Genomic DNA, 72,089 nt, shown 5'->3' on the forward strand with positions numbered 1-72,089 from the left:
GCTGTTGCAGGACGTGTATGGAGGGAGGTAGCGACGCTATCTCCCTCCATACAGCACGGGCGTCAGCTGTTTATTACAGCTGACACCCGCGGGCAATAGCCGCGCTTGGCCGTTCAGCCGATCACGGCTATTAACCCTTTAAATGCCGCTGTCAATTCTGATAGCGGCATTTAAATCCCCCGAACGCTGTTTGGGGGTCCCGCACGCCCCCCCCCCCACGGTGAGATCGGGGGAGCCATGCAGGTGTCATGGCAGCCGGGGACCTAATGAATGGCCCCAGGGCTGCCTTAGCAGACTGCCTATCAAGCCATTTACACAGGGTGGCTTGATAGACTGCCTGTAAAAAAGCAGTATGACGTAATGCTATAGCATTACGTCATACTGCAGGAGCGATCAAAGCATCGCATGTTAAAGTCCCCCAGGGGGACTTCAAAGTAAAGTAAGAAAAAAGATCATAAAGTTTTTTAAATTGTAAAAAAAAAAAAAAGATATAAAAGTTTAAATCACCCCCCTTTTGCCATATCCATTATTAAAAAATCTAAACCATAAAATAAAAATATGTATTTGGTATTGCCACGTCCGTAAAAGTCCGATCTATCAAAGTTGTGCATTATTTTTCCTGCACGGTGAACGTCGTCTGAAAAAAAAAAAAAAGAATGCCAGAAATACACTTTTTTAGTTACCCTGTCTTCCAGAAAAAATGCAATAAAAAGCGATCAAAAAGTTGTATGTATTGATACTATTGATACTATCAGAAACTACAGGACATCCCGCAAAAATTGAGCCCTCGCCCAACTACGTCGACAGAAAAATAAAAAAGTTATTGCGCGCACAAAATGACCGCAGAAAATAATTGAAAAAAATTAAATATCTTAAAAAAAAAATACAAGTACTACAGCAAAAAAAAAAACTATATAAGTTTGGTATCGTAGTAATCATACTGACCCATAGAATAAAAATATCAGGTCGTTTTTGTTGCAGTTTGTGCGCCGCAGAAACAGGACGCACCGAAAGATGGTGGAATGTCGTTTTTTTTTTCCATTTCTCTCCGCTAAGAATTTTTTAAAAGTTTTTCAGTAAATTATATGGCACAATAAATAGTGCCATTGAAAAATACAACTCATCCCGCAAAAAACAACAAGCCCTCATACAGCGACTTCGATGGATAATTAAAGGAGCTATGATTTTTTAAAAGGGAGTAGGAAAAAACAAAAATGGAAAAAAGCAAAAAAGCTCCATCACTAAGGGGTTAAAGAATATTTTGAATACAGTTGTGTTACCCCTGAATAGTAGAAGTTTATGTGTATATAGAAGATGCTTTACCTGTAGTTACTTGTAGTAGTCAGTCAAAAAATATTGAGATCTTATTTGTTCCAATTGGATAAGAAGGTTCACTTGCAATAAATGTGTGCGGCTAGAAATACCCATCGAGTTCCCTTTTGATATATTCAAGTACAGGATAGCATACTGGCGCAAATTCAAAGAAATGTACTCCCTCGGGGGTGCAACCTGGGCTTTCGCTTAATCATTATATTTTTTTCATGCCTTTAAGAATATTTGAGTCAACGGAGAAAGGTAAAGGCAAATCCCATAATGGGATTACAAGCAGAATCTTGGTTGAGACAGGAGAGGCTGGATAATGCTCTGTATGGACCCAGTGCTTCTAGGTATCAGATCTCTACCACAAGATAGTTGAGAGACATGTGTGGCTAGATAATAGTGCTGGATGTACCCATCTATCTTTAGTGAGTATTGTACCAGCCACGTGAGGTCTGTGCTGCACTCAGACATACTGAGATAAAATCTTATTCATATCTTTAACCCCTTAGTGACGAAGCCTGTTTGCACCTTGGTCACGGAGCCAAATTTTGGACATCTGACATGTGTCACTTTAACATAGAATAACTCCGCAAAGGTTTTGCAGATCCAAGTGATTCTGACATTGTTTTTCGCAACATATTGTACTTCATTTTGGTGGTAAAAATAGACTGGTAGAATTTATGTATATTTATTAAAAGCGTCAAAATTGGGAAACTTTTGAACAAATTATCATTTTTCCACACTTTCAATTGCAATATCTCAAATATGTACAAACATACTGTACAAAATATATATTTCCATCTGTTTACTTTATTCTGGATGTACATTTGAAAAACTTTTATATTGTTTTAACCATTTAGGAGATGCCCAAATTTAACATTGGTTATCAACATTTTAAGGAACACTTTGTTTTCTTGCACCAAGCCAAGATTAAAAAGGCTCATAGGTTTCAGAATGATAGATACCCCACAAATAACCCATTTTTAAAAACTACACCCCGTAATGTATATACTGACGGGTATCATGAGTATTTTTACCCCATGTTTTTTTTCAGGAAATACTGCAATTTAGAGGAGAAAAAAAATGAGGATTCACACCTCAAAATGGATCCCCCATTGTGGCCCTAATATTATTTCTATATGCACTATGGGGCCAAAACTGAAAGAAGCAGCCGGTGGCTTTCAGAACAAAAATTTTGCTTGAAGGCATTTTAGGCCCCATTGCCCACTTGTAGAGCCCTTGAGTGGCCAAAACGACAGAGGACCCCCACAAATGACACCATTTTGAAAACTAGACCCCATAGTTTTTGAATGAATCTAAGCAAAGCAGAAGGAAAAAATTATGATTTTCATATTTTTTTTGCAAATTGTGTCATTTTAAAAACATTTTTTTGGTACAGTACACACATGAATGAAGACTTGTACCCCAAAATGGATAGTCCTGTTTGTCCTGTGTTCAGAAACATACCTATTGTGGCCCTAATATTATGTTTCTATGCACAACGGGGCCCAAACCGAAAGGAGCAGCCGGTGGCTTTCAGAACAGACATTTTGCTTGAAGGTGTTTTATCCCCCATTGCCCACTTGTAGAGCCCTTGAGAGGCCGAAACGATGGAAAAACCCCACAATTACTCCATTTTGAAAACTAGACCCCTTAACGAATTTATCTAGGTGTGTATTACATATTTTAACCCCACAGTTTTTGAATGAATCTAAGCAAAGCAGTAGGAAAAAAATTACGATTTTCATTTTTTTTGGCAATTGTGTCATTTTAAAAACAGGTTTTATTTTGGACAGCACACATCTGAATGAAGTCTTTCACCCAAAAATGGATACCCCTGTTTGTTCTGTTTTCAGAAACATACCCATTGTGGCCATACTTAGAGGACACATGGCTCGGCCTATAATGGAGGGAACACCCGTTGGATTGCAGGGCACAACTGAATAAATTCCAGGCCCCATTGGTCACTTGTGCGGAAAAAAAAATTGACTCCCTAAAAATAATCTCTCCCTCCGTGCCCCTTTTGACATTCCATAAATCTCAGATAAAAGTAATAATGTGAACTGTATGGTATGTCCGAAGACCGGGGTAATTATGGACGCTGGTTGGGATGGGCACATAGGGCAATAAAATCAGTTATCCCCCCTCATCCTATGCTTTTTTGGGGGTATTTCTTGACCCCAGTGGCAGGGATGGGGTGTAAAGTGGTGCTCTGTGACTTCGTACGATTGCTGAGGTGCGGCGGTCTCACGCAGAAGGCGCTCAACAAGCAGCTCTTGAAACTGCAGGAAGGAGAGCATTCCCAGGGTTTCTTGTAAATTACGTATTACAGGTAGCGGTCTGAATAATGCTGGGTTCACGCGGCCATATGTGGATTCTGCTTGCGGAGGCCTGCAGAGGATCCAAGCAGTGAGCCCGGCTGTGGCCCTATGTGCGGCTGCGTAATGTGCTGCGCATAATTGTGTTCTCACACAGGTGGTCACATGCAGTACACCTTTTTTGTTTGTATTTCGCTTAGTGATGGTGCAGGTACCGCAGCCCGAACACAATGTAGTGTATGTAAGACCATGGAGCACAAAGGCTCCATGGTGCGGATATCCACGGTAAAATAGAACATGCTGCGTTCTGTTTTCTGCGAGTGGATTACGTCATTCCGACCCGCTAATGTGAGCAGAATTGTGTAATCCAATGCGATTAATCTGTGTATTACCGCGGAATCCATAATTCCTATCCGGTCGTATGAGATTGGCCTATGGTAGATTGCTACCTTTTTATGATGTGACCGGGGACAGCTCAACGAGGCCACTGGTCCTTGCTCCAGGTTCTTGGCGACCGTTAGTAGCCGGGAGCAAGGAGATTTTAAATTTCCCAGGCCCTCCCCAGCTCCTGCGAATGTGTCTGGTATTTTGCTGATGGGCGCATGCGCAGAATCCGGGTAAGGTCCGTGGAGGAGGATCATGTCGGGGTTCAAATACGGTGGCTTCTGGTAAAAAGTTTAATCTCCTCTCACTAATCGCATTGGTGAGGTGAGATGAAACTTCACCTTTTGTTTTACTTTAACATGATCGCCATTATCCATTGGATATCGGCAATCACGCGACCAGGAACTGCTTACTGCAAGCCCCCGTGACATCTCCAGGCCCTTGGTTATGGTAGCCAGGAGCAGGGGGATTTTAAATTTCTTGGGCAATCCTCGACTTTTGCGTATATGTCCACCAGTTTGCTGACGAGCGCATGCACAGAAGCCGGGGTATGGTCTGTGGATAAAGATTCCCTTGGGGGACAGATCCGGGGACCTTAGTTATGTAGTTTCATCTTCTCTTACGGATACGATCGGAAAGGGGAGATGAAACCTTAACTTTTTATTCTAACTTTTTATAACTTTACATGATCACTGTTATCCAATGGATAACAGTGATCATGTGACCGGGAACTGCATACAGCAGTCTCCAGTCACATCTCCCTGCACTGGGCTATCTTTGACAGTTGGGAGCCATGAGCTTTCAAATTTGCTGGGGCTCCGGGCCTTCTGCGCATGCGTCTGGCGTAATGACACTTGGCGCGCATGTGCAGAAGGCAGGCATCAGGTCCTAGAGGACCTGATCACCGTGGGACAGCACGGAGGACCGGTGTGAGTAATTTCAGCTACCCTGATGGATCGGATCCATCAGGGCAGCTGAATCTTTAACTTTATTTAACTTTTTATTGACTTTAATGTGATTGGCGCTATCCATCGGATAGAGCCAATCGCATTACCGGGAGGGGAGTTCTTTGCAGCCCCTGATGACAGTTCCATGGTGTCGGCTACCTCCCGTAACTGACTGCATGGAGCTGTCACATCCACAGCCCATGGGGCTTTAATCCTTAGATGATGCATGTTTTTTATGTCCTCTAGGATTAAAGCCCACTTTGCTAGGACGTAAAAACACTATGGGGCTGTCACTAATGGATTAAAAAAAAGGCTGTCTACCACAGCATAATAGCATCACTAGAATTAATATAGGAACTTTGACCTGCCTGACAGGTCACTGAATGTATCAAACTCAATTTTTATGATTTTACAGGGGTGGTGAGGATGTCATAAATCTAATAACACCAAAATCATCCATCAAAGGTCGCACAAAGGGGTCAAAGTGTGGTGCAGGAAAAAGCCTATATACTTTTTATATTAGATACTGAGTCATAGTTCCTAAAACTGTTTGCTGTGTCTATAAGGTTCATAAGCTTTCCAGTAGAGGTCTGGAGCGAGGGGTCTACAGGAACCAATAGTGGAAGCCCTGCATGACCAGGTGGTTAGGGAGCGTAGGGGTTAAGGAAAGTGTTGTTTAGAGGAAAGGGTGGGGAAAAGAAGTTAAGGGTAGTTCTTAGTGATGTAGTGGAGGGGGGAGTGATATAAAAGGGGGATAGTCAAAGAGCAGAAGCCCAATTTTGTGAAGAAGGATAGGAGAAGAGTTCCACCCTCCCTATTAGTTGTGGTTGAGGGGGTGAAAGGAGATTGTTTTTTCCTGTCATGGCAGCATTGGCGGGTGGGAGGTCCTTGGAGTTGGTTTTAAATTGGATCGGATAATAGAGCCTCCTGTCCTTAATTTGGTGGTGTCTGGTGCTTGTGGTTTGGTAATGGGGCAAGCAGTAAATCCCTCCCGGACATGTTAATATGTTAATAAAATGGCTGCTCTGGCCAATTTATCCAAACTTTGGGTCGGTTGCTTTATTTGGAATGTATGGGGGTTGGCTACAGGAGCGGGCACTCTAACCTACCCAGTCATGTACTATTTCGATCTAGCAAGTACATGATCCGAGATTTAAGATGCTAGGCTTTAAGGTAAGAAGCCAAATGTTTTCCAGATTTAATATTTTGCGAGTATTACTGGGCCATGATTCTTTTTAATTTCCTCTCATAATTTTGGAGTAAGCATCTTTGAAGTTTATATCTATATTTTAAAAGCTCTTCTGGAAGTGGGGTTGTCTGTTGTCATTTGCTTTGGATTTAAAGAGATTTAACTTTATTAAGTAGCTCACTTAGAATTTTAGTCCTTTCTTTCTTCACATAGTGTCCTACTCTGATAAATGAAAAAAAGGTTACTCCGCGCTTCCAAGGTATGGGGATAGGTAACAATAACTGACCGGCTGGTCCGAGATATTATCAACCTATTTTATTGGGCTATACAATGCGTTTCGGGGTGCCATAACGCCTTTATCAAGTATACATATTGAAATCACAGATGGAATATTTGTATAAGCTGATATATTACTCACATTCCGTACCACGACAGACGCCGGAGGGTTGTGCTGATGTAATTAGGTGTGAGGGAGATTCTCCTCTGTGTTGATCATGTCCCGGCAAGGTGGAACGCTAGGAGTGTTACAATTGAATACCTATTTGGTGTAGCGCAACATACGCTTCAAGTTTATGAGATGACATCATAGCGGTATTCTAATTTGTCATAATAATGTATGTTTACACTTCTTTAATTTTACAAATTTAAGTATTCATTCACTTGGACCCTAAGCAAGCCCATAGTGTTATTTATAAATGATAGCTCTCTATGTGGAGTTTTTCATAATTATAAAAAGGCAACTGGTGTATACATACATTTATACCCATTTTACTTATACAATTGTCATACTGTTTTATTGATTTAAACAATTTTTTAAATAAGGGGAATAATATCTCCATACTTTTACATGACACATTCTGGCCCCACCTGTTGCCGGAGTCCGTGTGATGAGCGAGCACCCTTCCAGCTTCTCCATTTATTTTGTATATATGGTGGTGCTCCTGACTATTGCAACTGCTGGATATGAAATGCCGTTAAAGTTACAGCAGATAAATAATTTGCCTTGTTTACATTTAGAAAGTATACATAAAATTTTATGAACAAAACACCTTTGTTTTTTGTTTGGGGGATATATGGAAGCCAAGGTGTATATGGTGTTAATTATAGAACAGACCAGAAAAACATATCTACCATGTAGGTCTCGCAGGGCTCCTGGCTCTGCTGCCCGGCTCCTTTTTTGTGATGCAGACGGAGTAATGATGTTATCATGTCACCTGTATCGTTCCAGAAGAGGCCAGGAGATGGAAAGAAGGTAAAGAAGGTAGGTCAGTTTAATATTTTAATATGGGGGCAATATGACTATATATTACTACTGTGAGACATTATGGCTATTACTGCAGGGAACAGTAAGGCTATGTATTACTATGCAGGGGCAGTACGACTGTTTATTACAACATGGGACATTATGGACATTTATTACTACAGGAGGACAGTAAGGCTATACATTCCTACAAGGGGCGGTATAGCTAAATATGGCTATTACTACAGGAGGACAGTGTGGCTGTTTTTACTAAAGGAGCACAGTACAGCTATATATTACTTCAGTGGGCAGTACAGCTTGATAGTTATTATTCAGGGGGCACTATGAGTTGCACTCTTATATAGCATTTAGGGAAAATCCTGTGTGCCACTATTAAAAGTTTATTTTAATATAGGAATTACATATATAAAAAAGCAAAGCACCAAAAACACTTGCGTGTCCCAGTGTGTGGGGTATCACAAGACTCTGTCCTAGGCCCAGTGTTGTTCAACATATTTATCAATGATTTAGAGGAGGGAATTGAAGGGAAACTGATCAAATTTCCCAACAACACAAAAAGCTCGGAGGGATAGCTAACACTAGAGAAGAGAGAGAGAGAGAGAGAGTATTCAAAAATATCTGGACAAGCTTGAACAGTGGGCGGCGACTAACAGAATGGTATTTAACAAGGAGAAATGCAAAGTCCTACATCTGGGCAAGAAAAATAAAGAAAGCACGTACAGAATGGGGGGAATTGGGCTAAGCAGCAGCACATATGAAAAAGACTTGGGTATACTAATAGATCACAGACTGAACATGAGTCAACAATGTGATGCAGCAATCAAAAAGGAAAACACAATTCTGGGATGTATTAAGAGAAGCTTAGAGTCTAGATCACGTGAGGTAATTATCCTCCTCTACTCTTCCTTAGTCAGACCTAGTTCTGGGCACCCACTTTAAAACAGACATAGACAAACTAGAGCAAGTTCAGAGAAGAGTTACCAAGATGATGAGTAGTCTGCAAATCATGTACTATGAGGAACGGTTAAAGGATCTGCGAATGTTTAGCTTGCAGAAGAGAAGGCTGAGAGGAGACTTAATAGTGGTCTACAAATATCTGAAGGGCTGTCACAGTGCAGAGGGATCAGCCCTATTCTCATCTGCACAAGGAAAGACTAGAAGCAATGGGATGAAACTGAAAGGGAGGAGACACAGATTAGATATTAGACAGTGAGGGGGATCAATGAGTGGAACAGGCTGCCATGGGAGGTTCTCCGTGGAACAGGTTGCCATGGGAGTTCTTCTACAATGGAAGTCTTTAAACAGAGGCTGGACAAACACCTCTCTAGGATGATTTAGTGAATCCTACATTGAGCATGGGGTTGGATCCGATGATCATGGAACTCACTTCCAACTCTATGATTCTATAGTAATAATCTTTATTTATATAGTACCAACATAGTCCACAGCGCTTGATTCTATGAAGAGACAAATTCTGTCAAAGAGAAGCTGTCATGTTGGTCTGGATGGAGAAGAAAATTACAAGGCTAATTAGAGAGGACATCACGTGTGAGTCACAATGTCATTGTTTATTCTGCCACTGTCTGTCTCTGACCAGTCATTAGTGACTGTCCGGTCTGTAGAGTGATGATGGGTAGCATGATCCTTGTTTGTGAAATTGAAAACTCCTATCATACAGGTCGTATTAAGAAATACAAACTAAGCATGGGGTGACTTGACTTTACAAATGTATCCCTTTATTAATCTTCTGGTTCTGGTGCTGTATTCGTGCTGAGTTCAGTTCTGGTGCTGTACTTATGTTATGATGTTGGTTCTGGTGCTGCATTTATGATTTATGTAATGAACTGTTCTACTATTGATGATTACAATAATATATATTAGAGGTATTGTAATTGTTTTATTGGACTATTAGTTTAGGGATAATTTTCTGTGGTGTGCATTTCACATTCATGAATTAATCACTCAGGTAGGGAATGCGCTGTTAACATTTTGACTCGCACCCTTAAAATCACTTCGCCTTGATAGATTTGGCATCTGGGGACTGGGAGTGGCCAGGAGCAGGACTTGTTGGGGTGGGACTTAGAAAAATTGTGTCAGTGTGCTTCATGTGCTGCCTTGCCTGTGCCTCTTTTCTTCCCTGGAAGTTGGGAGGTATGGGAAAGCTGATAGCTTTGTACAAAAGTCCCAGCAGTCCATATGGATTATTTGCATGCATGATTGGTGCAGCAGCAAGGAAATCCAGCACACATGTGTGATCTGCTATGCCTGAGGTATGGTGAGGACGCAGACACAAGGTGTAAGGGGAACTCTGACCTTGAGTGCGGCTGGTGAATACCGGAGTTCAGTAGATGTAAATATCTTAATACCAATCATGATATGACTGCTAATAGCCTGCAGGCATCTTTTATGCAGTAGTCAAGCAGATTCTAATAGTTTTTAATATCTATAACATTCTTGATCACAACTGCTTATCACTCAGTGCTGTGAGGTCAGGTGCGTTGGCATGATGGAAACGCCAATCACCTTTTTAGCCAGTGCTGAGTGTTAAGCAATTTTTGATGAAAAGCAGCATTAGACCCTCGCCTCACCTCCGAATTCAACTGATCTCACTCTGTGCAACTTTTATTTACAAGTACTTGAGCAGTGGAAAAAGAAACACAACTTCACAGCTGCACAATGTTTGTATAAATCAGCTTAGAATTGTGTAATTAATAAAGACATCCTCACCTTATTTCAGTAGCTGCCGATCCAGCGCTGGAGCCCCAGTGCCTGCTGCTCAGAACCCAAAGAAGCTGGCAAGCAATCATTTGCATGTGACCACTCAGCCAATCACAGGCTTCAAGCAGCCATGGAAGAATCATAACTAGAGTCTGTGATTGGCTGAGCAGTCGCTCAAGTCTTGGAGGTAGGAAGAGAAGGAAGGAAAGGGGGAAGGAAAGGGAGAAGGGGGAAGGAAAGCGAAAGAAGCGAAAGGAAAGGAATGGGAAGGAAAGGGAAGAAAGGGAAAGGAAAGGAAAGGAAGGGGAAGGGAAGGAAGGGGAAGGGAAGAAAAAGGTCCAATTCTAGTTGTTTTGCTGCAGCTCCATACATTGTGCAGTGGCCCTAGTTGGTATTGCAGGCTGAGTCATATTGAACTGAATGGTAGTCAACATGCAGTAGAATCCAGGCCATGGAGCAATGTACTGAACTGTCTACTTCCTGCATCTAAACAGCTAGAAGTGAAAACCCCTTTACTGGTGTTTAGGGACTTAAAAACAAAATTTCACAGCAAATAAAGACAAACTCACCTAAATCAGTTAGTCCTCATCCAGCAAGGAGCCCCAGAAAAGGAAAGAAAGAAGGAAGGAAGGACAGAAGGAGAAGGAAAAAAGGAAGGGAAGGAAGAGAAGGAAGGAATGAGGGCAAAGTGGGTAAAACTCCTAAAGAGCAGATATTTTCCTTGAAGTAAAGCTCTGATTCGGATCACCTTGACGATAGGTATGTTGTCCTTTTAGAAATGACTGGAGACACAAATGTTGCAGTGAGTATATTTGAGATGGCTTTCACTGATACAAAGCAGTGTTGAATTAATTTGATTGTGTTTGCTCAGATTTTGCCATCTGTCTAGCAAAACATATACATGTCTGTAATCTGTTTGACAATCCCGGGGATGGAATGTGTGCGGTGCGCTGCCTTGTCTTTGCCCTTCAGCCTTGTCACACATTTCTTTCTAGTTCTACTGTCATTGTTCTTTTTCTTGGTCAACTCTGCAAATACATTTTTCATGAAATAGGAGATTTCCTTTCAGTCTTTTCAAATGTAAATAGTGCAGGAAGACAAACGCCGCGGCACGACGCCTTCAGTAACAACAATTAGGCTCCGATGCCAGTGCTTAAGGGCTTTCTTATTAATAACTCTGAGAGACACCTTAAACATATTTCTTTATTACATCCTATAAATATGTCTCAGACCAGAATGCACCTCCTAAAACTAACCTACTAAGTGCTACAAATTGCGGGTTGTATCGGTGTATTCAATAATATCAATCTTTACAAAATGGATGATGGTAACTGCACTTAATGTAGGGACGCCTGCAAAACAAAATTATATATATATATATATATATATATATATATATATATATATATATATATATATATATATATTGTGGTAAGGTAGTCCAGAGAGGAGCTGGGAGGAGGCTGAAAGCCTGAGGTCTGTGGTAGACCAGGTTGTGGTACGGCCACAAGTCTGACAGGGAAGGAGGTCCCAAGACTGACACCCTGGTTGGGTATGCTATTGGACATTGTTGTGACATGTAGTGGCACTAGGCCACTGTGGTATATAGGAGAGAATCCAATGTGAGTTGGTAGCCAGATGGCTATGCTTTCAATTGTTGATGTGTGCACAAAACAACAGTGTAAAGAGTTGTTACCTTTGTAACTATTGTTTTCTGCCAAAATAAAATAGACTTCCTGAATTTTACCACCTGCTCTGGTATGGATATGGGTCCTTGAAGTGCGGCCACCCAATGTCCACACCTCTTGCTTCCCATAGGGATGCATTAGCATTCGCACGTCAAATAAACGCATGCAGAATTGCAGATGTGATTTCTTCTATACCAAACAAACGTTCCCTGCACCGTGACCGTTTCACCTCCACCAGCCTGACAGGAAGGGTTAGCACAGTACCAAAAGTAAACTGTTTTGTCACATAAGCCAATTAATTTACCTCTGGCAGCACGTTACCTTAGTTTCTGGATGCTATTTTGTAGCTGCTACTAAGCCTGCTGCATGATAGTTGGAAATTACGCCAACCCTAATGGGTCTTTTTATGTCTTATATTCAGAGCCAGATTAAGGGTTCTTTGACACCAGCGCATAAATGGCGCGTTTTTATTGGCAACTGATATATACGTGACCATCTGTGGCATTGGTTTCCAATGCATCCGTTCACATGGGCGAATATAGGGTGCGTAAAAATGGTGAACTGTGAAAGATGGAACATATGCGACTGAAATACACGCCGATACATATACATTGGGCAAAAAGATAGTTCTGGAACAATGATTTGACCAATATACGATGGCGGGTCTCATAGACTCTTATGGCTGCAGGGGAAAAAAGGGAGGGGGAGGCTGCGAATAGCTTACAGGTGACTCTATGTAGGCATTACAAGTAATTCAGAGGAATAAAACCGAGCAAGGGTTTACCGGGGTGCAACGTATTTTTTCGCTAAAAACCACGCTCAACAGTCGTGTGAATGTCCAAGAAAACACTAATTAGCCTGCCGAAAAAATGTCCTTTCACACGGTTTAATGGTCCCGGTGAGAAAACGTAAAAACGCATAAGCTCCTGTGAAAGAGCCCTATGGCTGCCCACAGTACAGAGCAGTTGATTATGATGCCCCTGTTATGTCAGCCCTTGGCGGTGGTTTAATGGAATTTTTAGACTGTGCCCCTTAATGCTAAGCCACGCCCCCTGTAGCTCCTCACAGTAATAGTGTTTGATAGTGACCCCTTCCTAGTAAGAGAATATATCTAAATAATAGTTGATTATCCGCTCTACATGGGGATGCTGACTGCAGTGCAGTCATCTCCAGCGATCATGGATGGCGTCATCTCTGATTGGTGTCATTCATTCTCCTTTTTCTTTTCTTCTCATTCAGATCATTACAGGGACTCTTTCTGGCCACAACTTGTTTTTGCAGAACTTGGCAGAAATTTTGGGCTCCTTGCTTTTCCATCACCTTCCCTATGTATTTCACATCTCTATACAAGCCATAATGCCCCAGATAGTAATTAGGCCCCAAGCAGTAAGTGCTGCTTTGAGTGCCCTCCACCCACTAAAAGTGCCCCCTTTTCTGTCCCATCAGTAATTATGCTGCTTCTTCTGTCCCATAATTAAAAATAACCCTTTTCTGCCCCATAAGTAATAATGCCCACTTTCTGCCCCCATAATTAATGATACGGCCTTTTCTGCCCCTCTTCTGCTTTCATACTAAATGCTGTTTTTTTCTGACCCCCTAATAGACAAGGCTGCCACTGTTCTCCCTGTAAGTAATAATGTCCCCATAATTAATATTATTGCCATTCTTTTGCTCCCGTAATAGATAAGGCCAACACTTTTGTTCCTATAGATAAAAATGCCACCTTTTTTTGCCCTGTAATTAATAATGAGGCTTTTTCTGCTCTCCTGAGGGCTCCCACACACTTGCGTTTGCCTTTTTTGTTAACGCGATTGTCAATGGTACTTTCTAATGTAAAAAAAGCAACGCACCAAAAACGCGATTGCGTTGCGTTTTTAATATTAGAAAGTTCCATTGACAATCGCGTTAACAAAAAAGGCAAACGCGAGTGTGTGGGAGCCCTAAGTATTTATGCCGCTTTTTCTGCCCCCATTTTAACATTGCCTCCTTTTCTGCTTATGTGGGTAATAAGGTCACTTTTTCTGCCCCTTTTTTATTATTAAGGGCTTTAACCCACTAGCGTTTTTTTAACGCTGTGATATTGCTGCGTTTTTTTTTACTGCAAATGTCAATGGGACTTTCTAAAGTTAAAATCGCATCGCACAAAAATCGCAGAAGCGCAAATGCTAGTTGTTAAAAGACCTTAATGCTGCCTTTTCTGATGTAATATATAAAGCCACCACTTCTGCCCCAATAATAAATAATGTCACTTCTTTTGCCCCCTGTCCTGCTAGGTTTAAGAAAAAAAGTCTGTGAAGTGTTCCTAAGTCTCAAAAAACACCTTTAGGATATGTTCACATGTAGCGGAATTGATGCAGATTTTCCACAGCAGAAAATCTTCTAGCAGTTTTGCTGCAGGAAGAAGACAGCTCCATAATACTACAGCGGCACGGGTTGTACTGCAGGTTGAGTACTATTCACTTAGTTAGGATGTAGCCTGCAATATCAACCTTGACCATTGTGCAATAGATGACGTTGTCTGCTTCCTGCAGCAAAACAGAGAAAAGCAGAATAATTCTTTTAAGCTTCTCTTTCTCCCTCTCTTGTTTGCAACCTTCCTCACTTCCGCCATTTCCTTTCTATTTCTCTTCCTCCTTTTCTTCCTCTCCACTTCTCTTCTTAGCTTCCTCCCATCTTGCCTCCTCTGTCAGGGCTCAAACACACAACCTCTTGTGTTTCAGTCAGCCGCCCTCTCTGCTAGGCTATACAGGACTTGGACAGTTCCCTTACTGAAACCTAGCCTTGTTCTGTATTTCTGTTACCTAGTTCCTGCCTCCTGATCCTAACCCTGCCCCTGTTCCTGATTGCACTTCCTATATAAGCCTAGCACTGCCACTACTTCAGAGCATTATTATTATGTTCCACCACTTTGATCAAGCTCGTCTTCCTCCGTCTCCTCTGCAAGCATACCGATACCTCCTGCTGCTGACCTTTGGCTTCCATTGACTACACTTCCGTCTCATCCATTTGTACTGTATAGCGATACCTTCTGCTGCTGATCTTTGGCTTCCATTGACTACGCTTTCATCTCATCCATTTGTACTGTATACTATGACTATAACCCAATAACGACTCCTGGTTACTCTGACTACTCTCCAGTGACCGGCTAGGCTACTACACCTACGTTTCCAATCCAGCATCGTTAAGACACAACATCCTCTCTGTTAATCTTTTCAATTCCTCATTTCTCTTCTCCTTCTAACTTTCTTTTGTTATGCTTCTATTCCTCCCCATCTCTCCTTTCTTTCTTTCATCCTTCCTTTACATTTTTTCTTTTATGTCCTTCCTTCCTCCCTGCCATCTTTCCCCTCTACCTCTCTTCTTAACTTTCTTCTGTCTTCCCTCCCTCTATTTAACCTTTGATTTCCTCATCTCTCCCTTCCTTCCTTCCTCCTCTCTTTTCTTGCACCTCTTTTACTCCGTCTTGTTATCTTCCTTTCTTCCTCCATTAAATGCTTTAACAATTGTGGTCTATATAAAATATCCATCAGTAAACCGTCTTGCTCGGTGTAATCAGATCGTCTTCCTGTATTTACGCGACGCCTGCTGCTGGATTTTTTGCTTAGATAAGCTGTTATTTTCAATTCAAGAAGGAACTTTTGATTCATATGGAAAGATGGAGATACTGTAGGTCAATAATGGAAATCAAAGTACGGGTGTAACAATGCATTGGAAACTGGAACAGAGTACATTAAAAGATAAGGGAAATGTGATGATGCAAGGATGCGGAAGGTTGATTCCAAGTGACAGCTAATTGGAAGAGAGGGATCTGCTCATTATATAATCCCCAAAGAACATTTCGCATAGGGAAATAAGAGACGAAATACAACTATATCTTCCTTTTAGTTATCCCTCTCCCCCTCTTCCCTTCCATTTTCACTTGTCTATTACTTTTTTGATTGACTAGTGAAGCTAATGTTAGCACAGTGTAAGGGTGTAATTTGTAGCATAGGGTGATTTCTAGTATGTTATATTATGCTCTTGTGCTACAATGTATGTAATACGCAGAAGTGTCTTCCCTCACCTTTCCTCTCTGGTTCAACATATCTTGTCATGTGTGGTGCGAGATGATCAGATTGAAAAAAAAACAACATGATTTTGTGATACTCTTCTGGGAGATGTATATGGTACAGAACATTTGTCTATGTGTTGGGATGTGAATCACTGCAAGTTGAGGGTCTTTTTAGCGTGTTGAAATAATATATTGAATTTGTATTGTAAGAAATTGGAGTCCTTAAAGGGGTTGACTGGGACTTTTTGGACATTACTACTGATGTCCCGTCCTCAGGATAGGTCATCAATAGTTGATTAGCAGGGGGTCTGTGTGGCTTGTGTCAGGTGTTGGGGTGTTACCAGATTGTGTGGTCACATAAGAGGTCTGGGTAGGTTCTGTGAGTGCTAGGCCTAGATTTTTCAACCTTACTAGTGTCTCCCAGGCCACATATGTAGGTAGGGGTGCCAACAGGCCTTCATGCACAGGATCAAGTCATGCAGGTTCTGGTTGCACTCTAGCCAGGGATCCACAGGGAGCATCCATATGATACATAACACGTACAGGGGGTGGGCAAAAATATGTAAAATACTGTACGAAATGCACGCCATAAATCACATGGGATTATAAATCATACTTCAATAAGACATGTACAGACCAATTTTAAGTGGATGTAATGTGACACAGATGCTTCCAGGCAGAAGAGAACATCTTCCATTGGAACAAGGTTCCGTTGGTCAGGAGTTTGAGCCACTCAGCTGCTGTTACCAGTTTGCTCCCAAAACCAACCAGAGCAGGGCAAGAGGTGAAGTAAGCACGGATTGTTTGGGAAAGCGCTCAACCAAGCAGGGGACAAAAGGGCAGCTTAACCTCTAGCTTGAATATAAGATGTGATATGGCCGGCATGGGGGCTCCAGTACTCCTTTGAGCCACCTCTCCTTGGGTTCAAGATGTGATATGGGTGGGCATGGAGGGGCTAGTACCCTGTTTTAATGCCTCTAGTTAGGATACAAGATGCAATACAGGAGGGAATGGAGGCATACAGATTCTGTAAGATATCCTGTGTCATATTGCTCCAAATTTGCTGTAACTGAGCCTCTAAACCACACAAACGCGTAGGCTGTCAAAGTTAGCATCCCAGTTGGTCCCATATGTTGTGGAGGCACTCTTGTGACCCCCTTGTGTGTGCGGCCAAGCATTATTCTCCTGGAAAATTCCTTTTGGAAGTCGCCATCAGAGACAACACTTGTGGTTGCAGGATGTACTTGACATATCATTAAAGGGGTTGTCCCGCGAAAGCAAGTGGGTCTATACACTTCTGTATGGCCATATTAATGCACTTTGTAATGTACATTGTGCATTAATTATGAGCCACACAGAAGTTATCAGAAGTTATTCACTTACCTGTTCCATTGCTGGCGTCCTCGTCTCCATGGTGACGTCTAATTTTCAGCGTCTAATCGCCAGATTAGATGCGCTTGCGCAGTCTGGGTCTTCTTCTTTTCTGAATGGGGCCGCTCGTGCCGGAGAGCGGCTCCTTGTAGCTCCGCCCCGTCACGTGCCGATTCCAGCCAATCAGGAGGCTGGAATCGGCAATGGACCGCACAGAAGCCCTGCGGTCCACCGAGGGAGAAGATCCCGGCAGCCATCTTCAGCAGGTAAGTAAGAAGTCACCGGAGCGCGGGGATTCAGGTAAGCGCTGTCCGGTTTTCTTGTTTAACCCCTGCATCGGGGTTGTCTCGCGCCGAACGGGGGGGCTGTTGAAAAAAAAAAAAAACCCGTTTCGGCGCGGGACAACCCCTTTAAGCTGTCATTGTCCCTCGTACCACTACTGGGGGTGATTGACTGTCATATGTGATCGTCTCCTAAGCCATCACACCAGCAGTGGGGCTAGTGTGCTACTCCACAGCAAAGACAGGATTAAGGCGCTCACCCCAAAGTCTCCAAACACAAACATGGTCATAGTCAGAGGCCATACTAAACCTGGATTAATTACTGAAGACAACCCGGTTCCACTCTGTAGCATCCTGTTTCATTGTTCACGATATCACTGCAGAGAGAGATGACAGTTGATGGGTGACAAAGGCAGTACAAATAATGGGCGCTGCGAGACCAAATGTCTTTCAGACAAGCACCTGGAAATAATCTAGACAGATACAAGAGCCCCGTAATGGTGGCCACACATGTCTCTAGATGGCGGACAACAAAACAGTTGGAGCTGCTGGTGCTTGTTGGACAATCAGACGATCATCTCTACTGGTGGTCTGTCGGAATGTCTTGAGCCCGATCACCTTATGTGCCCCCATCCACTGGTCCCACACCTCCTAACAGTCTGGACAGATGCTCCTTTCTACTGGTGGTCTGTCAGGGGGTCCTGAGCCTAGTCACCTTGTGTTCCTTTATGCATCCACTAGTCCGAAGACCTCCTTACAGTCTGGTCAGAATCACCCAGGTGGTAAAAAATATGACCATTCAGCTTCTCACATTCCAATAATGCCACACTTATCAAAGTCTGTTAGGCTGCTCTCACGCTTGCATTAGAGTCAGTTCATGGTCTCCATCTCTCTCATTTTTGAGGGGAAGAAACTGAAGTCAAACTGCAAAAAACAGATCAGTTTTTTCCCCATTGATTTAAAAAAATGGAAAGCAAATGGAGAGGTTTCCGTTTGTTTCCATTCCATCCGGTTTTCATTTTCTTAGAAGGAAAAATAATGCTGGTGACTGAGGCTTCATTCATACGGGCACAACTATTTTTGGCCGGTCGTATCACGTCCACAGCACGGCCAAAAATCGTGTGAACGAGAGGCAGCCATGACTAAGTCACAGCTACAACTTTAGTCATGCTGCTAAACTCCTTCCCTTCCCCAGCAGCTATTATAGGCTCCCATAGGAGTTTATGGCAGCGGCCGCCATATTCCGGCCGAAAATGGTTTCAGAACTATCTTTTCTGGCCAGCGTAAAAACATCCAGCTGGAATGTACACCATATGCGCTATCTTTGCCGGCCGCCGGTTTTTAAGCATCAGGAATATGTTCATCTGTACTGATGCATTAAAAACCAATGTATAAGGTGGGTAGCATACATTGGCCAGCCGTGAAATACGCTCGTGCGAAAGAGCCCTCATGGAGAGACAGAGACCCTGAACTAAGCCCTACCACAGGTGTAAAAATAGCCTAAGCTGGGCAAAATCTCTTTAATAGCATCATTGAGGCATACCTAGTGATAATGGTTATCTCCTAATTAAGTTATTAAGAGATAACCATTATCACTGCGAATATCATTGCCAGCGGCTATAGTTACATGTATGCTAATACAAGGATATGTAAGGGCAGGTACAAAGACCACTTTCCACAGACTGCAGACAGTGATGTTTATATATAACCAGTATTACACAAAGGGTGGGTGTCAAACATGGTTCAATAAGTGAGGAAAAAATATGAATTGGACAGACCAATTAGAAGTTCATGCATATTTTCTACCGTCCGGCCCAGTTCTTTCTGCCATGCATAAACAATAATCCCATACGAATGCCCCGGCAGAGATACTTTGTACCATAATTTGCGCTCTATGCAACAAAATTAAGAGGTACATGAAAGACTGTGAAAGAAAAAAAATAGATCATCACTTCTCACTTCCCTGCAAGGGCAAACCGGAGATTTTGTTTCTCTGATGGACTGTTCTCAAGGAAGAGGTCAAGATGAAGAACGCAAATGGATGAGCTGGCTTAATACTTGGAATTCATCCTATTAAGTACTCAGTTGGCAGCTGAGCTAAGATCAGAGATGTCATGCCAACCACTCATATGCTTGTGTGGTTTATGAAATTGCAGTCACTTGACTCCTTGTTAAGACAGTTTTCCTTCCTTAAATATAGGTCACGTTTTAGCAGAACATGTGCTCTTGCTTCTCAGCATGCTAAACGCTTCCACAATCTCAACATGCTGATAATAAAATAACAACGTCAATCAGTAATTTTCTCCAATTCTCTAAAAGACTAGTAATATTCTCAGACTCTGGTATTAAAGACACAAAGAAGTCATGGGGGAAGTTTAGTTGAGAATGTAACTTGATAATGCAGACTGTGCAGTCTGCCATGCTGGATAAAGCACCATGCAAGTTCTGTTATTTTCATGCACTGATTGGCCACTCTGTTAGAGACAAGCATCTAGTAGCTCGTTGGACATTTGCCCTTCAGAACCACAAAAATTTAAGGTGTGCGAAGAAAACATTCTCCACACAATTATCCCACCTCCACTAGCCTGACAGGACGGGGTCATCAATTCATGCTGCATGCACCAAATTCTGACTCTCCCATCAGCATGATGCAAGCAAGAGTGACCCTCCAATGAGATGACCTGAAAGTGCTGCCAAGGGTAGCAGTCTGCAGACCCTCAGAGGTACAGTGGGTTGCTCCATGGACAGCATTCACCCGACATTTTACCTTTTGGGCGCATGTGCGGAAGCCAGAGGCAGGACCAGATCACCGCGGGATGTCATGGATGCCAAAGATTACTTTTTTCAGCTCCACTCACGGATCCAATCTGTGAGAGGAGAGGAAAATTTAACTTTTTAAAAACTTTTATGTGATCGCCGTTATCCAATTGTGTGACTGGGGATGCACACCGCAGCCCCCAATGACAACTCAAGTCTCTCAGCTACTTCCAGTACCCAATAGCAGGGAGCTGTCATACACAGATCCCGGGGCTTTACTCTACAGGGCTGGCATGCTTTGACGGCCGTGTAGATTAAAGCCCAGACACCTAGGACATGAAAACACGTATGGGTGATCACTAAGTATTTAAGTCTAAGGTAACATGGAAATGGTGGCCTCTCTCCAAACTGTAGATGGATAAGGACATGCGGTGGACATAAGGTGCCATGACAAATGTTTTAAGATAAAAGCAGTTGAATATTCTAGTCCCACTTCCTGGTCTTACCCTGATGATCGGCACTGTGGTTTAGTGGTTAGTACCGATTCCTTGCTCTACTGGTGTGATAGATTGGGATCAGAAGGAAGATGACTTCTTCATGGAGTTTGTATATTTTATCTGTGTCTGCATTGGTTTCTTGTTGGGTTAATGAATGATAAGTATCAGGTAGAATGTTCCATGGCTGTCACACAGCAGTAATCCAGCAATGCACTCAGAGACCTCAAGCCTTCTGTAGCTTGCTGTCACTGAATCTTCTCCAGGCTGCTTCCTGTAGATAATATAAAGGTATAGAATGACCACCAGACCACTCTGCTCTTCACTACAATGAGCTGGAAATTGCAAACATTGCTTGTGACATGCTGTCTGCTGCAGCGCTGAGTACAGTTTGCAGCCTCTCCTGGGCATTTTTGACTGCATTATGTAACCATAGAATCCTTTTCTTCATTTAAGTATAGCTTGTGAAGGATAATGTCTATTCAGGGTGTGACCAGGGGCATCGCTAAAAGCGTATTTCCACTGAAGCAGAATTTTATCTTGCCTCCTCCTCCAACATAAATTATATACAGTATACACTATGTTGGCAAAAGTATGCCCACCCTCCACCCCCTCCAGCAATTCTGTGTTGTCAGGTGAATGGGTATGCACATTGGATGTGTGAGCATTAGGTATAAAGGAGAGGATCATACAGGAGATCCCAGTACAGAAACCATCAGATACCAACAGGTATAGAGCTGACAATGGGGTCTGGTGGTGGGATGTCACCGGGTTTAGAGCTGACAACAGGTTCTAGTGGAGGGATGTCACTGGGTGTAGAGCTGACAACGTAGTCTGGTGGTGAGAGGTCACCAGGTGTGGAGCTGACAACAGGGTCTGGTGTGGGGATGTCACAAAGTGTAGAGCTGATGCGGTCTGGTGGTGGGATGTCACCAGGTGTAGAGCTGACAACGGGGTCTGGTGGAGGGATGTCACCAGGTGTAGAGCTGACAACGGGGTCTGGTGGTGGGATGTCACCAGGTGTAGAGCTGACAACGGAGTCTGGTGGAGGGATGTCACCAGGTCTAGAGCTGACAACGGGCTCTGGTGGAGGGATGTCACCAGATGTAGAGCTGACAACGGGGTCTGGTGGAGGGATGTTACCAGGTGTAGAGTGGTCAACGGGGTCTGGTGGTGGGATGTTACCAGGTGTAGAGCTGACAACAGGGTCTGATGGTGGGATGTTACCAGGTGTAGAGTGGTCAACGGGGTCTGGTGGTGGGATGTTACCAGGTGTAGAGCTGACAATGGGGTCTGATGGGGGGATGTCACCAGGTGTAGAACTGACAACGTAGTCTGGTGTTGAGAGGTCACCAGGTGTGGAGCTGACAGCAGGGTCTGGTGTGGGGGATATCACCAGGTGTAGAGCCGACAACAGGGTCTGGTGGAGGGATGTCACAAAGTGTAGCGCTGATGCGGTCTGGTGGTGGGATGTCACCAGGTGTAGAGCTGACAACGGGGTCTGGTGGAGGGATGTCACCAGGTGTAGAGCTGACAACGGGGTCTGGTGGAGGGATGTCACAAGTTGTAGAGCTGACAACGGGGTCTGGTGGTGGGATGTTACCAGGTGTAGAGCTGACAACGAGGTAGGGTGGGGGGATGTCACCAGGTGTAGAGCTGATAACGGGGTCTGGTGGAGGGATGTTACCAGGTGTAGAGCTGACAACGGGGTCTGATGGTGGGATGTTACCAGGTGTAGAGCTGACAACAGGGTCTGATGGTGGGATGTTACCAGGTGTAGAGCGGTCAACGGGGTCTGGTGGTGGGATGTTACCAGGTGTAGAGCTGACAATGGGGTCTGATGGGGGGATGTCACCAGGTGTAGAACTGACAACGGGGTCTGGTGGTGGGATGCCCCCAAATGTAGAGCTTACAACGGGGTCTGGTGGGGGGGGGGGGGATGCCCCCAGATGTAGAGCTGACAATGGAGTTTGGTGGGCAGATGTCACCAACCAATCAGTACGGGACATTGCGGCGCTTTTGCAGAAGACAGCAAAAAAAGGATCTGGCATCCATAAAATTATGCCTTTATTGACACATATTAAAATACAAACAGGAAGTTTGTAAATACCCCATTTAGTGTATCAGAGACATAATGTCTGATATGTGTTTGTAAACGGTAATCATGCAGCCAACGTACTTTTGTTTACATGAGACACAAATGATGAAATACATTAGATAAGAAGATCTACAAGTAATATATTGTTTAGTATCAAGGGAATTGGCAGAGACATGAGATGAATATTTTTGAGATCTGCAGAACTGAACCGAACATATTGGTCCATCTGCCACCCAGCCTATGCATCCTGGGTCATTTAATTGTGGGCATTCCAAATGTGGGTGCTGTTTGGTTATGCATATTTATTTTACGCCAAATTAAACAGAAAACCAGAATAGCGCCGCGCAGCAGCGGGGGAGTATATCAGAGTAAAGTGAGTGTTGTGATTTTTTTAAAAACATCTGCCACATCGCCCCACTGCCACCAATGTTTAGAATAATTGGAGAGCCCTTTAACGCGCCCGCTACAATTTGTTTTATGTTCTTTCAATTATACATATGGAAAGAGCCCACGGAAAGAGCAGCGGCGTGATGAGATTTTCAGTGTGGAGCTCAGAAATTGAAGGAAACACTTCAGCGACTGAGGGATGTGTTCATTTTCTTAGTCTGTGTACTTTCCATTTTCAACTAATTGAGTAAATATAAGACAAGCGGAGCAGAACTGCTCATTTGCCTGAACTGGTAAAATATTGTAAGGAATCAACCAGCGTAGAGCAGAATAATGTTCTGAGGTTCTACATGAGCGGCCAATGTAAATGCAGAGATATTTCCCAAGTAAATGTTCTCTGTTCCTCCTATGATGTGTGGGTGACTGTTCTTATCTGATAGCACATATACGTGGTAGGATGTCTGATTCGTTGTAGTGATAGAAAGGCTAACTAGAGCTGTGAAACCTGGATCCAAGGACCTAATCACAAGAATGTAGTAGTCGATCCCCAGATTTTCCTGCTTTGCTGCCATGGCTCTGGTGATTCTATTGCAGTTTATCTTTTGTTCCTTCGCACCCCTATTTCCCTGTATCAAGACCCATTAGATTTGTCTCCCGGCATTATGAATCTGTCAAGTGGGTAGTCTTCCCTGTAAATGGATAAATTCAGACTTGATTGACAGTGAGCAATGTAAATCGCCCACTTGATGGACTCAAAGTTATGGGAACCAAATCTAAACTGGTATGGAAGGGGGGGGGGGGGGAGTGGTAGAGAGAAAAGAAAAGTTGTAATAGAGTTGGTGCAGCCGCGACTGCAAAGCTATCATACTGGACTTGTTGACCCAAGGACATGCTAGGTCTTCTCTAAAGATGTTGCCCAGTTGTTAATAAATAATGGTCTATCAGCAAGATAGGACATCAATAATAGATCATTGGGGGTCTGCCACCTGGGACCCCTGCCGATTGTCTGTTTGCTGTGTTGGTGTGTTCATACAATTAGCTGTTTTCTGCAGGAAGCAGACAGCTCTGTTCCCACCGCAGTGGTCAGGCTTGGTATTGCAAGCCAAATTCCCATTCACTACAATGCAAGCTTAGTCTGCAATACCAGGCCTGGCCAATGCAGTGGGAACAGAGCTGTCTGCTTTTTTCAGATATCATCTCAGTGCACAAATGCACTGGACCAGCAAACAGCTGATTTGTGGGGTTCCCTGGCAACAGACCCACATCGATCTTCTACTGATGACCTATCGTGAGGATAGGCTATCAGCAGTTTACAAGTTGTTTCTTCTTATCTTCACTCTGCTCATCACATCTTTGTAGATCTCTCACAACCTGTACCCTCACAATTTACAGGCTAACTTTCAAGTGTAACTTTGCATACTTTGTTACATACAACCCATCTTTAGGATCCTTTAACAGGGTCTTCCTTTCTTTTACTTGCTGTTTGAACTGGGTCCTAGGCCTTTCTAGTCTGTGATCCTTCCTTTCAGCAACACAACTAACTGACCCTCAGTGTTTTACCTTCATGCTCAACTTCTTGGTAGCCTCTTCAGTTGTTTCAGGAGGACGTTGTTTTTTTTTCCATCAGCTCGTTGTACTGGTCTGCATATCATCTTTCATCTTCCACTTGCATGAACACTTCCTTTAGTTTCTTCTCTGTCCTGCACACATGCTTGCGAGCTGCGGCTCACTCTTTTTCCTCTTGTTCCAGCTGCTCCTCCACCAGTGCAATCCTTGATTCATGGATGGCAACAGTGACTTTCAACTTGGACTTCACAGTCCCTTACAGTTCCTGTAGTTTGGCTTGCAGCTCCTTGTTTTGTCGTTCCAGTTGCCACCATGTGTTCTCACTCTTCTGGAATGAACTGTGTTCCCTTGAGAATGCAGCATTGAGCGTATCCACCTGGAAAGCGTTTTTGCAGAAGCGATCATTCAAAAGCTCCATGTTGTTCTGTTCTTTTTCCAACTCTTCCTCAAGATACTGGCTTCCAAATGTCTATTCTCATGCAAGAAGGCAGACTTTCCTGAGGTGCTGTTTGAGATCTTATCAGCCAATTCATCCCTCTCCTGTTCTGCGTGATATGTGGACTGCTCTATAGCTGCACGTTTCTTTTGAAATTGAAGAATTTCCACCTCTAGATTCTTTAACTTTTTCTCATTCTCCTGAGACTAAGCAAATATGTCACCTCAAGATGCCCTTGCCTCTTCAAGTTCCCTCTGGTAATCCTTCAGTTGAGCCTGCTGTTTAATAGCATCTTCCTGGCCCTCGTTTTCTGCTTCTATTTGTGACTCTAGATCCTTTAAATCTATTTCCCACTTCTTCTTGGTGGCAACAGCCAGAGCTCACTGCTTGCGTTCATTCTTCAATTTTGCTTCCATTTCTCTCACCTGCTTCACCAACATATGTTTCTTTTCCTCCTATTGCTCATCGCGTGCCTGTAGGTCTCATTCGAATTGTGCCTTTAGGAACTGCATGTTCACCTCAAATCTAAGCTTGGCATCTTCTGTGCCCTGAAGCTCATCTTCTAACTCTTTAACCTGAGTCCTCATTTCCTCCCCATGCTGCTCGAGTGTATGCTTAGATGGACGTTCTTTCCTACATCATCTTTTGAATTCAGGAGATCTTCCAGCTCTGCTCTAAGCTGCTTGTCCAGCCTCTCAAGCTCATCTCAGGCCTCCAGTGCTTTTTTAAGGCATCTGGACATAGAGAGGGCCTTGGTTTCCTTCTCTCGAGTATCAGAGAGTACCTCTGCTTTCTCACGTTTCTCAGCACATCAGGCAGAAACATTTTTTTCTTCAGCAAGGAATTGGTTAAACTTCTTCTGCTTCTTCTCTAGATTAGACACAATTTGCCCCTCGTGATCCAGGTCCACCGTCAGATCATCCAACTCTTTCTAACTTCTCGTAGATTAGACTTTTTTTCTTCCAATAGATGACCTGTCAACACCATATCTTTGAGCAGCTTCTTCTTGTCCTCTTCCAGTCCCTCTATTGTTCCCACATCATCATCCACTTTTTTCTTGGCACCTTTAAGCTGGGCTTGGAGGGTGAGGATTTGCTTGTCCAGGGTTTTCTTTGTTTCTGCATCTTCCTTTAAGTGCCTAAGAAACTCATTTTTCTCATCTTCCATTCTTTTTAGAAGTGCAATAAGGCCAAGTCTGGTGCATCTCTTCTTGCACCAGTTTCTGAGACTCTTAGAACTGCGTTTCCATTTCCACTTGCAGTCTAATTGCCTTCTGAGACAGGTCTGTCTGTAACTTGTCACCTTCTGCGATTTTTACTTGTAGTTCTTGGAGCTGCATCTCTACCGTTTTTCTCTTGTATTCACAGTCACACTTGTCTTGCAGTAGCATCTTTACCTCACTGGCCAACCCAGTACACTCACTTTCCAAAGCCCGTTTGGCCTTTTCCAAGGGTTCTTTCACCTCGTCAGTTTGCTCTGGCTGTTCATTAAGCTCCTGGATTTGGGTTTCATATACTTCAGCTTCCTGATCCAAGCTTATCTGAGACTCCAGTTCACCATTTTTCTTAATAGTGATACTCTAGTGAGAAGATGCTTCCTCTACTCTTGCCAGAGCAGTAAGCAATTCTCCTTCCTTCTTACCTACTGCATTTTTAACTCCACTATTTGTTTGCAACTCTGCAATTTGATTAGGCAAATCTGTAGAATCTCCCTCTAACTTGTGATGCGTCATTTCTAATGCTTTGGTTCTAGTTTGCATTTTGAGCTCCTGCATCTTTTTATGGGTCTTTGAAAGATATTCCTCAAACTAATTTTTCTCATTTTTCAAAGTCGTCTTCACACTGAGCAGCTTGCTCTTCCAGTAACAACCTGTGATCAGCTTCAGCTTTAGCTAATCTTCTGAGATGCTCATTCTCCTTTAACATAACCTCAGCTTCTGTCTTCAACTATGCAACTTCAGTTAGGGCAGCCTACTTTTCATTGACGATCTTTCCCATTTCCTCTTATGCCAGTAGTCTTTGTCTCTTGGCCTCTCATGCAGTAAGACACAAGTTAGCAGCTCCCCTTTTCAGCTGCATGCCATGTCTTTAATTTGCTGCTTGACATGCTTCTTCTGCAAACATCTTGTTCTTCAAAAGAATATCTATGTAAACTTGCATCCATACAAGCTCCTCTTTCTTTCTCATCTTGGACCTCAGGATCTGCACTGAGTACATCTACTATCGTCAGAGAAGCAGTCTTTTTCTTGTTCTTCTTCTTTCCCTTTGCAATTTTACAACCTGAAATGCCTTCACCATTTCTACGCTCTACCACCAGGGGCACATTTTGGCCAATCCCCACATGGGCTGTAACTGTGCTTTTTGTATCACCGAGTTCACATTTGGAAACCCCCTGTGTAGACTGTGGAATGCTTTCACATATCAATGACATTTCATGCACAGAACATTTCATCACATAATGATATAGCGTCAGTTTCAGCAGAGAACCTTTAAATCATTTTAGTCATTGTACTCTCCAGACACGTCTCTCCTAGATGCCAGTTCACACTTCTTCCGGCAAAGAAAACATATCATGCATTTCCCATGACTTTGCCTTATCATTAACCCCTTGTCTCTTGGTGTCGTTTACAGTATAAGCATTTGCACCTGAAACATGCTTGCAACTTTATCACAGTTTTAAAGTCCCAACTGGACCCCTTCACAAAACCTGGGAATCATCTCACCAGCCTCCAGGCCAGAGGAGGACCTGGTGTATAAGATTCCAGGCTGTAGCACCAACATCAAAAAAGTCCACCGACTTGTTTGCAGCTGTGCCGAGCTGCACAACACACCCGTTGCCTACAGAGACTGCACTTTCTAGCCTCCTGGCCCTTTAAATTCCCACAGACTTCTCACAAATGTGCTCACCACCGTAGCCCTGGATTTTCAGTGCTCCACCGTGCACCATTTTCACTGCCCATCGCATCACACTCCACCGTATGTGACAATCTGGGGGATTAGCTCCCACTCAAGATCACTCTGAGACAGTTGGCAGCATCCAGAAAACCCATATCTAGGCCAGTTTGTGGTGAAAATAAAGAAAGCGTGGCAGGAATCAGAGCTTTGTCTTTCCTTCCTGCCACATCCGCACAGGTGTTCTCTCTCATCAGTTTAGCAGAACGACCACTTTAGAGCCCACTGCTGGTCACTCTGCTAACTGCACTGTCATCATATATGTATACATGAGGGGGTAAAAAGAAGACGGTATGTCAGCTAACATTGTTGGGGAAGTTACGTTCGGCTCCAGTGATTTTGTTTTCCACAAGTTGTTTAGTTTTTCCCCTATTATGTGATGGCTGATTCATACAAGGCGTAGCTCTTCAACATGAGCATAATATTTTCTTTTGAGGTCTCTTTTAACCCTAAGAAATAAAAAATCACTGCCGCAACACAACCTTCCCCAACAACATCGGCAGACACACCACCTTAGAAGGGTTCTGCAGACATTTACCTAGCAACAGAAGCCTGCACTAGTAACGTCCCCCACCAGAGGAAGATTCCTGTTTCTTTTAGGTACCCTCTAGTGTATGTATGTATATATATAGGGAATGTGGCAAAGGTGAATAGAAAAGGATATTAACCACAGATTTATCAGGGATATGATCTAATCACAACCCAGACAAAGTAAGGGCGCATTCAGACGACCGTATATCGGCCGCGTATTCACACCGGCCGATATACGGCGTCTCTCTTTGCAGAGTCAGGAGGCTGGAAGAGCCGGGAGCAGTGCTCTGAGCTCCCACCCCCTCTCTGCCTCCTCTCCACCCCCCTGCACTATTTTCAATGAGGAGAGGCGGGACGGGGGTGGAGCTAATTCCCAGGACATATGATCCAATAGGAGGGACAGAAGGTAAATGGGTGGCAGATGTGCACGACCAAGTGAAGGCAGCTAAAATTCACAATATTTGTACAAAAAAGATAAAATAGGTCAGCACTAAGTTTTGGCTGCCTCTACTTGGTCGTGCACACCTGCCACCCATTTACCTTCTGTCCCTCTTATTGGATCATATAAATAGTATCCTACCTTCCCTGATTTTATTTGTAGGCTTAGGCCCAAGAGAGGAGCATTCTGAGAGGTAGGAACCCAACTTTCCCAGGTTGAGATTTTACCACCTGGTTTAAGCGTTAGGACCCATTTAAGAGCTTGGTCACCTGGACGTTGGTACATGGGCCAATGTAATTTGGTGGAATTATATACCAAGAACCTTGCATTGTTTAATGTGGTTAGAGTATTGATTATAGGTATGTATACCTCTGATAGTAAATGTATTTTGTGTGCTGTTGCCATTTTTGGTTTCTGGTTCTACGGAGTTAAACAGGAGTCAGACATCTATCAGACAAGTTTATAATAGTGTAGACAACAAGACAGACCTGACCAACTGTGGCAGGAGTATGACTGTCTCCCTTTGTGAAGTGGAGCTGGAATAAATATGCACAGACAGATGGCAATTGGCTGGCTGGGAAGACCCACCTCCAAGTCAACAAATGTCCCCCCAAAAAGCACAGGAGTCATGTCACTGTCAGCCCCCAGTGCTGAAATATGCACCGGCATGAAGACGTAGTGGCCCGTGGAAGATGACGTGACGTCACCCAAGAGCCAACCCTCATACAGCAGTTGTTGTTGTGACAAAAAGTGGACGGGGCTTAATGCAGATATAAGAGAAACTAAAGTAAAGGAGAGTGTCCTATAGTAACAGACAATGAACTGGAAACAAACAAGAAATTAAAGCTATCTGGAGGTAACAGAAAAGCAAACATAAAAAGAAAAAAAAAAGAAAAATGCTAACATGAAATGAAAAGGTGAAGTGAAGGAAAAGAGAGTGTGATGGAGCACAAAGGCAATTAGAAACAAAAGGAAAGTAATGTAAGGGAGAGAAAATGAAAAGGGAAAGGAGCAGAAGGCAGAGTCAATGAGAAAGGAAGGGAAAGACAAGCGGGGGAAAAAAAGAAAGAGAAGAGGAGAAGAAAAAGAAAGGGTGAAAGAGAAAGGTTATAGGAAAGGAACAGCAGAAAGGAAATGAGAAAGACATGGATTAAATGGGAAGGGTTGAACCGACCCTGGTAATGGTTTTTCCATAAATGACAAAACTTTCCAGTGTAGAACATAATCATGAAAAGGGGTCTTACAAAAATAGCGGCAGTAAGAGTTTATTGTTTGACTTTTTTTGGTTTGGTAGGAACTGACAAGTACAGTAATTTCTTTTAAAACACAATATAGACAGCGGATGAGCTTCAAGTTTATTGAACTGAGCATATATAAAGTTCACATCACTGTGTTCAACCCTGTGGGGAAAGATTTTTCTGGCTGAAATCGAAGTCCTTGTGCCATCTGCTCATCAAAAAAATAAAAATGTTTTAAAAATCCTGAGCGAATCCGTTTGTGATATTCAGTCATTTTGCCAACATCTGAATAAAACCAATGATCCACATCAATAATAATGCCAAGTGATTTCTCCAGCGACTGTAAGATTTAACATGCTATAACTATCTGTCGAAGAACAAAAAAGGACAAACATATCTGACATTTATCACTGACGCGCTGCCTAAAATTACAATAACCTTTTCCAGGCAGCAGGAAACTGATCTTCTTTCACATTCCCTTAAAACGAGATCTGAAAGATGCAAGTAGTTATAAACTAAAGAGTAAATCTGCATTTATTGTATACTGTCCAATTTTTAGTATTTTTTAAGGTTTCGGGATGTTTTTGCTTTTTTTATTCTGGTGAGAGGACATTGATACTGCTAATTTATAGTTCTATCCTAATTGCTAATTAGGTAATTATAATCTGTATACAGTACTGTGCAAAGGTTGGAGGCAGGTATGAAAAAATGATGCAGAGTAAGAATGCTTCCAAAAATAGAAGTGTTGGTAGTTTATGTATGTCAATTAGCAAAATGTAAAGTGAATCAACAGAAAACCCTGCATGTTTATAAGCCTATTTTTCCCAAGTCCACTTTCATACTTTTTAATCTTCCCACTCAGGCACCAAAAGGCATTTCCATCTTTTATAATGCCTTTTTTCCCTTGCTAGTCAAAGCAAATCCTCTCATATGCAACTATGGGAACAAGGGTTTAAACATCAATTCCAACTGGAAGACGGGAGGAAAGCTTGGTCTTAGAATAAGAAAGTTTCACGTGGAATCGAGCATTGGGAGTTTTTGCAAAAAATATTCCTTTGCTGCCATCTAACGCCTTCTAGACTCGCCAAAATGAACAACTCCATCCCTAAGACATTCCTACTTCCATACATGGTAAGTTTTGCCCTGTTAGTTTTTCCTTTTGGAATATCATTTTTGATTTTGTCTGAACTGAATCTCGTCATTTTGTGGCCCGGACCCGGCACGGGCTCTTTGCTTCTTGTCTATGGATTAACTGCTATCTTTTTATTCAGGCATTATTTCCCATATCTTTCTGGCATCTCTCCTGGCAATTGTCAAAAAATTGAACTCTTCAGATGCACATACCTTGAACTAAATTATTAATTCCATCACTCTTGCATATCATTTGGAGGGACTATATACTTATAGATATGTTGCTAAGATGTTCTCACTTTCTTCCTGGGCACCTCGGAGGAAATATTTGGCTACAAACCCCTCATAATATACCCATAATATACACACTACCGTATTGTACTATTATTGGGGGGCCTGTGTGCCACAGGAAACATACGGTTTGTTTTAATTTTGATATGTTCATTCCATACTCCTTTTTTTTCTTTTCTATGGTTCTCAGTGATGGTAGCCACTTTAGGGCTCCTTTCCACTGGCGAGGAAATTGTGCGTTTTTCATGCATGATTATGAAACCAATGAATTTCAATGGTTTAATTCCCATTTGTGATGTTTTCACTCCTGCAATGCTGCGTGAGAAAAAAAACACAGCATGTCCATTCTTTTTGCAATATCGCCCATTGTTTTCAATGGGGCTGGCGGCAGCAGGGTGTGCTTTACAGACGTTGATGTGTAGAAGCTTCTGGATGTTTCTGAGTAAGCTAGGTTGTCTTGTGCTTATGTGTATTGCATCGCTGCAGCACTGAATTGGTTACTGTCTGGGTTATGTCTGGAAAAATATCTGTTTGTATGTCATGTGACCTTGTTTTATATATGTGGGTGCAAGGTGCAGGAGCGATCCTTCTTTCCTGTCTGTCTGTCCTGAGAGGAGCTGGTCTGCACACAGACACCTTCAGTCTGTGTGGAGAATATGGAAGAGGCTGAAAGGATAGAGGATGAGTGTTGTAGACCCCTTCTTCTTCTTCTTCTACATGAAGGAATAAGAAAGTAAGAAGCCACAAGAAGTGTGAGTTCCCACTGTGCAGTGCTGTGTGCATTCTTCTGATCCATGGGAGTGTGCCGGTAGACAATCAATGAGTGCTCGTGAGAACAGGATAAGTCCCTTCTTGAGCCTGTTCACACTGGTCAGAGAAAATGCCTCCACCATCATTTTCCCGGACCGGAGAAAAATTATATGCCCGTGTCTGGAGTGTCTAAAACCCTTCAATTTTCAGTCCACTGAGCCTTCTTCAAACCCTGATTCATGTGTTGCCAGGATGCGCTATATTTTGAGTCAAGGAATGGTAGAGTTACTGGACCCTGTTGTGTTACCTGACCTACATGTTCTAACTGTTCAAGAAGGAAGTGACTTGGACTCTCAATATGGCGTCCAGCCTTCTTCCTCAGCAAACACTAAAAGACTAAAAGAACTATCTTCGGTGTTAGAAACAAGGAGTCCTGGAAATGATGATTTGCCCCTACAGAGATCTGATTTCATACTCATCCAGTCTGTCTGGGATTACATGAAGAGAAAAGGATTGGAGCCGACACCCACAGTGTAAAGGAGCCTTAAGTGTGCCTAGAAGAATTGATGCTGTTGTGAAGATATAGAGTGGGGGTCAGAAACGCTATCTTTTCTCCTTAGGGAGAGCAACTATACTATAAACTAAGTGAGGAGACTCCAATGGCCATGCACGCTCTTCTGGGTAATATGCAAATAAGGGAGATGGAATAAATCCTCCACAGTGCCACCTATTGAAAGGCAGCATTCCTTCAAGCCAAAGTCAGACTTTTTATACAAGCCTTGTTACAATGACCGGGAATTAAAAGCAAAGCCAGACTCCATGTACATACAGCTGTTTCAGGGTTTTTGCCCTTCATCAGTGTACAGTAGGAGTCTGGCTATAGATATAGAGTGGTCACGCCAAATACTGATGGGATTTATATTTCTCGTTTGTTCAGTCACTTTGCATTTTGTTAATTGGCAAAAATAAACTACTAACACTTCTATGAAAGCTCTATGCTCTTTGAAAGCATTTTTACTTTGTAGCATTTTTTCACATACCTGCCTAAAACTTATGTACAGTGCTGTATATTGGTGAGAATTCCAAAAATACCCTTTTTTTCTTTTATAAAAAAGAATGATTGCATGTAATCTGTATAGACAAAGGAAGATAACCAGAAGATACAGACCCAGTTGATAACATGATCATACTCTACTTCTCTACTCCTCACTCCTTTTGGATCTATGGATACACTTCAGTTACCTTATCTTCATACCCATTCAAAAAGTCTTGCGGTAAAAGACCATAAGACTTCATAAGCCAGTATTTATAGGTACAAGCAAAAACACATGGCAACAGCACTAATACACATTTAGAGCTTAGTCAGACGGGCGTTTTTTTCGCGCGATTTGCACATGCGCATGCGTCCGGCGATTTTAAAAAAACATTGCTTTGCAATGGTATCGGACACATGATCGCTTTTTATGCGCTCGTCCGATAAATTATAGAACAGAAATCGCAGATCGCACCTATCTGCGATCTGCGATTCCTGTTCTCTTCTCTATATGCGCTCAATGGGGCCGGCGGCAGCAGCGCCGACCCCATTGAGAACATATAGAAGACAAATCATTCTTCTCTGCCACAGCTGTAACAGCTGTGGCAGAGAAGAACGATGTTTGCCCATTGAATTCAATGGAGCCGGCAATACAGCCGGCTGCATTGAAAGCAATGGGCTGCCGGCGAGCGCGGGATGAATTTTCGGGAAGGCCTTAAATATATAAGCCCTTCCCTGCAATTCATCCAGAAATGTGTAAAAATAAAAAAAATATATATACTCACCTGGTCCCGGCAGACGGAGTTCAGCCGCGGCCGGCGGGAGTTCTCCTGAACTGTTCTCTGTAGTATTCAGCAGCCGGGGATTTAAAATCCCCACCTGCTGAATGAGCTGCCTCTGATTGGTCACAGCCTGACCAATCAGAGGCAGCTCTCACTCACACCCATTCAAGAATTCATGAATGACAGCTGAGAGCTGCCCCTGATTGGTCCCTGCGCTGAGCCAATCAGAGGCAGCACTCACTCACCCATTCATGAATTCATGAATGGGTGTGAGTGAGAGCTGCCTCTGATTGGTGAGGCTGTGACCAATCAGAGGCAGCCCATTCAGCAGGCGGGGATTTGAAATCCCCGGCTGCTGAATACTACACAGAGAGCAGTTCAGGAGAACTGCCGCCGGCCACGGCTGAACTCCGTCTGCCGGGACAAGGTGAGTATATATATTTTTTTTTTATTTTTACACATTTATGGATGAATTTTCGGGAAGGGCTTATATATTTAAGCCCTTCCCGAAAATTCATCGTGAGATCGCCCGCAGCGCATTGCTTTCAATGGAGCCAGTTGTATTGCCGGCTCCATTGAATTCAATGCTCTGGACAGCTCTGGCCCGTTTCTATTGAAACGCGGCTAGGAGCAGTTTTTTGTTGCGATTATTTGGCCCCGGTCACGCGATTTGCGGATGCGCATCCGTCATGCGATCCGCAAATCGCGGGAAAAAATGCCCGTGTGACTAAGGCCTTAGAGGGCTACTCCTTTACTTTTGCTATTGTTGCCTTATGCTCACAGCACTATTTAAGTTTTTCTGTTGATAGTGCTGTGTGAGGGCTTGTTTTCTGCTGGGCAAACTTTAGTTTTTATCGCTACCATTTTTAGGTATATTTGATTTTTGCATCATTTTTTATCCTACTTTCATGTGGATATGGGGAGACCTAAAAAACGCCCTGCAATTCTGCCATTGTGGGGTTTTTTTACAGCATTCTGTATGAGATAAATAAAATAATATTTAGGTAGTTTGGGCTTTTTCACACGCAGTTTTTTATATTGTTTAGATTGTTTTGTGCAAAAAATGGAAACTGTTTTTTAATGTTATTTTATTTTATTTTTTTACATTTTTTGATTTTTCTGACTTAATTCCACATTTTCTTTATGTCATCTTGGGGGACTTGAGCTTGCAATCCTTTGATCGCTTCTACAATTTACTGCAATACTTCATTATACCAGTACATTGTAATTTTACCAATCACATATTAAGCTCTGCCACAGGTAGAACCTAAGCCCAAGGCTACCAGGGCAACTGTTGGCACCCCACGATTGCATCACGGAGGACCAATGGTGAGTTAGATAAGGGACCTTTCAGGATTGATAGCAGATGTACTTTGTCAAATTGTAGTTCAGGGGGGCGGAGCCTAACCGCTGAGCAGCATGGAGTTCTGAGAAGAGAGCTCCGTGATTGCGGTACATACCGGGACCTTATGCAGCCATCTGTCAGATCCAAAATGGGCAAGATCGGTAGGGATAGGAGCAGTGACCCTCAAGAGACGCCAAGAAAGTGTAAAGGACAAGCGGACATGCAGCGTTACCTGAAGGAAAAGGGCGCTCGTCCTCTGCATGAAGCCTCCAAGATGGCGCCGGCCCACGAGCCGAACGGAGCTGGGGGAAGGGACAAAGATGATGAGATATCTTCAGAGGAAGAAGAAAATGAACGGATATCTAAAGGCTTTATGAAAGACCTCCTGACCCGGACCATGCGCCCCATACTCCTAGAGCTATCGGAGATAAAAGAAGAAATGAAGCAGCTAGGAAGAAGAACGGAGGATCTCGAATCCTCCACGACTGCCATTTCCTCTCATGCCAGCGAAATGGAGCTTGCCCTAAGAGAACAACACGCACAGATCAACAAAGCGATCCTAATGCAAGAAGACATAGAGAACAGGAGCAGGCGAAGTAATGTGCGAATAAAGGGCCTACCCGAATCTTGGGCGTCGGAAGTGCTCGAAAAAGTAGCGAAAGAAGTCTTCGCCTCGCTCCTGGGCGCAGAAAGGGCGTCTTCTATAGCAATCGAGAGGATTCACAGGGCACTGAGACCCCCACCTTCAACGTCTGATCCACCGAGAGACATCATCTGTAAGTTGCTTGCCTTTCCAGACGCTGCCGCGATCCTTAAGGCTGCAAGGAACCATAGCGACTTAAAGTATGGAGGTACGTCATTGCAAATTTTTCAAGATCTTGCGCCCTCCACACTGGCGAAACGTCGCCTACTGCGACCATTGCTGGACGCTCTGAAAGAAAAGAATATTCGCTACGCCTGGCTTTTTCCTTTCGGTCTGGGCATAACCCATAAGGGCCGCAGGTTAAATATTCGCTCGTCCAACGACCTGGACGAATGCTGGCAGTTTTTGGACATCGACCCAATTTCGCTCCCCTGCTGGCAACCGCTTCCTGACCTACCCAAGTTCACGAAACTGGACTCCTCAGAAAGATGGCAGACAGTAGGAAGCTCAAAATCGCCCAGAGGAAAAAGAAAGAAACCCAGAGAGGAAATCGCAGGCCCCGAGACCTGAAAGGGACTTATACGCAAGGGAACACCCCCTCGCTTGTCTACTCTGGAAGAAGTCCATCACGTTTACACTTGTTTGACACCGGTTTCCACAACAGTACTGCGTTGAAAGCGTTCTATGAAAATGGTGACTGGGTATGGGGCAAGACTGCCCGCAACTATAAGCTGAGTATGATGCTCCAACCCTTTTCTCTGCATAACCCATGTTACATTAGTGCGAACTTATGTTATACGTTCTATCATCCCCTATCTCTGAAGACAACATCCCCTTCCTCCATATCGAGGGAGGATGGAGTACTTCACACCCCAGCGTTATATTTTATTTTATACTAACATGGGCTTTGAATATTTTGCCCATTCCAATTGGTCCCCCCTTGTACCGGTCAGGTTAGGCCGACAGCTAACCCCACTTTACCGATCGCCGATAGCCCGGCGGTCTCACTTTCCCCTTGCCCTTAAACTTGGATTGGTTTCAGCCGAGCTGTAAAGCCGTTCCATAATACCCTTCCTTTCCTCCAACAGGTTTCTTTGTATCTATCAACAGTTAATAAGATTACTATATTTTAATCTGCTGGTCAATTCAACTTTACTGTACCTTCCCTCACCTGAACTCCTCCCTCGTGTACCTGTCTCTCTCTCGTCCCCTCATCCCCCATCCTCCCCCCATCTCTCTCGTGACAGTTTACTTACAGCAAAAATCCATAGCACGAATCCTTGGTACTCTGCGGAAGAAGGTTTTAAGGCATCAGAGTCAACCCCCACAGCTAGAAATTACAGATGGGTGACATACGGGTCACATCTTTTAACGTGAGGGGCCTCAACTCACCCGCAAAAAGGCACAACATCGCCCTTCTGGCAAAAAGGTATGGCACAAGTATCCTTCTTTTGCAGGAAACTCATTTTAAACAGGGCAAGTGCCTATCCTTGCCGGGCAGGTGCTTTGACCAAGCTTTCCACTGCGCCCACCCCGCCTCTGCCTCGAAGGGGGTCTCGACCTACCTTCACAAGTCACTAAATTTTAAATGCCAGTCCACTTTCGAAGACGAAGAGGGTAGAGCCTTGTTTTTGAAGGGGACATGTAATAACATGAAAACCACAATAGCCAACCTCTATGCCCCTAATTCAGACCAAGTTCCTTGGCTAATTAAACATCTGACAATCCTAAAACATTTTACGGAAGGCCAATTAATCCTGGGAGGGGATCTAAATTTAACCCTTCAACCACTAAGCGACTCTTCCACCGGGCGATCGCACATATCACAAATAAAAATCAAGAGGCTCCTGCGCTGTTTACAGGAGTTAAATCTTACAGATGCTTGGCGCTTGCTGAACCCCTCAGTGAGAGATTACACCTTTTTCTCAAAGGTCCATAAGTCCCATCAAAGATTAGACTATATATTCCTTAGCGCAGACCTCTTAGCTCACGTAACAAAAGCGAAAATAGATGTAACCACGGTCTCAGACCATGCCCCGGTCCATGTGGACCTTCACCTCCTCCAGCCTAAACCCAAAGAGTGGAGATGGAGGCTCAACGCTTCTCTGCTGGACTCCCCAGAGGAGAGAGATAGATTAGCGGCCTCGCTGGAGGAATATTTCTCCATCAATTCAGGGGGGGACGTGGGGGTGCCGATGGTCTGGGAAGCCCATAAGGCTTTCATACGAGGACAATTGATAGCTTTGGGGACCAGGACTAAAAAACTCCTTCAAAAGGATATAGATGACAGATTAAACAAAATCGCAAAACTGGAACAAGTGACAAAATTATCTCAATCTAAATTAGCTTTGGAGGAACTAGAAGCTCAGAGAAGGGACCTCAAGCAACGCCTAGATTCACGGTACAATAAAAAACACCTATACCTAAAACATAGGATATATGCTCAGGGTAATAAAGGCAGCAAACTCATGTCTTCTTTGATTAAAAAAGCCCGCGCCAAAAATTTCATACATTCTATAAAAACTACCAGCGGTTCACAGGTAACAACATCAGAGGAAATCGCAACGGCCTTCCATCAATATTACTCCGACCTTTATAACATAAGACAACAGGTGAATCCCTCCCCAGAAGAAGAGGACGCAATGGATCAAAAGATAAACACTTTCCTACTACAAGCTCATCTTCCCAAACTGGATAAGGAACAAGCAGAGTCCCTAATGACACCTGCTTCACGAGAGGAAGTAGAGTTGCTACTAAAATCCTGCCCAAAGGGTAAAAGCCCTGGTCCCGACGGCCTAGACATTCTATACTATAACTCCTTCAAGGATATTCTAGTGCCCAAACTCACCGAACTCTTTAATGCCCTACTTCATGGTGCCCCACTCCCAAAGCAAGCCCTAGAGGCTCATATTACCGTATTACATAAGGAGAACAAAAACCCTGAATCCTGCAATAGTTACCGCCCAATCTCGCTTTTAAATTGTGATTTAAAACTTTGGGCTAAACTCTTAGCTAAAAGGTTGGAAAACTTCCTACCACTCTTGATCATTGAGGAGCAGACGGGATTCGTAGGTGGGAGAGAGGGCAGAGATAACAGTAGGAGAATCCTCCATGCTATCCGGTACGCGCACAAATTTAAGGAGCCTTTACTCCTGGTCGGAACAGATGCCGAAAAGGCTTTCGATCGGATAGACTGGAACTACATGAAAAAAACTCTGCTTCACTTTAACATCCCCCAGTTGTTCGTAACAGCAATTTTCTCCCTATACGCGTCACCGTCTGCTAGAATAAAAATCAATGAAATCTTATCGCCAGCTTTCGATATTAAAAATGGGACTCGTCAGGGTTGTCCCCTATCTCCTTCCCTATTCGTGTTGGCTTTAGAACCTTTTCTTCAATCCGTAAGACTAGACCCAGAAATTCGAGGCTTGGACTGGGGGAAACATTCCCTTTCTTCAGCGGCCTTTGCTGATGATATCGTTTTCTTAATAACCAACCCAGAGGAAGGTCTAAACAAACTTGAATCCGCACTGATCAATTTCGGAACTCTTTCCAACTTTAAAATTAATTTTACTAAGTCTACGGTCTTGAATATTTCAATTCTAGAAGCACGCTATAGAGCCATTAAAGAAAAATCACCTTTTAACTGGGCTAACAATTCAATGGACTATTTGGGTATAAAACTGACCAAAAAAATAGAAGATCTGTACCAAGAGAATTTCCCCCCACTTATTGGCCACATTAAAAATCTTCTAAGGCAGTATGACATCCCCCTAATCTCGTGGTTTGGGAGGAAAAACATTTTAAAGACCTATATCCTCCCCACAATACTTTACAAAATTAGAATGATTCCAATACATATACCAAAAAGCTTTTTTAAAACCCTGCGATCAATTTTTACAGGATTCGTATGGAGAAATAAAAGACCTAGATTGGCATACAGCCTTATGATTAAAAGAAGATCGGAGGGCGGAATAGACCTACCCAACGTAGTAGAATTTTATGAAGCCTCTCAATTAGGGTACTGGATGGATCTGGCATTTCCAATAAAAGATAAAACACTAACATCTTTGGTTGAATTCTCAGAAGGAAGGTCATACTTAAAAGAATTGTGGTTTCCTTCCAATATTGGAATTAGGTCAAAAAGCTTTAATCCCCTACTAAAAGGCCCTTGCGAGGTTTGGTCCAAATTAAAAGACTCCTTAGCACCCTCCCCCTCCCCAAACACCCCCATTAGAGCCATCCCTAACCTCCTTGACATCCCAAGCGACCCGGCCTCCTATTCAGTTTGGGAAAAATTTAAGGATCACAAGATAGGAGCCCTGCAAACCTTGGCACATAAAAATGCTGACGAAATCTTAAATGAGCTCCTCCCAGGACATAAACTCTCATTCTTACAACAGAACTATATAAAAAAATCATTAACGAGCTTCCTCAAAAAATTTAACTCCACAAGACCACATACAAACTTTGAAAATATATTGTCTGACAATAACCCTAAATTTAGGAAAATTTCATATATTCGAAAACAAATTGTCACTAATCCTTCCCACTCCAAGCCCAACTTTCTCTTGTCTTGGGAGAAAGAACTGGGTATCTCCCTTTCACCATCAGATATTAAAGTAATTTTGAAGACCTCCTATGGCTTGTCGCCCTGCATAATAGCCCAAGAAAGCCACTATAAGCTGCTGGTAAGGTGGTATAAAACCCCACAGTGGATGGCGGCCTACAAATTAACCACAAATGGAAATTGCTGGAGATGCGAGAACGAGGTGGGTTCGTATGCTCATATCTGGTGGAGCTGCCCGGTCTTGACCCCTTTCTGGACGGAGGTGGAGGTAATTCTGCAGAAGTTTTCACCGGGACTACATATCTCCCCTGAGATGCTGTTCCTTTGGAAACCCTCTGGGGAGTTCCATCCTAAGAAAAATCCACTCATTGCCTTTCTATTAGATGCTGCCAAAGCATTAATTCCATTACTGTGGTTGCAAAAGTCCCCCCCCTCTCTAAATCAGTGGATGGAGAGGGTAGACTCCATCGCTAACTTGGAGGAACTCTCCAGTTGGGCCACAGGTTCTCAGGAAAAATTCTGGAACATCTGGGGCCTATGGCGTCAGATGAGGACCACTGGATGAGGCCTCGGATCTAAGAGTTGGGGTCCCTCACGGGATAGGCGACTCCCTCCTGCTTCCTTCATCTAACTGACCTTGACCAACACCTGGATCATAGAGTATCTGGTTAGCTTGTTCACCAATAGGCGGCTCGGGCCGCCGCTCCCCCCCCCCTCTCCCCGGTCCTCACTTAAAAGGGACTACACTACAACCTGCATAGCTCACGCATAGGACGACGCTGAAGTTATATACCTCATATTGACTCTCAAGCCCTGAGTAGAGCCGGCCACCATTCATACAGGAAGCTCACGAGAACCCCTTCCCCCCCCATCCTGTACCCCTCACCCCCCTTCTGTCTTTTTTCCTTACCCTATTACCCCACCCCCCGTTACCCGATAATGTTATAGACAAAGTGTGGTTTTGCATTCAAGTCAAGTCGGATGGCTATTAAAAGCCGCACACCCCGACTCTTCTCTCCCTTCTCTTTGTCCCTTTATTTTTGTTTTTATGTCAAAAGATTTTTCGCAAGTTAACCAATTGCATCTAAACAAAGAGACAACTACATCATCAGATCCGAAAGAAGATCCCTCGACAAGTCTCATCAGCAACCCCTCTCCTACATCTACGTTTATAATGAAAGGACACGTGAAATTCAATCCGGTTGACTGCGCGATGCAAATTAGTATTGTCATTATATAGAATTGTCTTTGTCGAATGTTTTGTTTAACAAAAATTTGTAATAAAAATCTGATTTAAAAAAAAAAAAAAAAAAATTGTAGTTCAGATTGTGACTGTTTCTTGCAGGTGTTAGCTGTTTCAAGCAGCTGGCAGCCGTGGTTATGCAGCAGGCTCGGCTCTCAAACCTGATTCATACCCAAACTGCACCTCTATAATGTACATATATGTCAAAGAGGGAAAATGGGTTGAAGATATGTAAGCATGTAAGTACAGCATGAGGCAAAAGTCTGGACACACCTGTTCAATTGGTGTGATAATGATAAAATGGGTTGCCAATGTATGAAGGAATTAATTGGGAAGGAGGTTGTACTTTTGGCGGAGAAGATGTTTTGGTGGCCATTTTGAATTCTGCCATATTGAATTCAGCTCAGGTTTTTCAAACAGGAAGAAGGTCATGTGATTTATCAGTCTTCACTAGAATTTACTCAGAAACACACTAGAAGTGTCAGTTTTTCCTTATCTTTACTTGTTTAAGAGTTTGTGAGGACAAAGTTTCACAAAGTATTTTTGTAAGATGTGTTTCATGTGTCTACCATTCTGCCGGATGCACATGGTTAAATATTTAATCTAGTTTTCATGAATATGGTGAATATTTCTTAGTAGCAATATTGGATTAACCATTTCAGGTGAATCATATTGCATATGTTTTCACATATACAAGGGGCTTTAAATGGTCCCGGGGATAAATGTCCGAAAGCTTTAAATCCAGCAACCCTCGCAGCCATTCTACCTAACCTCTATGCCTAATCCACTGTGTAGGAAATTGCACATCCAGACATCTGTGTACAGCCACAGCAAAGTGTAGACGTGCGTCATCCTGTTGAAAGTAGCATGGGAATCCATTAATGGATACATGCCCTGAATGTCAGACACAGTTTACCAACTTTGCCCTTGCTTAACTACTAAACAAGTAGAGATAGGGCAAAACTGACACTCCTAGTGAGTTTCTACAAAACATTGAAAGTGTTGACTTCTTTTACGGTAACCAGGTATTACTGCGCATAGATTTGAGGTTCTTTGAGTTCTTTTCTGACAAATTGTGGAGGTTTATCTTGATTTAGTGAAGGATCCTATTCTCATCACCCAAATGCCAACAACAAAGCCTTTCCATCAATTCTTCTGTTGTACTTTTTCAAGGTTCACATCCAAAAGAGCCCACATTAGTACAACTGGGACAATTGTCGTCTTCTTCTTTTTATAGGCTGATCATTCCGCATCTTGTCCAGGTCTTTCATCCTTCTTATATTATGTGCCAGTCGGTGTCACTGTTCTCGGCTCAGATCTTGAGTAGTTTATAATTGATCTAAGTAGGTCAAACCTATTATGTCTTCAGCATTTGCTCTAAAATCTCAGTACGGTTGTCATAACTTTTTTTGCTATTAAAATAAACTCCTGTCTTTTCTGTATTCTATTTCATTCTCTTTAACCCAAGAATGACCAGTCATTTTTTGTTTTTCATCCCCACCTTTCAAGAGCCATAACTTTTTAAACTTTTTTCATTGATGTAGCCGTAGGGGTTCTTGTTTCTTTGCAAGACCAGATGTGTTTTTTAATGGTACCATTTAACTTTTTCAAAAACTTTTGACATATCATATAGACATGTCAACAGGTTTGATTGATGGGGGTCTGAGTACTGAGACTCTCACCGGTCACTGAAATGAGCAGACAGAAGAACCCATCTGAACCCTGTGCCCATTTGGCTTTTACTATATAGAGTGCTATATGGACTGCATGGGAAATGTAGTCTGTGCACTGCTCACAATGACAGTTGAATGAGCACAACAATAAGCTGAGTGTTTCTCTGGTCATTTTAACGATCATTGGGGTTTCATCACCCAGATCAAAACTTCTAACATGGCATTATGACATATCAAAGTAGCATAGAGCGAACTGAACTGTAGAACCCTGATTCGGGTTGGATTTTGCTAAAAGTTCGGTTTGGCATGAAGTCGAACTAAGCTTTTAGCAAAGTCCTACCCAAAGCAGAGTTCTAATGGTTAGATTCTCAACACTTGTCCTGGACACTGGTGTGTAAGACTGTCTAAGAGCTATAAAAGCCTCTCAGAGTGTTATACAGGGCTTGTATGGCTCTTAGTGTTCTGCATCAGTTTTGGGGGGTTGTCAAACTTCTGGTTTAGTTTGAATTAATTCTGACCAAGCCAAGCTTTTTAGAAAAAGTTCAGTAAACCGACAAAATCAGAGTTTTCAAAACTTCACTAGTAGAGATGAGCGAACGTACTTGTTTCGAGTAATTACTCGATTGAGCACCGCGATTTTCGAGTACTTCAGTACTCGGGTGAAAAGATTCGGGGGGCGCCGGGGGGCGGGGGGAGGCGTGGCGGAGCGGGGGTAGAAGCGGGGAACGGGGGGAGCCCTCTCTCTCTCCCTCTCCCCCCCCACTCCCCGCTGCAACCCCCCACTCACCCACGGCGCCCCCCCCCCCGAATCTTTTCGCCCGAGTACGGAAGTACTCGAAAATCGCGGTACTCGGACGAAAAAGGGGCATGGCCGAGTACGCTCGCTCATCTCTATTCACTAGTCAAAAGTTAATAAAAAGGTAAGTTATACATTAATGTACCGTATTTATGGTTGAATGATATCCTTCAGGTGACAGACTGCACCTTGGCGGAGTTGGGGCTGACGACAGCCGACATGAAGCTCCGGCGTGGGCTGGTCCACGAGATCATAAAAAAGTCGGAAGCGGCTGAACGAATAAACCCCAACCATTCACTTTATACTTGAGGTCAGCTAATTATGATGATACCATATTTATGTTTCTTATGTTTTACTACTTTAGTATTTTTTTAAATTGCTTTGTCACCCTATTTTGTGGCTAATAACTTTTTTTTAATTCCTATTAATAGGACTGTGAGAAGACATTTTTTGCCAGGCAAGATGTAGATTCTATTGTTACCATTTTGGGGTATATGCAGCTTTTTTGATCACTTTTTTTTAAAGAAATTTGGAATGCGATGTGTCCAACAAAACACATTTCTTGCATTTTTTTTTCTTTTATGGCATTTAACACACTGGATAGATTATTTTAGTTAGCTCAAACTTTTAGGGACGCAGCAGTAACAATTCATTATTTTTTTATTGTCTAGATCACTGTACACCTATTTTTCCTTATCCTTAGAACTGATGCAAGTATTTACCCAGGACATCGATAGTTCAATTTAAAGGTGTGGTGCGCACAAAGGTGAGGGATGTTAGTTGTGGGCAATGGGGCGGTGGCTCCGCTGTTCTCCCACCTGGTAGACATCAGTGACCGACAGAATAAAAAAAATATCTAAAGTCTCTAGTTTGGCATTTTATTTAGAACTACCCGTTGGTCGGACAGAGTATGGTGGTAAAAATTATTAATTTGTTCGTGCCACCAACCCCTATACGGGCCTAAACCTGTTTCGGCCAAAAATACATAAAAAAGGAAAAAATGAAATAAACAAATGGGGGATATAGTCCCTTCCCTTGGAGGGTGGTCTAGTACGCTTCAGTGCTGATGGTAAAGTGGTGAGAAGGAAACCTCCAGGAGTCAGGTTGAACAATAAAAAATTTATTTTTTGAGAGAAATCTTCAATTTATCAAATTCATTCAGTGGACACTTCTTAGACTTTCTCAGTAACATAGACAGGCTGTACTTCTGCATTTAATCCGGAAGTCAGTAATTACAGGTATCACATCTGTCCCCTTTACTTTATCTTAATATTTTCTCTCTCTGTATGTGTAGATCTCCTTTTCCTGCTGGCACTTTCTTTATTTATCAATTCATCTTCCTCTATCCTTCTTCTTGTGATCGTCAGTCTCCAACCTTCTGTATATATAATCCTTGTCTTTATAACTTTCTTTTTTTAATACAATCTTTCTTTCTATATTCTTCTTCATTATGCTGCCTTTCTATATCCTTTCATTACAATCATTTCCTGCTACTTACTACGCCTTCTCCTTCCCACCGCACTCTATGTCTTTTCTCCTGCTCTGGTCTTTGCTTCCTCTCTCTTCCCCGGTCTTTCTAGCCCCAAACTGACACTGCTCTGACTGGAATTAACTTACCAACCCGTTCAGAGAGCTGCTCCACCAATCACGGGCTCTCTCACCCCTAACTGTCCTCCAATCACTAAGCTGTTGCTAGAGGTGCTACTCAAGCCAATGGGGATCAGGAAATAGGCAACGAATCAGGAACGCTGCAGGTTGTCAGGCAGATTATGTGGTGAGTAAGAAACATGCCCTGGATATTTTAAAGGCATATACACAAATTTAAATAAAAGCAATCACATTTACTTTTGTAGTGCCCAACTCATGGTCACTACAAAGGGGCTGTCTAGTTTTAACTACTGATGGCCTATCCTGAGGACAGGCAATCAATAGTAGATGGGTAAGAGTCCAATGTCTAGGACTCTTGCTGATCAGCAGTTTGTTTGTGCACTGAGCTGATTTCTGCAGGAAGCAGACAGCTCCATTCCAACTTAGTGGTCAGGCTTGGTGTTACAGGCAAATTTGTGTTTCATTTCAGTGGGAACTTTACAATGAGGCCTCACCACTGCAGTGAGAACAGAGCTGTCTGCTTCCTGCAAAAATCATGAGCTCATTGGCTTAGCAAACATCTATTCAAAAGAGGTCCCAGGTGGTGGACCCAGGCCAATCTACAATTGATGGCCTCTCCTGCAGTAGACTATCAATAGTGTACAACTGGACAAAGTCTTTAATGCTAAACTACAATAGATAAGATTACATTTTCTTTTCCTTTATGGGTGAAAAGCATCAAAAAGCTTTTTCCTACAGTTTTAAGTTTGTAAGTTTAAACACCCCTGGTGTTCCTTTCTGGATGTCTTTTGTCTATGCAAACAATTATGAAAAAGTGGATTCAGAGTCCTTATAACTGAGCGTGGAGAAAAAGAAAAATCAAAGATTTATGAACAAATCCCAGTTATTTCTTAGGAGTATAAAAATATATAGAAATTCTGCTCTGACAATGTCTCAATCAAACAAAACAATGAATTTCGAGCAGCAGAATGTTAACACGTTCCTTATAAATCTCGGTGACATCTATTATTACAGGCACTTTCCTACAAACGAAAAAAATCTTACAACTGATAAAAAAATAAAATACATAAAACATAACATGTTAAAAGTTGCTTCTTAAAGGGAACCTGACAGCACTTTTTCCCACATTAATCCACCTACACTGTTTAAAAACTAATGATGTATTTTTCAAAAGGTATTTTGTTACCCGCCCTGTGCCAAGCATGCCTGCAATATCAGACTTTTATTTTTCTTGAGCCACATGCAATTATTTGGCAATCAATCGGGTTGGTGAGCCGGACCGTCTCTGGAACCCTGCGTCAACCCCCCAACACCACCCCTCTCTCTGCAAGTGACATGGAAATATTCTCCACTTTATCACAGCCGTGAACCAAGTGTTGTGTGCGCACCGTGACCTCTGAGACTGGCGCGTGCGAGTATATCTGTACCTGTTGTGGGCAGATTCATCCCTTCCAACCGCGCATACCCTGCAACTTGTCTACATCTCATATGTTGCTGTTTATACAGGAAACTATAAGAGAGGACTGGGCCATTCTATCCCTTATTGCCATCAGACACCGCCCCTCCAAATTAAAGGGTTTTCCAAAATTAGAAAAACATGGCTGGTTTCTTCCGAAATAGCACCACACTTGTCCGTGGGTTGTGTCTGGTATTGCAGCTCAGTTCTATTGAAGGGAATAAGGCTGAGCTACAGTACCACACATAACCTGTGGAAAGGGATGGTGCTGTTTTTGGAAGAAAGCAGCCAATTTTTTCTAATCCCGTACAACTCATTTAACCCCTTCAGTGGCGGGTGTCTTCTCCCCCTGTCAGACCCACCAGGGCAGGTTTTTTAAGTGGGCCAATCATTTAATTTCAACTAATTTTGCAGTCGCGTTCCAAGAGCCATAACTTTTTCATTTTTCCATTGACACAGCCGTATGAGGGCTTGTTTTTTTGCGGGACAAGTTATATTTTTGATGGCATCATTTTTGGGTATATATAATGTATTGCATAGCTTTTGTAAAAATAATTTGTAGGGAGATTTGGGGAAAAAAAAGAAATCCTGCCATTTGTTTTTTGGATTTCATTTTTCGGGCGCTCAGCGTGCAGAATAAATAGTGTGATAACATTATTTTCTGAGTCACACGATTCCGGCGATACCGAGTTTATACAGTTTTTTTATGTTTTTCTATTTTTGTACATTTAAAACATTTTTTTTCTTAAAGGTTTGCTTTTGTGTCGCCACATTCCAAGAGCCGGATTAATTTTTTTTCCATTGCCAGCGCTCTAGAAGGGCTTGTTTTTTGCGGGATGAACTCCAGTCTTCATTTATCTAAGTTTTAAGAGCATGTAAAATTTTTATCACTTTTTATTCCATCTTTTCTAGTGGCAAGATTAACAAAATCTGTAATTCTGCCATGTTTTTATTTTTCACTGCATTCACTGAGCAGTATAAATAATATATTAAAGTAATTCTACAGACCGGTATGACTATGCCCATGCCAAAGTGTAATATTTTTTTTCTTTTTTGCGACTTTTTACAGTTAAAAAAAAAGTAATAAAAGTTTAACCCCTTAATGACACGGCCTATTTTGGCGTTGAGGACCAAACGATTTTTGGTATTTTTTCATCTCCATTTTTCAACAGCCATAACTTTTTTATTTTTCCGTCGACGCGGCCGTATAAGGGCTTGTTTTTCGCGTGGCAAACTGTAGTTTTTATTTGTACCATTTTTGGGTACATAGACTACATTGTAAAACTTTTATTATTTTTTTTATGATCGTAGGGAGAGAAAGCGCATCGATTCTGCCATAGATTTTTGCGGGTTTTTTTAGAGCATTAATTATGCAGCATAAATGACACACTACATTTTTTTCTGAGGGTCGGTACGGTTACAACGATACCAAAATTGTTATTTTTTTTTAACAATAAAAGCACTTTTTTTTGGAAATTATTATTTTTTACTAAACTCACTGCATTCAAAGTCCTGTAACTTTTTTATTTGGTACCATTTTTGGGTACATAGGTTTTTTTAATCACTTTTATTGTGTTTTTTGTGATGCAAAATGCTAAAAAAATAGCCTTTTGCCTGTTTTTTAGCGTTTTTTTTTTGCCATGCAGGATAAAAGGCGTGTTCAATGTATTGTACGCATCGTTACGGACGTGTCAATACCAAATATGTGGGATTTTTTAAAAAATTTTTAATTTTTTTATACTAATATAAGAAAAAGCATAAAAAAAAGGGTTTTTTAACTTTTGTTTTTACATTTTTATTTTCTGTTCTTTATTTTTCTCTTTTTTTTTACATCTGTGTCCCTCTGAGGGACTTTCACCACTGCACTCCAGATCGCTGCAATAAGGCATGGCAGGGCAGCTGCCCTGCCATACCTTATCGCTTATTACAGCGATCTTAGGCTATGGCAATACAGGACGCCGGTATCCGGCATCCTGTTTCCATAGCAACCAGCCGGTATCGTGGCAGGGAAGGGGTTAACGGCGGGTGGGCGCCACTCTGATGCCCCCCGCTGTCGCAGTGGGATGCCGGCTATCACTGACAACTGGCTCCCGCTGCTAGATAGCGCGAGATCTGCTATAATCTCGCGCTATCCCTATGACGTAAGGGTACGTTATTTTGCGGGAAGTTCCCCGCTCCGATGACGTACCCCTATGTTATGGTGCGGGAAGGGGTTAAAACACCCTCCTTTTTCCATATCTATAATAAAAAAATCTAAATCATAAATGAAAAATACATATTTGGCATTGCCACCTCCGTAAAAATCCACTCTATCAAAGTAGTGCATTATTTAGCCCATATGGGAAACATAGTCAAAAAAAAAAAAGAACACCAGAAATGCACTTTTTCAGTCACCCTGTCTCCCAGTAAAAATGTAATAAAAAGCAATAAAAACGTCGTATGTGTTCTGAATTGGTACTAACATAAACTACAGGACATCCTGCAAAAAATGAGCCCTTACTCAACTACGTCGACGGAAAAATAAAAAAGTTATTGTGTGCAGAAGATGACCGCACAAAATACTTGAAAAAAAATACAAGTACTACTGCAAAAAAAACCTATACAATTTTGGTATCGTAGTAATCGTACTGACTAGAGATGAGCGAACGTACTCGTTTCGAGTACTTACGCACCCGAGTACCGCCATTTTCGAGTACTTCAGTACTTGGGTGAAAAGATTCGGGGGGCGCCGGGGGGCGGGGAGAGGCGCGGCGGTGCGGGGGGTAGCAGCGGGGAACGGGGGGGAGCCCTCTCTCTCTCCCTCTCCCCCCCCACTCCCCACTGCTATCCCCCGTGCCGCCACGGCGCCCGCGCATATTTTTTCGCCCGAGTACGGAAGTACTCGGAAATTGCGGTATTCGGGTGAAAAAGGGGCGTGGCCGAGCACGTTCGCTCATCTCTAGTACTGACCAATAGAATAAAGTTATCACGCCATTTTTGTTGCAGTTTTTGTGCCGTAGAAACAAAACGCACTGAAAGATGGTGGAATGTCTTTTTTTTTTTCATTTTACTCCACTTAGAATTTTGTAAAAAGTTTTTCTTTAAAAAAAAAATACAACTCGTCCTGCGAAAAACAGCAAGCCCTCATACAGCGACGGCGATGGATAAATAAAGGAGTTATGATTTTTTAAAAGGGGGAGGGAAAAAACAAAAAGGGGGGGGGGGGGGGGCAAAGGGTCCGCATCATTAACCCCTTGAGTGGCACTCCCGGAAATTTTCCTGGACGAGCTCCACTGCTCATAGCGACATAGCCCGGAAGATTTCTGGGCTATGTATCACTATGGGGGCTGCAGAGCATAATGCCACAAGCTGTGACAGTGTGCTCTGCCTGCACAGACCCACAGAGAGCAGTGCAAGGGCTTTGAAAAAGCAGCAGAAGATATTGCAGATATGTCGGCAATGTCCTGCACTGGTTTGTTTACAGGTTGCCATAGAGACCATCGGCTTGTCAGAAGCAAGCCGATGGTCTCTGTGGCAGGGAGAGCTGGTTGTTAGCTGTCAGAGGACAGCTAGGCACCAGCTCTTACAGCAGAGATCAGAGAAAACCTCCGATCTCTGCTGTGTTAACCCTTTACATGCTGCAGTCTATGTGACTGCAGCATGTAAAGGGCTGTCACTGCAGCATGTAAAGGGCTGTCACCATCGGACCCCCGGAATGTGATCAGGGGTCCTGATGGGTCCCTATGGCAGTCCCCTAAAGGGACCAAAAAAAAAAACAAAAGTAAAAAAATTATAAAAAAAATAATAAAAACACTTGTCTCCCTTTACTTTGTAAAAAATCAAAAATACAATCACACATGTGGTATCCATGCGTCGTAATGACCCAGAGAAGGAAGTTAATACATTATTTAACCCCTTAATGACATGGCCCCTTTTTTCTTTTTTCCCCATTTCTTTTTTTCCTCCCCCCTGTTTAAAAAATCACAACTTGTCCCGCAAAAAGCAAGCCCTTATATGGCCATGTCAATGGAAAAATGAAAAAGTTATGGCTCTTGAGACGCAACTGCAAAATTAGTTGAAATTCAATGATTAGACCATTTAAAAAAACCTGCCCTGGTGGGCACGACAGGGTGGTAGGAAACCCGCCACTCAAGGGGTTAAGGGGTTAAATAATGTACTATATTCCTTCTCTGGGTCATTACAAACACAGGGATACCACATGTGTAATTTTGTTTTTAATTTTTTACAAAGTAAAGGGAGAAAGGTGTTTTTATTTTTTTATAATTTTTTTACTATTTCTTTTTTAACATTTTTTTAATTTTTGTCCCTTTAGGGGACTTTTACAAAGATCCATCGGGACCCCCTGTTGACATTGCAGGGGTCCGATGGTGTAAGCCCTTTACATGCTGCGGTTGCATAGACCGCAGCATGTAAAGGGTCAAGCAGCAGAGATCGGAGGTTTCTCTGGTCTCTGCTGTAAGAGCAGATGCCTGGCTATCCTCTGACAGCCGAGCACCAGCCCTTACCATGCCTCGGAGGCCATTGGCTGGCTTCTGACAAGCTGATGGTCTCCGTGGCAATCTGTAAACAAAGCAGTGCAGGAGTTTAAAAAAAGAAGCGGAAAGTTGCTGGCAGATCGGTAATATATCCCTGCTTCTTTTTTCAAAGTCCTGCACTGTTCTGTGTGGGTCTGTGCAGGCAGAGCATACTGCCATAGCTTATGGCATTGTGCTCTGCAGGTCCCATAGTGAAACATAGCCCGGAAATCTTCCAGGCTATATCACTATGGGCAGTGGAGCTTGTCTTGGAAAATTTCTGGGCGTGCCACTCAAGGGGTTAAAGGGGATGCATGGCGTATATTATTTTACTGATTAAAATCGGATAGTGAAACATATTCCATTTTTTCTAATCTGTTTTTAATTCCCAATTGTAGATTTTATTTTATGGTCGTTACATGACTATGGGGGCAGCCATCTTGCCTTTGCTATGGCAGAATGTTGTGGGCATACTCTATTCCCTGTGCAGGAGGAGTAGAAGGTGAGCTGTGACTAGCGCCATTGTGAATGTTGTATCCTGTGCTATATAGGTGTTACTTGTCATTGTAATCCTGCCTGTAATTATGAGATGACGGCTGCAGAGTTTTCTCTACAAAACAGGACATGCCAGACTATTACTAGGTTTAGTGGTCAGTGTGTAGGGAGGGGAAGAGGGAACCTATTGTGAATGGTAGATACTGTGTTATCTATATGAATTGTTACCTCTCATTGTAATCCTGCATATAATGATAATGAAATGTATGATTAGATGTCTTTACAGAACAGAAAGTGTGAGGGTACTATTAGGCTTTGTGGTCAGTGTGCAGGGAGGGGAGGAGGTAAGCTATAATATCATATATTGAGAATGGTGCATCCTATGTTATCTATATACAAGTGTCACCACTCGGTGTAATCCTACCTGTGATGATAATAAGATTACGTTTGAGAGATCTTCTCTACAAAACAGGTAATATTAGTCTTAGTGGTTAGAGTGCAGGAAGAGGAGGAGGTGAACTGTGCCATCACTTATTGTGAATGGGGGGAGGCTTGTTTTATCTATAGGTGTTGCCACTCAGTGTAATCCTGCCTGTGATGATAATGAGATTACGGTTGAGAGGTCTTCTCTACAAAACAGGTAATATTAGGCTTAGTGGTTAGAGTGCAGGGAGAGTAGGAGGTGAACTGTGCAATCACCTATTGTGAATGGGGGGGGGGGGCTTGTTTTATCTATAGGTATCAGCTCTCAGTGTAATCCTGCCTGTGATGATAATGAGATGAAGACTGAGAAGTTTTCTGTACAGAATAGGAAGTGTCAGGTAATTATTAGACTTGACGATCAATGTGAAAACTGCGGGATTTGTTTTTTAAATATAGAACGTGACATTGAAAATTAAAATAAAATGAAAAGCTTAAAATATGTTTATAACAAGATTGTGATGACGCATCCCCTTTAAATCAGTATTAACAAAAATGTGGGGAACTGCCAAAGATTAATGCTGTTTATCCTCCTTACAAGTAATAGTAAGGGTGTGGGGCATAACAAGCCTGGCTCATGTGTCCTACCCTGCAGGAATGTTCAGCCTTTGATGATGTCTGTCTTTATGTATAAGTACTCACGCATTGCAATATAAAAGTAGTAAAAGAGTATAAAGTAAAAATCAGAAATAATAAACTTTCATTGGGTCAAAAAGTAAAGGAAGTTACAATGGTAAAAAAATAGTAGTGAAACAGTTTGCTTTTTCTGCATCTACTCCCAAAAATAAGCAAATAAAAGTTCACTTATACGGCCAACTCTTCTGCTCTTTCTCTTGCTGTTGGGTTCCCTATGGTTCAGTTCTTTGTCCCCTCCTGTGTTACATCTACACGGTCCCCACTGGATAAACGATCAGTAGAGTCCATCTTTAAACTGACAGTATTCAATTTAATACTTCTTCAACTGTAGGTGGCGCTGCAGAGGTATTGTTCCATCTTCCTTATTTGCATATATTTCCCAGAGAAGCATGCATGGCCTTATAAGTCTCCTCACTCACCTCCTATGTGTACCCACAAACCTAGGTGCTCTCCTATGTTACTATGTTAATATCATGATTGAGTATTTTTATGGCTGACTATATTTTCTTTTGGGGATACTCAACTTTTGGAACGTCATTAAAGCCACTTGCACATGGGTGATCCAGATTCTGCATGCTGGAGCCCGCAGCGGAATCCGTCTCTGACCCCGGCCGGCGACCCGCTTACCTTTGCTTTTTGTATTGCGAATGACTGTGGACGCTCACCGTCGGTCATGCACAATATAGATTTTTTTCTCAATTTTTTTCTGCGTCGTTGCTAGGCGTGGACGTGGGTATTTGCGGCCTATCCACAATGTGAATTGTGGATGGGCTGCGGGTCCATTGACTTCAGTGGAAGCCGTCTGTGTGGATTCTGCATAAAAATAGAACATGCTGTGATTTTAACCCTTTCCAATCCAATGTCGGGCCTGCCCCAACATCATCATTTTCCTCCACAGCTCCAATGTCGGGGCAGGCCCGACACTGCAGTGCAGGAGTGCATCTGCACCCGATCATCAGACACATCGGGTGCAGATACACTCCTGCACTGGTCCTCATCGAGGACCCCCGAAGAGAAGGCAGAAAGGGTTTAGCTCTATGTAATGCATAGAGATTCCGGCCGGCGATCATGTCACTGCCGGTGTTACCTGACCCCCAGTGGTCACATGAACGCTGGGAGTCTGCACCGTGGGAGGACCTGCTTACCTGACCGGTGTCTTGCGCATTCTCCTTCTGCCTCCCGGCCCGGTGATCATGTGACCACCAAGTGCCACGTTACCCCAGCGGTCACATGATCGCCGAGCCGGGAGGCAGAAGGAGAATGCGGAAGACGCCGGACAGGTAAGCAGGTCCCTCCCTGCACCCTCCTGAACTCTGTCAGTTCAGGAGGGTGCAGGGAAAATGTATTTTTTCTCACCCATTCTCCCCAGCTCCAATTTATTTGGAGCTGGGGAGAATGGGTGAGAAAAAAATAAATGGATTGGAAAGGGTTAAATCCACTCCTGGAAATCACAATCGCAATATGCTCATCTGAGCCAACATTTTATTTTTTTAATAGACGCAGAAAACCGTGGATCATCAGCACAGGTGGCGATCGCAGATTCTGCAATTGAAATATGGTTGTTTGCCGCTGGCCTAATAGTGATCATTTTTCTGGGCATACATTTGGCCCTGCAGAATGTATTTCATACCTGGCCAGATCCTTTGGTATTAGTTCACTAGAATACTCTCCCTCATCCATTTCCCTAATGTCGGGTACATTAAGCCCTGCTGGCGATAGGTTCCAGTGTATTTTTATATCAGCATTGGAGTTTAGGGGTTAATAGGGTTGAGCACTCCTAAGTCTGTTAAATGATTGAAACAAAAGTTACGTTTTCTTATTATATGATGGCGGTGGCCTTAGGTCTACGATGTACTATCGTCATCCCCCTAAGTAATACAAGTATCACGTATCCAACATCACTTCCGATACAATAACACTGGAAACAACAAAGTAACTATTCAATAAGGCAGAAAGAAATCATCCGCTACAACATGGGATTTCTTTGAAGCTGCAGAAATCATTCCATGTCATTTCCCAGCAGCACAATATGTATTTGAAGTCAACCATATTCTTGATGTGAGCTTGTTTGATACGTGCGAGCGACAAATACGGTGAATTACAATTTAGATTATCATCAAAATTAATATTCATGTAGAAACTGGAAGCAAGGACACAAAAAGACAAATGGAAAAACAACTCCTGGATCTTCATAAATAAAACTAAACCCGAAGCGGCAGAGTTATCTGACCTCACGGAAATGTACTAACTCTGTCCGCAGCGTCGGAGCCGAGATAGGGATACAAAGCGGAAGGTCTGGATCTAACATCGTCATTTGCATTGTATGGCTGTAGGCCTCGTACGTTCACAGAATCCTCTCCCCAGAATGCCAAGCACTTTATCATTATTTATGGCCTTCAGTTTCTGAAATGTATGCGCTTTCGAAAGATCACTTCGGGAACAGAAGAATGGTGCAGCTATGGGGGTGCAGAAGGCTCGCCCTTGCCGCTGAGTACACTAGAAGCAGACATCAGTGCTATAAATTGATCTTGTGAAACAATCACTATTAGAGATGAGCGAGCACCAAAATGCTCGAGTGCTCGTTACTAGAGTCGAACTTCCCGCGATGCTCGAGGGTTCGTTTCGAGTAACGAACCCCATTAAAGTCAATGGGCGACTCAAGCATTTTTGTATATCGCCGATGCTCGCTAAGGTTTTCATTTGGGAAAATCTGGGAAATTCACGAAAGTGATAGGAACGACACAGAAACGGATAGGGCAGGCGAGGGGCTACATGTTGGGCTGCATCTCAAGTTCCCAGGTCCCACTATTAAGCCACAATAGTGGCAAGAGTGGGACCCCCCCTCACTGTCAGCATAAAGATCGTTCTCCTCTGCCACAGCTGTAACAGCTGTGGCAGAGAAGAACGATGTTAGCCCATTGAATTCAATGGAGCCGGCAATACAGCCGACTCCATTGAAAGCAATGGGCTGCCGGCGAGCGCGGGATGAATTTTCGGGAAGGGCTTAAAAATATAAGCCCTTACCTGAAAATCATCCTAAAATGTGTAAAAATTTTAAAAAAAATGTATACTCACCTTTCCGCTGAAGTCGGAGTTCAGCCGCGTCTGGCCGGCAGTTCTCCTGAACTGCTCTCTGTAGTATTCAGCAGCCGGGGATTTAAAATCCCTGCCTGCTGAATGAGCTGCCTCTGATTGGTCACAGCCTCACCAATCAGAGGCAGCTCTCACTCACACCCATTCATGAATTCATGAATGGGTGTGAGTGAGAACTGTCCCTGATTGGTCCCTGTGCTGAGCCAATCAGAGGCAGCACTCACCCATTCATGAATTCATGAATGGGTGTGAGTGAGAGCTGCCTCTGATTGGTGAGGCTGTGACCAATCAGAGGCAGCTCATTCAGCAGGTGGGGATTTTAAATCCCCAGCTGCTGAATACTACAGAGAGCAGTTCAGGAGAACTGCCGGCCAGAGGCGGCTGAACTCCGGCTGCAGCGGAAAGGTGAGTATACATATTTTTTAAAATTTTTTACACATTTTAGGATGATTTTCAGGTAAGGGCTTATATTTTTAAGCCCTTCCCGAAAATTCATCCGGCGATTGCCGGCAGCCAATTGCTTTCAATGGAGCCGGCTGTATTGCCTGCTCCCTTGAATTCAATGGGCTAACATCGTTCTTCTCTGCCACAGCTGTTACAGCTGTGGCAGAGGAGAACGATCTTTATGCTGACATATTTTTTTTTTTCTTTTTACACATTTTAGGATGATTTTCAGGTAAGGGCTTATATTTTTAAGCCCTTCCCGAAAATTCATCCTGAGATCGCCGGCAGCCCATTGCTTTCAATGGAGCCGGCTGTATTGCCAGCTCCATTGAATTCAATGGTCAGTGCTCGTTTAATCGAGACGAGTACCGCGTGGTGCTCGTCTCGAGTAACGAGCATCTCGAACACCCTAATACTCGAATGAGCATCAAGCTCGGACGAGTATGCTCGCTCATCTCTAATCACTATACATGGTGTCTCTAATGTATAGTAAAAACACCCATATAAAATTAAAACAGTTTAGCAGATGATGATCCAATTTTACATGCAAGGCCGTCTCACCAACATGACAGCCATTTTGAATACTGCCATCTTGAATTCAACTCTAATTTTTACAATTCCAGTGTGTGATATATCAGACTGGAAGAGAATTTCACTAGAAAAACAGAGATGAGCTTCATTTTAACCTTTGAATAATGGCCCGTCTTTTGTTTTCAATTACACCATTGTGCTATGATTGACTCCCCCATCACTGTACACAATGTTGACCAATTTTTGAGAGGAGCACAATGTTCCCCAGATGAGTGGTTGTATTCCCATGCAATTTAGGGGTCTTTAGCTGCATTGGGGATCCTCTAGATGTCAAATTAGAGAGCCCCATTTTTACTCCCATTGACTTTAATGGGAGTCGGAAACGACCGTTCCAATTCAGGATGATTTGTGTGAAATCGGTCCATTACTGACACAAACAGATTATTCCAATAATAATCACTCATCATTAATCATAACAACTGCAGCAAACATAACATTCTTCTGGGTGAGGTTACTGTCACATCGATACTGTAGGTCATCACATGAATGGGCTTCCATGTACTATGTGAAAGGCTCAAGTCCACCAAAGGGAGAACTCTTTTTTTGCAATGTTTTACTTTAGCTACTTTGGCTTACATTAATAGATCCTGATTGGGTACCTTCCTCTTTAATGGGAACCTGCCATCGCCTTTTGAGCCCCCCAAACTATATTATGGGTCTGAAAGTAGCGGAAACAGGGAGTGCGGGGAGTTGTGTTTCATATAAGAGTGACTCTTTTCTGCCAGATCTTGGCATGTGCTTTACCATAGAGATAAATGGTGGCATGGTACCTGTTACTGTGAATGGAGGCAAGTGGTCAGATTGCTCCCCAGTCTGCTCCATCTCCATTCACTGAGCCACTATATCTCTTAAGTAAAAGCATAAGAGTGATCATCACTGGGACAGTTGCCTAGTGCTTTAGCACCCAACCATTGTCCCAAGTAAAAGGGCCTTCAGTTGTTGGGGACTGCCAGGAACATATCCTATGGATGGCCATGGAAAAAAGTAGAAATTGCCTACAATACCATGTTATGAAAATAGTTAAGACTTCCTATGTGAATAGCTGCACTCACTACACAAGATAATGGAATGCTAAAATCAGAATCTGGCTTTGACTAGATTAATAATCTAATAAGTGCATGCTGCGTATTTCTATGGCCATCTGGTATATGTGAAATGACTAAGTGGACTCTTGACAGGGAGGGGATTCATATAAATGTCACCGTTAATGTCCTGTCCTTTTTCAATTACCATTAGTCTGGTGTGTGATTTACAGCTAGGTGCATGATGGACTTTTTTTTGCTTTTTTTTAATAGATGCATTTAGGACTTTCGCAAACATTGATCTTCATTATGCAAATACGCTCTATGGGCTTTGTGTTTGTTTATATTTGAGCTAAATTAAGGAATATTTTGGCAGGAACGGCATGTCTTCTAGAAGTCATATGCTGTTGATTAATCACACATAATGGGCAGGCGGCATGTGGGGTAAAGTAATTTCATACCAATCACAACCCATTATTTAAGATTGCTTTGACAGCCTGTCTTGTCTTTCTCGTCATCGTCGCGCATTCTGAAGGCAGTAGGAAAAATTAAAAGTGAGCTAGAGAGATGGATTCACGCTGATCTCAGAAAGAAGATTGCGTTACCTTATTCAGCTCATACCATTATGGGAAGAAATCTATTTCTTTTTGACTTTTCATAGTGACGGATAAGCTGTATGTGGGGACCCGTGTACATCAATGCTGGACCATGATTAGTACTTTATAATTTAAAGCAATTCTCTGATTTCATGACAAAATGCTGTCCTGAGACAGGAGGCAAAGGGGGTATATTACCATCATTTGTTCTTCTTTGCTCCAATCTGCCAGTTTCAGCCATTGCTTTCTGCTATCTAAGATGGCTGCAGCTACTTTCTGTCTCGCTAATGCATACTCTACACTGGTCTGTGATTAGCAAGTGTTAATCTCATGTGCCACTCTGCTCAGTCAGAGAGCAGGCATAGTGCATTGGTAGTCCTAACACTATCTATACACTGTAGGGTTTAGGTAGCCTGAATATTGCATCGGCCATCTTGGATGACTGCAAAACAAGACCCAGAACCAACAGATCAAAGGCAGTGCACAGAAAAACAACTGCAGGTAATAAACCCCCTGTAGCGGTTTCAGGTACTTGGTTGGAGCCTCGGTTTAATCGCTGCAGGTCTGGAGGTTAATTAGGGATGAGCCATGAGTCAGCAATGGGAGGTCTAGGTTTGCAGTACAAATGGATGAGTCAGGTAATGTATTCAGATGGAAAGCCAGAGGACCTCAATGGGAGGTCTTACTTTGCAGTGTGAATGGATGAGGTGGGTAATATAGTCAGATGGAAAGCCAGAAGTCAGCAATGTGAAGTCTTTGTTTGGAGTACAAATGGATGATGCAGTTAACGTAGTCAGATGGAAAGCCAGAAGTCAGTAACAGAAGGTCTTGTCACAATAGCAGAGGAGCAGGCAGAAGTGGAGTTTGATCAATCACTTCTGGGGAGCAGAATAATCACGAACTGAGAGAGTGGCAAGGACAAGTTTTTATAGAAAGTTTAATCTCTCAAGGGCGAGGCCAATCAGGAACTGGGAGCTGGAGCTTGGGACAAGAACAAGGTTATACAGAGGAGCTTGTCCAGCAAGCTGGATAGCTCACTAGAGAGAGCCACCGACTGGTGTACAGGAGGTCGTGGGTTTGATCCCTGATAGTAGCTCTCCCCCTCGAACATGGCCTCTGGACATTACAGGTACTGGTTCTCCTGGATATCTTTTGGGGAACTCTCTTGAGAGTTTCAGGGCACAGGAAAGATGTCACAGTGCTTGTGGGGATTCAAAGAAGAGCAACTAAACTAATACATGGAATGAAGGGACTGGAATACCCAGAGAGGCTATCCAAATTGGGATTATTCACCCTGGAAAAAAGACAGCTAAGAGGTGATCAAATAACCATGTATAAGTACATGAGGGGACAATACAAGGATCTCTCCCATGATCTGTTTATACCCTGGACTATGATGGTAACAAGAGGGCATCCGCTACGATTAGAGGAAAGTAGGTTTCATCACCAACACAGAAAAGGGTTCTTTACTGTAAGAGCAGTGAGACTGTGGAACTCTCTGCTGGAGGAAGTGGTGATGGCAAAATCCATAGAAGAGTTTAAAAGGGGACTTGATGTCTTTCTGGAGAGGAAGGACATTATAGGATACAAGTCTTAGGTTAATTGTCAATCCGGGTATACAGGCAGGTAGGAACTATTAGGGGTTGATCCAGGGAACAGTCTGATTGCCATTAGGGAGTCGGGAAGGAATTTTTTCCCCAAAAGGGCTAAATTGGTTTCTGCCCTTGGGGTTTTTTGCCTTCCTCTGGATCAACACAGGAGGATAGACAGGCTGGACTAGATGGACATTGTCTTCATTCAGCCTTACATACTATGTTACTATGTTACTATGTAGGGCATGCATATTTTGTTCTAGTTCCCAGGAGTTTTCCTTTGGCTCATATCCCTGCCACTGTACAAGGTATTGTAATCTTCTTCTGGAGTCAAGGATCTGCTCTACCACAAATGTATTTTGGCCTTGAACCTTTACAGGAGGGGGAGGTGGTTGACGTCTTCTGATAAAGGTGTTTTCTTGAAATGGTTTTAGGACATATGGAAGATGGAGTGAATCCTTAAACTGCCAGGGAGCCTCAACTGGAATGCCAACTGGCTGACCCTCTCTGAGATTAAAAAGGCCCAAAAAACTTTTACGCAAGTTTGGGAGAGGATACATGGGACTTCAGATTCTTGGTGGATAATCACACCTTATCTCCAACCCAGGAGGTAAGAACTGCTGGCGGTGTCAGTCTGCAGCTTTCTTATAGGCAACCTGGGCGTCTTGCAAGGTCTCTTTTAATTCCTTTTGAATATCTGACAATGCTGCCAGTCTGTGGTTGACCATCACAACAGGAGTGTTAGCAGGAAGGCCAGGAATGAAAAGGGAGTGTATCCCGTAATTGCCATAGAATGGTCTCTGGACGATAGAACTATGTTGGATATTGTTATACGTGAACTCTGCTGTTGATTGATAATAATACATCCAGTTGTCCTGAAGATGGGAGATGAAGCAGCGCAGATAATGCTTCAGAGTCTGGTTAGTTCTCTTGGTCTGTCCATTAGACTAAGGATAAAAGGCAGAATAGAGATTCCCAGTAGTTGCCAGGGCCGTGCAGAAGTGTCTCCAGAGCCACAAGGTGAAATGAACTCCTTTGTCTGAGACAATATCATCCAGAATTCCATGTAGTTGGAAAACCTCCCAGATCATCCACTCTGTGGTGTGTGCATTCTTTGTGAGTTGGTCCACAACAACAAGGATGGTAGTCATTCCTTTTTAGGGAGGCAGGTCCACTATAAAGTCCAACAATATAGATCCCCATGGCCTGGATGGGACTGGAAGAGGTTGTAGGAAACCCAGAGGGGGAGCTTGTGGTGTCTTTTTCTGGGCACATACTTCACAATAGGTGACGTATCTCTTCACATTCCTCCTGCAGTCAGGCCACCCGATGGGAACAAAGCAGGAGTTCCAAAGTCTTTGTGACCTCAAGGTGACTGGCCAGAATGGAATCATTAACCAGTTTGAAGACTTCAAGTCGACCAGCCTTGGGAATATATATAGTTGGCGTTCTTGCCTCCAAAGTCAATTCTTGAAAGAAAGCTTTATATCTTAAGAAGGGCAACTCAGAAAAGGGTCATTTTTGTGTTCTCCCTTAAGCTTTGTTAGGAGGTCTTCAGAGTGCAGGATGCCCAAAAAGTTTGGGGGGGACAGATCTGTGTTGTCTGTATTTGACCTCTCTTCAGGCTCTGAAAATATCCTGGACAATGCATCTGCCTTGCTGCTTCAGAGCCTGAACAATAGGACACAATAAAATGAAACCTGGATAAGAACAGGGCCCATCATGCTTGTCTCACAAATAACCTCTTGGCAGTACGGAGAAATTCAAAATTTTTATGGTTAGTAAGAACCATTACTGGATCGTGGGCTTCTTCCAAGAGGTGCCTGCATTTAGTGAAGGCCACCTTGATGGCCAGACTTTCCTTGTTCCCAAAGTCATAGTTTTTCTTAGCGGGTGACAAGATGTAGAACAGAAATGCACAAGTATGTAGTTGCATCTTATCTCCGATTTGTTGTGACATGTTAGCTCCCACTGCGGAGTCCACCTAAACAACAAAAGGCAATTCTGCTCTTGGGTGGATCAGAACTGGTGCTGAAATAAACAGTCTTTAGTTTCTCCAAAGCAACTTGTGCCTACGGGGATCAGGAAAACATGTGCTTTCTTTGCGAGGGAGGTGATGACCTTTGAGAGGTCCTTAATACATTTTCTGTAGAAGTTCGCGAATCCGATCAGGCACAGTACTTCCTTGGAATGGGCCAATCTAGCTGGGGTCCATACTTAGGGTGTCTGGGGAGATAATGTATCCCAGGAATTGCATTTGGGTCTGTTTAAACTCACACCTCTCTAGTTTAATGTAGAGATTATACTTTTGCCTGTGATGTTCCTCCAAGTTATCGGAGAAGATGAGGATGTTGTTGAGATATGCCACTACGAATTGGTCCAACAGGTCTCAAAAAAAGGTCATTGATAAAGTGCAGGAAGGTGAAGGGAGCATTGCAAAGGCCCAACGGCATCACTAGAGATTCAAAGTGTCCATATCTTGTTCTGAAAGCCATTTTCCATTCATCTGTGGAGCGGATCCATACCAGATTATATGCTCCTCTGAGGTCTAGTTTAGTAAACACATTGGCTGTCTGAAGCCTATGCAGCTGTTTGGGGATTAATGGGAGAGGATAGTGATTTATAATAGTTACTTTGTTTAAGTCCCAGTAATCAATGCACGGTCGAAGAGTAGAATCTTTCTGTTCAACGAAGACTATGGGTGGTCCCGCTGGGAAGGAAGATTGCAGGATGAAGCCATTCTTTAGATTTTCATCCAAATATTCCGGAAGGTTTTTTAACTCTGGTTTCAAAAGGTTGTAGATACGACCAAATGAAAAAGAAGATCCAGGGTGTAGTTCAATAGGACAGTCATATGGCCAATAAGGTAGCAGCTGGTCAGCTTTCTTCTTGCTGCAGACATGCCTGTACATCTGGTATTAAACTGGTAGCTTCTCAAGGTCCTGTTGACCATCCTCGGGTCTTGCACTTGTTTAAGGGCGGATGGTGCAATCTTGCAGTTCTCTCTACAGTACTCTGATGGGAAGGCAATGATCCTTGATTCCCAGTTGATGGAGGGACTATGGGTAGAGAACCAGGGGATCCCAAGAATCACTGGAAATTTAGGGGATGAGATAAGCTGGAAGCTGATTGTTTCTTGGTGGTCAGGTTTCATGCAGAGCTCCAGTTCGATTGTCTCCCGTGTGACTGGTCCCAAAGGCCACGGGTGACCCATACACATTTACATATCAATCGGTATGGGCTTAAGTCTGGTTGCAATGTTTTTGTCAAGAGTAAATATTAAGTCCTTCCGCTACAGAATCCAACATCACTGAGCACTGCATCCTCTAATTTCCGGTTTAGAGCTCTACTGGGAGGACTAAATTGTGGAGCAGCGGAAGGGTTTTCACACTGTCTTGAGCTACCAGTGTAAAGGTGTGTTTAGTGACACTGTTTCATGATGGCTGGAGTGGTTGTGGTTATGACATTAGCTAGGGTGAGAGTCCTTTGGAACTTGTTTGGACAGTTTAAAGCATAATGTCCCGAGCTTCCACACTAAAGGCCCAGATTTTCAGCACGGTGCCTTTCTTTTTCAGCAGTGGAAAGGGGTTTGCAGATGACATCGACCTGCATTGGTTCTGTTGCAGCTTCGGTCCTTGGTGGGGACTCACTGTGGGTTAACTGAAGAATTAAGGGGTGTTGGTAGCCAAACCCTGCAGTCTCTCTTTTCGCTGCTCGGAAAGTTTCTGGTCAATCTGGATGGTCAGCTGAATGAAGTCTTCAAGGTTATCAGGGGTCTCCACTCTAGCAAGCTCATCCTTTACCCACTCAGATAACCCCTGGCGAAATTGGCTCTGTTGTGCAGCTTGATTCCACTTGGTATAATTCACCCAGCAATGAAATTCTGCTGTATACTCTGCAATGGAATGTCACCCTTGTCGTAAGTTATGTAATCTGCCTTCAGCCATGGCACAGTGGTTTAGGTCATCAAAGATTTGACCCATGGCGGTTGTGAAGGCACCGAGGCTATCAAGAAGATTACTGTTGATCTCCACGTATGGTGAGCTCCAGGCAAGTGTCTCATCAGTAAGGAGGTTGATGATAAAGAATACCTTTTTCCAGTCACTGGTGAACATGGTGGGCTTCATCTGAAAATAGATTTGGCATTGATTTAGGAACACCATACCCACAGTGAAGATAGTGGCGGCAGCATTATGCTTTGGGGCTGTTTTTCTGCTGCAGGAACTAAGGCATTAGCTAAGATTAGAGATGAGCGAGCACCAAAATGCTTGGGTCCTCGTTATTCGAGTCAAGCTTTTCGTAAAATTCGAGAGCTTTATTCAGGTAACGAACCCCACTGACTTCAATGGCAGACTCGAGCATTTTTGTATGGGACCCGCCGATTGCCAAGCTTTTTTTTTTCTTCCTGTGTTTGTGTTCTCTCTCTCTCTCTTCTCTGCCAAACCAGCCACAAACTACCGTTGACGTAGTCGCAGTGGGGATGGGTCAAATCTGACATGTCAGCGGCGAGGAGGGGCCAAAACTGGGGTGGGGTCGAACACAGCGTGATGCTCGCTCAAGTAGCGAGCACCATCAAGTATGCTAATACTTACACGAGCATCAAGCTTGGAAGAGTACTTTCGCTCAAATCTAGTTAAGATGGAGGAAATTATGAACAGTTCCAAATATCATTCCATTTTGGCACAAAATCTTCAGGCCTCTGCTAAAAAACTGAAGATGAAGTTAAAAAATAAATTCGACAGTATTACATGATCATAGAATCATAGAACCATAGAATGGTAGAGTTAGAAGGGATCTCCAAGGTCATTGGGTCCACCCCCCTGTTCAGTGCAGGATTTACTAAATCGTCCCAGACAGATATTCGTCCAGCCTTTGAAGACTTCCATTGAATGAGAACTCACCACCTCCCGTGGAAACCTGCTCCATTCATTGATCACCCTCACTGTCTAATATCTAATCTGTGTCTCCTCCCATTCAGTTTTATCCCATTGCTTCTAGTCTTCCCTTGTGCAAATGAGAATAGGGCTGATCCCTCTGCACTGTGACAGCCCTTCAGAGATTTGTAGAGAGCTCCTATTAAGTCTCCTCTCAGCCTTCTTTTTTGCAAGCTAAAGATTCCCAGATCCTTTAGCCGTTCTTCATAGGACATGATGTGCTGACTGCCCACCATCTTGGTAACTCTTCTCTGAACTTGCTCCAGTTTGTCTCTGTCTTTTTTAAAGTGGGGTGCCCAGAACTGGACACAATATTCCAGATGAGGTCTGACTAAGGAAGGGTAGAGGGGGATAATTACCTAATATGATCTAGACTCTATGCTTCTCTTAATACATCCCAGAATGGTGTTTGCCTTTTTGGCTGCTGCATCACATTGTTGACTCATGTTCAGTCTATGATCTATTAGTATACCCAATTCTTTTTCACATGTGCTGCTGCTTAGCTCAGTTCCTCCCATTCTGTATGTGCTTTCTTCATTTTTCTTGCCCAGATGTAGGACTTTGCATTTCTATTTATTAAATACCATTCTGTTAGTTGCTGCCCACTGTGGAAGCTTTTCTAGATCTTTTTGAATGCTCTCTGTTCCCTAGTGTTAGCTATCCCTGCTAGCTTTGTGTTGTTAGCAAATTTGATCGGTTCCCATCAATTCCCTCCTCCAGATCATTTATAAAAATGTTGAACAACACTGGGCCTAGGACAGATCCTTGTGGTACCTCACTTGATATGTTCTTCCACTTGGATGTGCAGCCATTTATCAACACTCTTTGAGTACCATCACTCAGCCAGCTGTGAATCCACCTAACACTTGCCTTGTCAATCCCATGTTTGGTCATTTTTTAAAAATAAGTATAGTATGAGATACTTTGTCAAATGCTTTACTAAGGTCAGGATAAACTATATCCACCGCATTTCCCTGATCAACCCAGTCGGTGATACTGTCATGGAAGGAAATTAGATTAGTCTGGCATGACTTATTTGTTACAAACCCATGCTGGCTTTGGTTAATCACTCCATTTTCATCCACGTACTTGCATACATGCTGTTTAATAATTTGTTCAAAGATCTTTCCTTGTATAGACGTCAGGCTCACAGGCCTGTAGTTTCCTGGATCCACCTTCTTCCCTTTTTTGAAGATAGGGACAACATTTGCCCTTTTCCAATCTTGTGGGACTTCTCCTGTTCTCCAGGAATTTTAAAGACTATGGGGAGTGGTTCAGCAATTACCTCTGCTGCTTCCTTTAGTATCCTAGGATGTAATTCATCTGGACCTTGAGACTTGAATTCATTTAAATTAGTTAAGTGTTCCCTCACCATCTCTTTGCTTACAGAATGCCTGCATTCTTTTATTCCTCCAATAGCACAGGGAAGATCAGTTGATGTTCCATCTACTTTCTGTGCAAAAATAGATACAAAATAGGAATTTTAGAAGTTCGGCTTTCTCAACATCATTCTTAACCAATTCACCATTTTTATCTTATAAGCATGCAATAGCATCTTTGACTTTTCTTTTGCTTTTGACATACCCCCAAACTCATTTTTTTATTGCCTTTGGCCTGTGTTGCAAGCATTATTAGCTTTAGCTTTTCTGACACTTGCCCTACAGTTTCTGCATTATATTGTTCTTTAGGTATTCCCTCTCTTCCCATTTGATAAACATATTTTTCTTCGTATGTGTTCATCCATCCTGGTTTCCTTAAATGCTTCCCATGTTTCCTTCTTTTAGGGATTGGTAACGATTGTGCTTTGAGAATCTCATTTCACAATATTTCCCAACCTTCTTGGACATTTCTGTCCTTAAGAACATCCAGCCATTTGATTCTTCCTACCATCTTTCTGAGTTAATTGAAATCTGCCTTTCTGAAATCCAGTCTTGAGGTCTGAGTTTTCTCAGGTCTTCCTCCCCTTTTTTATCCAAAATTCAAGGATAGCATGATCACTGCCTCCTAAGGTCCCAGCCACCTTTAGATCCTCAACCATTTCCTCCCTGTTGGTAAGAATTAGGTCCAAGATAGCAGATCCCCTTGTTTTCTCATCTATCTTTTGGAAGATAAAGTTGTCAGCAAGAGCGGACAAGAATTTGTTGGATTCATTACCTTTACCTGAGATTCCCAAAAAATGTCTGGATAGTTAAAATCTCCCATAATCACTATGTCATGTTTTTTTGAGAGCTTGACCATCTGATGTAGAAAGAGTTCATCAATATCTTCTGCTCATCCAGGTGGCCTATAGTAAATGCCAACTATGCTATCCTTTCTGTTGTTCTCTCCTTCTATTTTTACCCAAACAGTTTCTACAGAACTCTCATGCTCTGAAGCCTGGATCTCGGTGGAGATGAATGTTTTCCTAACATACAACACCTTCTCCCCTTTTTTAGCTCTGTTTCTTATAAATAAGTTGTATCCTTCAAGCCTTGTGTTCCAATCATGTGTATCATCCCACCAAGTTTCCGTGATGCCTATGACATCATATTTCTCTTTCTGTGTTAGGAGCTCCAATTCTCCTTGTTTCCCATGCTCTGTGCATTTGAGTAGAAACATTTTAGCTTGTGATTAAATGTATATTTTTACCTGGCCTTTCATTTCTCTTCCCATATTGTTCTAGTTTTGTCATAGGGGATTAGTTACCAAATAGGATTGTCAACTTCACCTAAAATGGATTGCACCACTCTCACCGAGTCACTAGACCACCTGGCCTCCTTACATCTCTGGCATCTGCCAGCTTTATTGCACACAGCAATGGTTCACAGCATTTCCAAACTCCACATACATTGGAACACAAAACAACATCTGGTCAGCTGACCACTTACAATACATTGGACATTCCTACTACATCTGCCTACTGCCACAGCATTAACATTCTCATATCAACACGTTCATTTAACACTCTGGGTTTGAAGTCCTGAGAGCTTCTTTACTCTCCATCTGGGTTTACAACCTGCAATGTCCTTGTTACCATATGCAGGGTGTCAGTCTAGGTGGCGTTCTCCCCTGTCAGACTCGTGGCAGTCAGAGTTTGATCTGCAATTGACCTCAGGCTTGCAGCCCTCTCAGCTCCTTCTGCAGCCCCAGCAGTCACAACAGCTCCAGCAGCTCAAGGTGTTTGGAGGTTTTATCTCCTGCAGACACACCCATATAGCTGTCCCTGCTGATTAGCACACAGAATGCCTGTTTACAGCCTTCTGTATGCCATTCTGTGTACTGCCTTGCCATATCTTCCCCCCCACCCTGACCTCTCACAAGACCTAACCCTTATAAGTCAGAGCTCCATGCTCGGGATCTCTAAGTGTCATAAATTATATGTTATTTTTATTGTGCAGTGCGGCAATACCAGGTTCCTCTGCATTTTTTTAAATCTTAATAAGTAATAAAGTGCACTAAAAAAGTTTTATTTTTTTACTAGAATGTTTTTTTTCCACTTTTTTTGTTCCCTCTTTTCTATGTCTATGTAACATAGTATTTAAGGTGAAAAAAAAGAGACATCAAGCCTATTACTTCCCAAAGTTGATCCAGAGGAAGGCAAAAGAAACCCAATGAGGTAGAAGCCAATTTTTCTCATTTAAGTGAAATAAATTCCTTCCTGACTCTAATCTGGCAAACGGAATAATCCCCGTATTACTGACTCTGCTGAAGTTATTAATGATTATGACATAATATTATATCGCTCAAGAAAGACGTCCAGGCCCCACTTATATTCTTTTATTGAATTTGCCATCACCACGTCCTCAAGCAGAGAGTTCTATAGTCTGACTGCGCTTACAGAAAAGAACCTCCTTCTATATTTGAGTAGAAGCCTTATTTCCCTTTAGCTGTAAAGGGCGCCCCCTTGTTACAGTAACAGTCCTTGGTATAAACAGATCATGGAAGAGATCTCTGTATTGTCCCCTGATAAACTTATACATAGTTATTAGAGCGCCCCCTTGTTACAGTTCTGGGTATAAATAGATGAAGGGAGAGTTCTATGTATTGTCCCCTGATAAATCTATACATAGTTATTAGAGCGCCCCCTTGTTACAGTCGTGAGTAAAATAGATGATGGGAGAGATCTCTGTACTGACCCCTGATATATTTATACATAGTTATTAGGTCGCCCCCCAATTTTGATGACCTCTCTAAGTATTTATTGCAGTCCACCCATTCCGTTTATTACTTTAGTTGCCGCCTTTGTACCCGCTCAAGCTCTGATATGTCCTTCTTGAGTACTGGTGCCCCCAAACTGTCCACAATGTTTAATATGTGATCTGAACTTGTAAAGAGGAAGAACAATGTCCTCATCGTGTACCCCTAGACCTCTTTTGATGCACCCCATGATCCTATTTGCATTGCAGCAGCTGCCTAATAATAGTTGCTCCAGTTAAGTTCACAGTTAACCCCTAAGTCCTTTTCCATGTCAGTGTTCCCCAGTGGTTTCCCAGCTTATTCAGATCCTTGTGCCACCTCCTTGCGTCCTCTCTGGTGTTAATTTCTTTACATAGTTTTGTGTCATCTGCAAATATTGATACTTTACTGCACAATCCATCTACAGGGTCATTAATAAATATATTAAAAATAATAGGGCCCAAAATTGACTCCTGTAGTACCCCACTAGTAACGGTGACACAATTAGAGTATGTACCATTTATAACCCCCCTCTACTTACTTGCATTGCTGGATTATGCAAAGTAATGCAAAGCACGCTTTCCATAGCGTTGCCTTGGAAAGCGCAGCTCCCTGTCCACAAGCGGAGAATCAGCGATTCTCCGCTTGCGGCTGGTAAATCACAACATGCTGCGAATTGCCTCGATTCTCCGCAATGAGCCTATCTGTCAGCTGGCTTCTGCTCTCAGGCGGTGGCTCCCGTGGCGGATCTCCGCCGTGGGATATCGCAAACCCCGTGGACAGGCAGCCTAACACACATTCTCGCCCAGACCAAGCATTCTCATTTTATATAGCAATCTTTTATGCGGCACAGTATCAAGGCTTTGGAAAAGTCCAGATACACAAGATCCAGTGACTCCCTAGTCCAGTCTAGAACTTACCTCATTGTAGAAGCTGATCAGGTTGGTGTGACAGTAGTGATCTCTTATAAACCCATGCTGATATGAAGTTATACAGCCATTTTCATTTAGGTTCTCCAGGATATCATCTCTTAGAAACCCTTCAAACATTTTACCCACAATAGAAGTAAGACTTAAGGGATGGTACACATGCACATCTCCCAATGGCCTCCATCGAAATCAGATTGATTACACCCTGTGTAATCATCGTTGGTGAAGTTCAGTCGTTTCAATAAAAACCTTCCCTGGCACCGACTGCGGCACTGATCATGAACTCCCTGCAGCTAAGATCAAGATCAAATTCCATAGCATTAAGAAAGGTGCTCCATTGAGAAAATTTGACACCTCTAAAATCCCCTAATTAAACACTATTGAGGTAGCAAACCAAATCAAACTGCTTAACACATCAGAAAAGCATCCAGAGAAACTATGGCACGATATACAGTCCACAGTTATGGAAACAGCCAGTAAGCATCTCACCTATAGGCCGCCTGTACAATACGCACTCCTATGCAGACGGCCGCGGTTTGGCCGCGCGAAATCTCACGCGGCAAACAAACCGCGACATGTCCTATTTTTGTGCGGGGCACGCACTCAGCCGGCCGCCGGCTCCGGTCTGCGCATGCACCGGCTGCGCCGCAGCCGGCACATGAAAGAGCTGGGGCCGCCAGGCGTGGGAGAGTACGCGCTCGTCACTGCAGGCTCTCGGGTCGGGTCCCACGGCGAGAATTCTCGCTGCCGGATCCGACCCGCTCGTCTGCAGGCGGCCATAAGAAGCAGGAAAAACAACACTATTGGTTGTCCGAGCAAACCCTCAGAGTGGCTGATAACGGAAGAGCAACAAAGGTGGACG

At 43.0% G+C, this 72,089-nt stretch overlaps 1 pseudogene; it reads right to left on the reverse strand.

The window, feature by feature from the left end:
• Positions 1-24,861: 24,861 nt before the first annotated feature.
• On the reverse strand, positions 24,862-31,627 carry LOC136578745 (myosin heavy chain, embryonic smooth muscle isoform-like; annotated as a pseudogene).
• Between the last annotated feature and the right edge of the window lie 40,462 nt (positions 31,628-72,089).

Source organism: Eleutherodactylus coqui, chromosome 9, assembly GCF_035609145.1.
Source record: "Eleutherodactylus coqui strain aEleCoq1 chromosome 9, aEleCoq1.hap1, whole genome shotgun sequence".
Lineage (NCBI taxonomy): Eukaryota > Metazoa > Chordata > Amphibia > Anura > Eleutherodactylidae > Eleutherodactylus > Eleutherodactylus coqui.